The following is a 71,419-nucleotide window of genomic DNA, read 5'->3' as shown; positions in this document are numbered from 1 at the left end:
CAGTGTACATTGCGAATTCCCTCTACATCTGGCAGCATCCCCCTGAGGGCCTCAGGCTATGTAGCAGTCTCTCCCAGGGCAAAGATTGCCAAATGCCAAAGACTCTGCAGCCGGAGTGGCTGGTATAACCTCAGAGTTAATATATTGTAGATCCAGAGATCAGAGGTAGATAACTCGCCTGGATTTTTTTCTTTTTATTGGGCTATGGGTATAGGGATAAGGATGGGGACACAATTAAATCCACATCTAAATGACCAACTCAACCTGCGGGGTGTGTGTGTGTGTGTGTGTGTGTGTGTGTGTGTGTGTTGCACTTGCAAGCATGGAGTGCTTTATCCAAAAAAATGTTTAAACGTACATCCTCTAATTTAGTTCTTGCTGCTATTATTAGCCCACCTTAGAGATGAGAACAATGAGTCACCAAAGGACCAAGTGATTTGCCAAGGTCAAGAAGAACATTAGGGAAGGACAATGTGGTGCATACAGAAGGCACCGATAGATGCCATCACTTGCCCGTGAGACGGCCTCGTTATTATTGAGCGGATTTCAGGAGGAATGCTTCCCAACCTGCAGTCCTCTCCTACCACAGAGGAGGTTTCTGGCTTCCTCGGATCCTGGCAGCCTGGATGGGCCTCTGGCTTTATGTTTAAGGTAAGGGGTGAGGTGGGGGATGGGCACAAGGAATGCAGCAGCAGAAGAGGGGCTGCCTGCCTGCATTGAGCTGGGGCGCTTTCAAAATAGCTTCATTTGGCTCATTGGCTGGTTGAGGGGAGGCCTCGCTTCCTGATCGCCCCAGGGATCGGAAAGCAAAGGTGGGCTCGAGGGCCACCGTGAAAATGTACTAGGATCCAGGAGAAGACCCTGTTGCCGTGTCCCGTTGCTATGTCAGCAGGGTGTTCAGTGGAGAGAGAAAATCCTGGGATCGGGCGTGGAGCACACTGGGTCCTGGGTTCAAGCGCTGTAGGACCCTGCATAGCGTTGAGCAGTGGTTGGGAATGGAGGCTCTGGAGCCAGGCTGCCTGGGTTCTCATCCCAGGGTCCCCACTTAATAGATCTCTGGCCTCGACTTCACCTCTCTGAGCCTGTTTTCTTATCAGTAAAATGGGGAATAATAGTTCCTACCCAAAGATTGTTGGAAGCATTAAATGTATGAATCACGTGGAGTACTTAGGAAATTGCCTGGCATATAGTAAGTGCTCAATAAACATAATCTATTACTAGGAAAGACCCATCTGAGTTACAAGATCATCACCTGTGCAGTGAAAGGGGTTGTGTTAGATGAGTGATTCCCAGTTATGGGGGCCACAGCTCTCCGGGGAAGGTTTTTTTCCAAGAAGGGACAAAACTATAGAAAATAAAACTTGGTACAACATTCTGTGGCGTGGCTTACAGAAGATTTGAATGTTTCCCTGAGGGCACAAGTTTACAGAGTTGAGTCACGGGACTAGAGCATCCTTAGATTCCTGGACCCATTATTCTGTGGCTCTGGGGTTATCTTCTCAGTCTGGAGGGTGTAAAGTCCAGGGTAGTCCCGTGCTGGATGCCTGGGGACCCTGATCCCAAGCCTGGCAGCTTAAGCCTTGGTGCCCAGAGGGTATCTTGGGGTGAGTCCCAGGGAGCTGAGGGTCCTGGATTGTCCTGCCTCCAGCCTGTCCTCGGGAGGGGGTGGATTTGGGGGATGAGGAAAGAGAGGCCTTCATAGAAGAAGGCAGGCAGGAAAAGCTCCTTGCCCGTCATGTTTACTGAACTGCACTGAATTATGACTAAATGCCAAGATCTGGCTTCAGGCAATTGCCCAAATCATTTAGGGGTTGACAGAGGAGGGAGGGAGGGGACACGGGGAGCTTGGGGGAGAATGTTCCTGTAATTCTTCAGTCTGAGGTACATTAAGCGGCCATAAGCCATGTCGAGAGCTTGAATTACATTAGAGAGATTATCCTGTTACAGTTCATAATCCCGGATAATATACCGTCTTGGAGCACACCTGCCCATGATAAATCTCACCCCCTAATGGCCTGACCCTGGGGACCCAGGGAGGCTGGGGCAGCAGGTGAAGGCTAGCGTCATGGACACAGCCTTGGCAGGGGTACCTGTGAGACCTCCTGACTCATCCTTGTGCCCCCTACCCCTGCCTCAGCCCAGAGGGAGTGGATGTAGCTGGGAGCTTCAAACTTCTCCATCTCCACTCAAGGCGTTTGGCTCCCTAGCGCCCCTCTAGCCTTAACCCCTACTCCATGAGCCCTCCTTCTGATCCGGCGGGGGACGACAGGCCCTCGGCATCCCTGTCTCCAGGCTCTCCTCTCCCTGAATGTCTTCCCCTTAATCTCTCCAAACCCGACTGGCATTTCATGGTCTGTGAAGACCCCACAGAGAACACACACTGACATCCCCCTTCGTTCCAGCTCATGGCACTGACCCACCGTGGTGAATGGGTGTGACCCCTGCCACCTACCTGTTTCTGAGCATCTGTCTCCCCAGCGAGAGCGCAAGTACCACGGAACCAGGAACCATGACTACGGCCACAGCACTTAGCACAGAGAGGCTTGTCCAAGTTCATGCAACTAGTTAGTGGCAGAATCAGGGTTTGAACCCCGCTTGCCTGGCTCCAGAGTCTCTGCTTTTGGCCATCAGGGAACACTGTCTCTCTAACCTGAAAGCTCTGTCCTGTGTCACGCGGGGGCCTGGCCCCTCTTTCCATGAGCTGCCACATCCTTACTAGGGTCTATTTGCCTTACACCGGGGACCCTCACGAGCCAGAGGGATGACTCTTGTGGTCGATCTTAGGGCGGGATGGCACCTGAGCCTCCTAGCTTCACCCCCAAGTGGCCCCACCCCACCATGTGACCTCACTAACATCCCCATTAACTTGGCAGCCCGGTCCCAGTCCTAACACCCTCTCTTCTGCTGGTCATTGCTGGGCCCCCAGCTCCTGGCAGGCCTGGAAGTGTCTGGGGGCCTGCTACCTGTCCCTGCTCTCTCTCTGCATGACACCCCAAGCCCCTTCAGCCTCAGATTCTGCTTTACTCCTCCCACCTCCCTTCCCCAGACACACATTCCATGTGTACCTCTACCTGAGGGAATGGGAAGGGCCCCTTTCTGGGTCTCCTGGGGTTAGCTATGCTACAGGGGCTTCAGCTAATGCCAGTCACTCCGGGTCTCCTGAAAAGAAGCCACAGCTGCTGTAGAGCAAGTGCTAAGTGCCAAGCATCGGATTAGGCTTTTCACCTGCATCATCTCATCTGCCCCAGGCCAGCTCTATGAGACAGGCACTATATAATTTCTATTTTATGTAATTTCTCCAGATGACAAAGTTGAGGCTTAGAGCAGTTAAAAATAGTGTCATAGGTCAACACCCAGTAAAGGGCAGAGCTGGAATTCAAACCTACGCCTGCTGGTTCCAGAGTACGTGCGCTTAACCCTTGATGCTACACTGCCTCTTTATGGTGAGCGCCAGACACCCTGGGCTGCCTCCCCAGCCCTATCCACACCCCCAGTCTCACCTTTCTCCATCCCTTCTCACCCCTGCAGGCATCTCTAGCACCTTCCTCCCTACCTTTCTCTTGCCAAGCTCCAGAACTCCCCTGCATTCCAAGTCACTCAGTGTGTCAACGATTCATCCCCTCTCTGGGTACCTCCACATCATTCATCCAGCGATGGAACATGACGGTTTGACCATCCACCCATCCATTCATTCCCGTCATTCATTCATGGAATCCTGGAATGTCGGGGCTAGAAGGGGCTTTGGAGATTATCTGGTCCAGCGGCTTTTAAACCAGAATGCATTTTTCACAGAAAGCCTTCTGTGGAAGTTCTATAGAGATCAATGAGGGTTGTGGTGTGTGTGTGTGTGTGTGTGTGTGTGTGTGTGTGTGTGTTGGGAGGTTGGAGGTGGTGTCCAGAGCCCTGCCTTCTCACCCCCACCCCCCTGCTCTATACTCCCAGAGTGCAATTAGCCCAGGGCTGTGTCCAGACACCCCCAGTCCATAAGAACCTGTTGCTTTCAGTCACTAACCAAGGGACGGCTGGGCTCCTTACTCTCCGTGGACCCCCAGGACCTCTCCTCTCCACATGAGCTCTCCAGCTGGACAACCAGACTTCTTACACAGCAGCTCAGAGCTCCCTGAAGCACACAAGTGGAAGATTCCAGGCCTTCTTAAGACTAAGGCTCAGAAGTGGAATGACCTCACTTCTGCCACACCCTCTTGGCTAAATTCAGGGGGAAAAGAAAGAAACCCCACCTCTTAGTGGAGGAATGACAAAGAATTTGCAGTCCGCTTTAACCCACCGCCATCTGTGTGACCTGAGCAAGAAAATTACTGAACCTTCCCAATTTTCCATCTGTGTTCTCATCTGTGAAGAATAAATACATGGAATCCGTGGAAAGTACTTAGAACAGTGCCCGGCACAGAGTAAGGACGCACTACGTGTTAGCTGGAGCTGTTTTTACTTCTCACCCGCGTGCCTAGCACCATGCTAGGTAACTGGTGAGGCTGGGGGAGATCTACAAGAGTAAATGGCAACAGCAGTTTATACTCCTGATAATCAGTAATCTAGTTCATGAGATAAAAGTAACACGCGCCAAGATCAAAGTACTAATTCAAGGCACTGTGTAATTCAGGAGCCCATGAGAGGCACAGATAACATACTTGAGGAAGTTGGAGGACAAAGAGACTGGACATGGGGGCTGGGTGGCCAGTCAGGGCTTCAAGGAGGGAGGGGCCCCCCTGGAGGGGAGGGCAGTCCAATGGTTCGGCACAGACTCAGTCCAGCTCCCTGCATTCAAATCTTAGCTCTGCCACTTTCTGGATGTGTCTCTGTGGTCTTGCAAGATGCTTAGCCTCTCTCTGTGGCAGTTTCCTTTCTGTACCATGAATCTATCTTCTAGGGCTCCAGTGAGGAGTAACTGATTTATTTCCTATAAAGGGCAGCAGTGTCTGACATGGGATAGGTGCTCAGCAAGTTGAGTTAATCTCATCATCCCTCACGAGAGGAGACTTTGGCTTGGTGGCGAGAAGGGACAGAGGTCTCCAGGTGGATGGAAACAGTGACTGCATGTGTAAAGCGGGACTATGCCTGTGTCGTGCTCAGGGATGGAGAGAGAGCGCCTCTGCACGGGTGGAGACGTTTTGCGGCTGGGGAGGGGACTGGGGGGCGTGGGCAGCTGGGGCCGAGGCCGAGAAAAGGGCAGACTGTGGGAGCCTTCAAGCCCAGCTAGGGTAGTCTGGACTTGGTCCTTACAGCCTTCTAACAACGGAGGGCTGCCATCTGGGCTGTGTGCGAAAGGGACCCCCAGCAGTGGTGTGCAGGTGGATTAAAGACAGAGAGACGGCTTAGGAGACCATGGCCACAATTCAGGCATGAAATGGGCACGTCCTGGACTTGGGTGGAGGTGGAGGGAAAAGGAGGGACTGGCCGCCTGGAGAGGGAGTCACTGCAGTTCTGGGGAGCCCCTGCCTCCAGCCCATTCACCCACCACACCCGGCTGCTGGCTTCTGCCCTGGCTTCCTCCCTTCCGGGCCGGGCTTGAAGGCTGCATTCAGGAAGGGGGAAGCACAGGGCCAGCTCGACGCCCCAGAGAAACGACTGGACCCCATCTGGCCTCACAGTGCGGACTTGGACCAAAAGGAGCAATTCAGGGAGGGGGAACCCAGCACTGGCTCTGTGTGTGTGTGTGTGTGTGTGTGTGTGTGTGTGTGTGTGTGTGTGTGAGAGAGAGAGAGAGAGAGAGAGAGAGAGAGAGATTGTGTGTGTGTAAGAGAGTGTGTATTTGTTGTCTCTCTGTGTGAGAGTGTGTGTATTTGTTGTGTATGCCTGTGTGTGAGAGAGACTGTGAGTGTGTGACAAAGAGAGAAGAGGGAGGACCATATGTCTATTTTCTCTGGGAAACAGATGTCTCCTCAAGTGGGTGAGAGAGTCAGTAAGGCAAGAAGAGAAGTGGGGTTACAGGATCAGCTCCACATGAGCAAATAAATTGTCCCACGCACAGGGCCCCTGTGTGTGTCAATTTTTCAGATATTTTCCCTTTCTCTCTCCCTCTAAATCTTTCCTTTTCCAGTGTTTCTTCTTTCTCTCTCCCCAGGCTCGCACACCCATGCACGGCCGTAGGCGGTATTCCCTCCGTCTGGTGGCTCGCATGGCGAGGAGCTGGGGATGCCCCCTTCCTTTACTCAGGCTTCTCCTGGGCGGGGGCGGCGGTCAGAGCCTGACCAGCAGCGGGCTAGGGTAAGAGACCAGGTCATTCTCCCCATCTTGTCTCTGCCCAGCTTGCCTTGTGGCCCCACCCTTCCCTCCGCCTCTTCCCCAACAAACACTTAAGCACCAATGATGCGCAAGGCCCTGGTCCAGGCCCGGGGGCCCAGGGGCCAGCCGATTCTGAAGTCCTGCTTGCCCAGCACCCTTGCTTTGGGAGAGGGGGATGGGAAGGGAACATCTCTTGCTTACTATCCAGGCATGACGTGCCAGAACGGAAATCCCCCTCTTCGCGCCTTTCTCTGGTTTGTCCCGGTGCTTCCCGGTTTGGTTCTCTGCTCTTCTACCGGCCTTCCTGGTGAAAAACGCAGAGACCTGGGTTTACATCCCAGCTCTGCCTCTTTCAAGCTGTGGGATCTGCAGCAAGAAGAGGCTTCACCTCTCTGGCCTCTGGATTTCCTCGTCCAGATTGTAACGTTTATTGCTGAGTTGTTGGGAGAATGAAATTAGAAAATGAGCCAGAGTGCCTAGCAAAGCCATTTTCTCCCTTTTTGGTCTTGTTTCTTTTCTCTTGTCCCTTTTCTTTTATTTATTTAGGAAAAATGCACTGAGCCTTCAATATTGCTGGAACTGTGGGACGGGGAGAGGGCGGGAGTCCTGGTATCCGCTCTCCAGGAAACAAGATTCCAGCCAGAGCCTGGCAGCCCATCCCCTGGCCTCTGCTTCCTCACAGCCCATCTTCATCCCTTGGGAAGTGGGGGGCACCGAGGGCTTCTGAGCAGGGCAGTGACACCTGTGCTTTAGGACAGGAACCCGGGGTTAGTGCCGAGAGATGCGGAGGAAGGCGGGCAGCCGACGGGGCACTGCCAAAGCCCTCCCGCCCCTGTCACTCCTCTTTCTCTCCATCTTCCCTTCTCCCTCCCTGTGACACTCTTCTCTCTCTCCCTCCCTCTCTCTTCTCCTCTCCCTCCATTCCTCTCTCCCCTTCGGCTCCCCCTGCGGCTTGCCAGCTGCCAGCAGATGACATCTCCTTTCATGTTTGGGGCTGAGCACGGCTTTGAATGTTCGTTTGATTCCGTTAAGATAATAGCTGGTTCACTGTCAGATGCAGACTGATCAGTTAAAACCTTAATCACTGCCTGTCTCCTCACATGGCTCTTACTTTTTAAGAGATTAATCCCCTCAGCCCTGCTCCAGCTCACATACGCCTTGAGGGAAAAAAAGGCAAGGTTTGTGCTATCCTTGTTATTATTATTGTTATTGTTGTCACTCATTACTCTGCGCGGTAACTCCCTCCCTCTCTTCTTTCAACTGTTCCTTTCTTTCTCTTTTAACCCCCTTTGGGACCCCAATCTTCCCCCAGCTCACTTGTGTTCTCTCTCTCTCTCTCTCTCTCTCTCTCACACACACACACACACACTCAGCTGTGGCTTTCCAGACAGAGTGTGAGCACGGGGACAGGACACGGTCCAGGCACATGCAGACCGGCGTGGCTGGAGGATGCAGCTCTGTGCCACGGGCAGAGCCCAAGCTTTGGAGTCAGACAGACCTGCCCCACCCCTCCCTCAAGTATTCATGTGCTATGTGACCTTGGAGAGGAGCCTCAGTTTCCTCATCTGTAAAATGGGCATGAGAACACTCCCTTTGGGGACGCTGTGAGCACTGAATACAAGAAAACATGTAGGGTACCCACAGCAGGGCCTGGCACAGGGCAGGGGTGCAGTGTCTTTCTCATTCTTCGTTCCTGCCTCCCCGATTCTATGGAAAGATCCTTCCCAGAGGTTGCTCTGTCCCTCCCAGAAGATGACGTCTCTTCTCTAGGCTCTTTCGCAGACGCTCCTCATGGGATCACCTGTCTCAGTCGACAGGTCTTACCCGGGATCCGGGAAGGAGATTCTGCTCGATGCCTACCCATAGAGGGAATGTTAGGGACCCGAGAGGTCTGGCATGCCCATCGTTGGTGTCATTCTGTCCTTCCTTCACAGGAAGGCGTTAGGAGTTTGGGGTCTGGAGGCAGAATGCCTGGGTTTGAATTGCTTGCTGGTTGGATACCTTGGATGAGTCCGGGACTCAGTTTCCTTTTCTAAAACAGGAGTAACGATAGCACTTAGCTCTTAGTGCCTGGCACAGTAAGTGCTATATAAGTGTTAGTCATGCCTGTTCAGTAAAGATGCCTGGGAGCGCTAAGGATGCAGAGTTGAACAGGACATGGTCCTGTTGCCGGGATGAGCCTGGCCCCGTGCAGAGGCTGACAAGTCAGCCGCAATTATGGTCCCATGTGGAGGACAAGTGGCCCAACCTCAGGGGTGAGGGGCAGCCTCCTGGCAGAAGTAGATGGTGAGCTCCATGGCGGTAGGACTTTGTTTTTCCCACTGCTGTGCCCCCAGTGCCTAGAATGGGGCCTGGCGCAGAGTAAGAGCTGTCAGTCTTTGCTGGATGGACAAGCGAAGAGCCAGCTGAGCTACATCCTAGGAAGAGTAGGTGACAACCCTCCCCTCCCTGGGTCTCAGTCTTCTCATATGTGAAAAAAGGGCTTGGACTGGAGTCCAGAGGTCTTGCTGGCTCTCCTAGAAATCCATGCCCACTGACAGGGTTGGGCTGCGGATGAGGGTGATGAAGGTGGGGGTAGAGGTGGGGGATGGGAAGAATGAGGAGGATGGGGTAGTGGTGGAGGTGGGGATGGGGGATGGGCAAGTACAAGGGAGGCTGGTGGGTTCTGCTCCTGCTTAGAGACGGGGCTGGAAAGAGTTAGGGGGCCTGAAACATCCTCCTCCACTTGCCAACACCAGCAGTAGGCGGCCTGGGGTTAATGGCATGACACTCCTGCGGCAGTCGGTCCGATGGGCTTGTGACGCCTTTTCTAATTTGGTGAGCGCTGAAGATTAGAAGGCAGGGAGAAGAGTTTTCCTCTCGCAGGTTATTATCCTGCCAACTCCCTGGGCGCCCAAGGGAGGGAGTCAGCGTGTTCCAGGAGAAAAGGAAGCAGGTCCTGGCATTCTGGATCGAGTGCCCCTGGGGAGCGGGGAGGGAGCCAAGGCTGGTGCAAATAAAATTGATGCTATTAATGGATCTGGTGCTGGTTGAAATGGGAGCAGCAGCTGTCTCAGCAGCAGCAGAACCGGTGGGAGGAGGGAAGGGGGCTTCTTGGAAGTAGAACTTACAGATGCTAAGCATCTTTGGCTTGAAGGGACCCCAGATTTGCCTTTTCCTGAAAAAGAGGGGCATCCTCACTGTGCGGGTCACATGGTCCTTCTCCCCCGACTCCGCCCCTCCTCAGTCTAGGCCAAGGGTCCAGAGGTCTGTGTTGAGGCCAATCCCAGTTCCTTGGGGAAAGACCAGTGCCTCCGGGTTGCAGGTCACATGGACGTGGATCTAGAGGATTCCATCACACACCTGGCTCTGCTCTCAGCTCACACTAGGGGAGGGAAAGGCAGGCTGGGGGTGAGGGGCTGGCTAGTCTGGACTCAGTAGAGGGCCCAGGATGGCCCTCCTGGCCAGAAAGAGCAGCCACTGAGGCCTGTGTCTGATGACTGAAGTCCCCCTTAGCCCATCCCAGCTGGGCCAAGGCTGAGTGGTGTCATGGAAGGGCGCCAGCCTGGAGGCCAGGAACGCTGAGTCCTAGCTCTCCCCTGACCCACTGACATGCTGGGTGACCTCAGCCTGGAGACCACCTGTCTTCGGGCTTCGCTTTCCCCAACGTGCTGAGGATCTGCACACGCTGTTGTTTTGGGTCCTGGCGGAGGCTGTGGCCTGTGTTAAAGTGTGTCTGCCCTTCAGGTCTCACATCAGTTCCTCTGGGAGCTTCTCTACTCAGTCACAGCTGAGACTTCTGGGCTTAGGGGACAGGGCAGTGGGGAAGTAAGCAGGGGTGGGGTGGGGCTGCCGTGGGAGGGACACAGCACAGGAGGAGCCTTGGGAAGGCAGGTGGGAGAGAAGCACAGTCCACGCTGCCCACTGGGCTGTCTGCCAGCCCCCTGGGTGAGGAGGGGTCCTCATCTGCCTGGTGGGCAGCCATGAAGGTCTGGCCAGTGGTGGCCTCATGAGGTGCCCTTTCCAGACCAGTGGAATACCTAATTATTAGACACCCCAAGTGAACCTTTCAAATATCCCCACATGTGACAAAATTATTGTCATAATAAATAATAACAATGGTTGGAAAATACCAGACAGTGAAAATGTTCTTTCATTAAACCATATATAAGCCTACCAAACAATAAGTAATAAATAACATGAATATTACACTACAGAAAAGATGAAAGTGATTAATACATTAAAATTATATTAACGGCTTTTTTGGGGGGAGGAGAAGGAAACACTTGAAGAAAAGCTCCCCAAAGGGTGACGCTTCAAAGTTGCAGAGAATGATTTGCATAGAGAATGACAGGACCAAGTCTGTGACTTTGTAATCACTGCACATCATGGTGTATTTTTGAATCTACTGTTTAAACGCAGGGGTGTGTAGAACTCTGGGAACTGAGACGACGGTGACTGAAGCCAGGCTAATGACCCTGAATTGTTACAAACTTACTCTGGAAGTGAAGAGTGTAGTGAGTTCTGTGTGCTCCAGGCTGACTGTATGCAGGAGAGCTCTTCAAAGGAACTGCCCTGTACAATATTTATGAAAGAATAAGTGACAGAGATGCACTCATTTGAAGTTCATATCTATATTATTGAAACTCAACAGTAACCGCAGTAATTGCTAAGAACATAGCACAACAGAAGAATTTCTTCTTCCAAGGGAGCAATATTTTATCACTGACACAGAATTGCTGGCGCTTGGTGATAAGAAAAAAGCAGACCGACTTTTAGTCGATTTTATTATTGTTTTAAAGTTCTCTACACACAATGAACCTCTTCTTTGCCTGCACCTGAGGCAGGCTGTTCCCTCTGCCCCCAAACTCGGTTCTCCACTGGGCTTTGCACATTCAAGCCCCTTATCCCAGAAATCTTGGCTCCAAACCCTTCCCAATCAGGGCAAGTTAAGAAAACAGAGGCAAATAGCAATACATGTTAATCACCATCATCGTTGTTATTTTTAAGAAGTAAAGAACCTAGCAAATTTCACAGGACCCATACCGTGGTCTAAGCGTTACGTTTAGTACATCACATCCATTAGCTCATCTGATCCTCACCATCATCTTGGGAGGTAGGTTTTATTAAGCCCATTTTATTGATGAGGAAACTGAGGCTTATGGGGATTGCATACGTCAGTTTACATAGATGGCAAGCGTCAGAGATGAATTCAAACTCCAAAGCCCACGCTCTTACCCTCTATGCAATGGACAATACAAGGCTTTATTTGATTACACATCCAATGAGTAGAGCCAGCAATGTTGCAGACACTCAGAGGACAGGGGGTCATTTTGAAAGGCTGAGGGGGTCAGAGAAGACTTCCTGGAGGAGGGTGCTCTTCATTTAGGCTTTTTTTTTTTTAATTTTTTTTTTTTGTTGTTGTTTGTTTGTTTTTGTGGTACGCGGGCCTCTCACTGTTGTGGCCTCTCCCGTTGCGGAGCACAGGCTCCGGACGCGCAGGCTCAGCGGCCATGGCTCACGGGCCCAGCCGCTCCGCGGCATGTGGGATCCTCCCAGACCAGGGCACGAACCCGTGTCCCCTGCATCGGCAGGCGGACTCCCAACCACTGCGCCACCAGGGAAGCCCTTTTTTTTCATTTTTAAAAAACTTTTTGGCTGTGCTGTGCAGCTTGCGGGATCTTAGTTCCCTGACCAGAGATCGAACTGGAGCCCTCAGCAGTGAAAGCTTGGAGTCCTAACCACTGGACCACCAGGGAATTCCTTCCACTTAGGCTTTAAAGCAGACTGCCCTCAGGAGCAACACCTTCCCTGCTCATCCGGGTAAAACATGCTTTGTCTTGGTGACTGGGCAGGACGGAGCTCCTAGTGCCATCCCAGGCCCAAATCTTTTCCTTCTCTCTGAAGACTCAGTCTCCCGCCCCAAGGCCACCTCTGTCTCCCAGTCAGTCTCGCTTCCTCCACCACTCCTGCCTCTGGTTAACCCTTACCTGATTCTGCCCTGCATTGCACTCACTTGTAGACACTAAACAATTCCTCCCGCTCCCCCACCCCACACAGACAGAAGGGCTTTATTTCTATTTTATTTTATTTATCAAACACTTATCGAGTGCTTACTGTGTTCCAGGCCTCTTCTAGATAATTTCAAACATCAGCTATTAAATCCTCATCATAAGACTATGAGGTAGTTACGATTACTGCCTCCATTTTACAGATGGGGAAACTGAGGCACAGATATTCACTTACTAAACAGCAGTTGAGATTTAAACCCAGGCAGTCTGACAGCAAACTGTGTATTTAACTACCAAGGTAAGCTTTGAGAGTAGGAAGTGTTCCTTAGTCTTTTCTGCAGACTGGACAAACCTGGGCCTCAGGTCTTCTTCCTACAGTGTCAGATGATATGGAAATTTTCCTTTGAATGAATTGAACCACGTGAGTCTGACACCTAGTTCCTGACACCATGGGGGTCCAACTGGAAGCGGTGGTTCTCAGCTGGGGATGGTTTGTCTCCCTCCTCCTTGGGGACATTTGACAATTTCTGGAGGCATCTGTGGTTATCACAGCTGGGAAGAGGAGTGTGTGTGGGATGCCAGCACCTAGTGCGTAGAGGCTAGGGGTGCTGCTAAACAGCCTGTAATGCACAGACCAGCCCCTGAGTCTCAGTTTTCTCATCTCTAAAGCAGGCTTTGGTCAGGGTCAACCAAGATAATGGCTAGGAAGGTAATTGTTATTGTGACCATTATGGGGCGGGACTTGGGGTGAATCCTGCAGGCTTAAGTCTGCCTGTTCCTGATCCCTGCAGGAGTTGCTGCTTGTGTTGGTGGTGGGTGGGGAGGGGGACAGACCTTGCTCCTCCCTCTCAGGAAAAGGGAAGGAGGGATGGGAGTCCCACAGGTGCCCCAGGCCTGCAGGTCTTTAGGAACAGTAGGCAGAGGAGCCAGGGGTCCGGGAGGCGCTCAGAGGCCAGCAGCAAACCGAGCTCTGTCCCACCGGGGCCTGGAAGCCACTTCCCCAGACAGGGGCAATTATCACAATCAAACAGTTGACACCAATTACGCACCAGGCCGAGAGGCGATGGCGGCTGTGCGGCAGCCTCGACTTTGCATTTCTTAATGCGGACTGACAGACGCTGACCCTAGGGGGCACCGAGCTTGCCAGCTCTCAGCTGTTTCTGAGGCACCAATTTTGAGAGCCAAATTACTGCCAGGGCCCGCCCGTTCGCAGCACAGACCTGCCTCTGGGAGGCAGAAGCATTCGCGCCTCCGGGGTCCCCATAATCGGCAGCGCAGGGCTCACGGGGCTTGGCTGGAACTGCCCTTCCCGGGAGGGAGGGCTGAGGGCGCGCAGTGGGCCTGGTGTGCTGGGTCCTGAGGGAAGCGTCCACCAGGTCCCTGCCGCCCCACTTAGGGAACCCACCGAGCACCGTGGAGGGGGCGCTCAGCTTCACTCTGTGTGTCCTACACTGTGAGGTCTCACTCTTCGTCCCGCATCCCCTAGGGAGGAGAGAGCAGGAGGGTCTTTTAGGAAGTGGAGCTCTCCCCATCGGAAGCTGGTCCTGGACAGTTTCTTTTCTTTTGGGTGGCAGGGAGGGCGGGTATTAAGCAGTGCTTACCATGCTGTTGTGCTGGGCACACAGGAGTGTCAGCCATGCACCGAGGGGCTCGGCTACAGGCAGCAGAGGCCACAAACCCAGCCTGCAGGGTGAGGGTGTGAGGATGGACAGGCCTGCGTTCATGCCATGCTGTAGGTCAGTCAGGGACCTGTGGAGCCGTAGTTTCCTGACCTGTAAGGGCCTTCCAGTTTTAGGATCCCCCAAAGCAGGAGTTACCTCCTGATAAGGCCACGGGGAAGTCTGGGTCAGGATTCCTCGAACTTCAAGCATTGAGATGATCAGGGCAACATGCTTTCCCTCCGTTTACTTCCAACTTCATCCACCTCCCCCTTATGGGGTGCAAATTCCTGTTCGTCCCCCCACCTCTGCTCAGTCCCCCCACCTCTGCTCAGTCCCAGGCACTCCGGAAGACTACTGGGTGGTGAAGGAGAAATGAATCCAGTTCGGGGCTGGTCTTTTAAGTCCCCAGCTTTGACAAAGTAAGCCCTCTGCCCATCAGTGCCTCTCAGCCTCCCCAAGGCTGGTTGCCCTCTGTGCACCTGAGACACACAGTGCTAGGAGGCACTAGGCTCTGTGAGAGGGGGTGCCTGGCCGTCTAACATGTCTCCTCTCTGCCCCCAGACCCTCCCTGGGCCCCATGCCAGCCAACCATCAGGCCTGCCTGAAAGTCAAGGACTGCGATGGGAGGGGTGCCTTCAGGGGCAGGAAGACTCACCATCCGTGCCCAGCGGCCTCTTTGCCACTGGGGTAGGAGGCGGATCACCTTACAAGAGGACCTTCCCAGGCGAAGCGTGCGCGTGCCCCCCAACCCCCAGAGTCCCCAACACGCCCCTTGAGCTTCCCACTACGCTCTCTGGACTGCCAGCCCAGTCTCTTAGATGAACATCGATCCTATTTTCCGATCTTGTGAAAAAGAACCCTTTTTGGAAAACTGAGCATTCCTCCCTCCCCCAACGGTGTTTGGACTTCCCCACTGTTCAAACGGAAAAACAGAGGATTCAGCAGGGGCAGGGCGCCACTGATGGGAGAACTCCAACTCGGCACATCAAGGGCACCTCCTGCGTGCTCGAGTAGGGTTCCGTCCTTGGGCTGGCCATCCTCTGCCCAGTCATGAGGATGGAGTAGCGCCAGGGTAACTGCCCTACTTCCGAGACGTGGCCTGGGGACCCCATTGAAGTCCCAGCGGCTCTCCTGGCCTGGGCGTCTGGGCTGAAACCATAGTTTCCGCGCGGGTATCCGGGGCCACTCTCCTGAGTCCGGCTCAGACCCGGCGGCCCAGGGATCCCGATTCTAGGCCTTCAACTTGGAGCCGCCAGAGTCGAGTCGTTGGCGCTAGAGCATTCAGGGCTTTGCCCCGAGATCGGGGCAGCCGGGGCGTGGCGGCGTCCCCTCGGGCCCTCGCCGCCACATGCGCGTTCCGTCGGGCAGCCGCATTAGTCACCGTCCCCGCCTCGTGTGGCGCCCGGCCCAGGAGGCCGGGCTTGGGTGCCAAGCGGAAGCGGGTGAGATCCCGCCGTGCGCCGCCGGGAGGAAAGGAGCCCGAGCCCCTGTGCCGGGTGGGACACCCCGGCCACAGCGCGCCCGCCCCCAAAGCTGGGCGACATTAAACCCAGCGCGTGGGGCGATTCCCTGGGCCTCCGCGACGACGGGCGACGCCCCTGACAAGGACCGGGAGTGTTTATCTGTATATCGAGTCAGCAAGTGCATCGGCTTTAAAAGGCCAAGCGGGGTTCCTGGGGATTAAGAATCAGACACAGAGAGCCCTGTTCTCTCTGTCTCCGCCCCCTTTCCCACCCCAGGAACAAGAAAAAGAAAAATCTGTTGGAAGTGCACTTTTCCCCCCCGCCACTCCACCCACCCCTTTCCTCTGCTTTCACCGACTTAAAAGAAAAATAAAATACATTCCAGGAACTGGGACGGCTGCGGAGCAAACTCAAACCAGAAAATGCTTAAAGATGTTTTAATGACTTAAACACAGGGCCGGTTTGTGTCTAAAAGTTTCCACATTAAAAAAAAAAAAAATAGAAAAGAAAAAGAAAGAAAAGAAAATTCAATATTAAATATCCTTCCACCACCTCCTGGGCCCCTCCACCAGGCCCTCCTGGTTCCCCTCGCCTTCTGGGGGCTCCACGTCCCCACTTTCCTCTGCATCTTTGCCTTCAGCTGTGGGCTATTAGCACCCGGTGTGAACAGAGACCAGGCCCCTCTATAAACTTTATATTCACATTCCAAAAACGAAAAAACAAGGAAAAGGGAGAAAAACAACACCCTTAGGTACAGGCCCAAATGCTCCTGCGAGCTGAGGCCTTCCCCTCCCCCCAGGCTCAGGGTCAGAACTGTTAACTAGCAGCTGACAGATTTTTACAACACGAATTAGACCCTCGTTTGACTCAGGATTTGCTCTATCTTCCATCTCATTACTGCTCTGCCTTGTTGCAGCCCCCTTTCTTGGAGGTGGGGAGTTGCAGATAGGTCTTTGGGGTCCCGGTCAGAATTCTCGCTCTCTGAGCCGGGGTGGGATGGGATGAGGAGACAGGGAGACACAGGTAACTGGTGAGACTTGGCATCCTGGATGGGGCTGGGGGTGGCTAGCTGGAGGGCCTGAATGAGTTTCTTGAGGCATTTGTCAGGTGGAGTGAACCAGACACTTGCCTCGTGATACAGGTAAGTTATGTGGTGGTTAAGGCAGGTGCTGGCTTAGAGATTGATCTTCTCATTATTCCAAGGGATCACAAGCCTTGGGAACAACAATAGTGATTGCAATATTTACTGAGCACTTGCTATATGCCGTTTTGTATTTAATCCTCAAATTAAATCCATGATGTGGGCACTAGCGTTATTATGCCCATTTTACAGATGAGGATGCTGAGGCTTAGAGAGGGTAGGAAGTTTACCCGAGGACCCTGCCAGTAAGTAGGAGAGTCAGGATTCAAATCTGGCACTGGACGAGTCTAGAGCCTGAGCCTTCAGGTCAAACTGCCTCTAATGCCAAGATCACAGTGGGTGCCTGCTACGTAAACATCTATCTCTAATCTCTTTGTTTTCATTTCACTCACTAACTGAATTTTAGGAACTTTAAGCCTGAATTCCTGTTGCTAGAGTTCTGACCATCTCCTGTTATCTAGTGTGAGATGAAGACCAGCAATCATCCTCTCATCCTGGATCTACCTCTGGGATTCAAGAGCTGTGAGGATAGGATCCTGGTGGGGTGACTGGCTTCTCTCTTATTCTTCCTGGACCCCAAGAAGCACTTTACAGGGTGTAATTTCTAATGAAGGCAGTTAGGCATTTGCCAAGAGGCCTGGGGAGAGAGAGGGGCTTTCATGTCACCAGGATGGAGAAGGGCTGGAGGAGCTGGAGCCCTGGGCAGCTGCCCAGATGTTTGGCCTCTGGGAGCTTGACTGCAGAGGTAGCTCCAGCTGGTTCTGCCGTCTTCTCCTCGTGAAGGTCAGCACAGGGTGGGGAGAGGGGAGGGTGGTGGAGCTACTGGTGTCTGGACACCAAGGACACAGTGACACTTTAGTATTCTCAGCTCAAGGGCTCGTCATGGGAAAAGCTGCTTTATGGACACAACGTACTACTCAAGGGTCAGCCCAGAGCAGAAAAATGTCTGGGAATTCTGGAGCCATTCAGAGTCTTTTTTTTTTTTTTTTTTTTTTTAGTGGAAATTTGAGGAAATTTTGAAGCATATGTAATACTTTGACTTTAAGTGCCTTAACAAAGTTAAATCACTTTGTCAGTTTAGGAATGTAAAAATGCTTTATGTATAACTTGGTTTGCTCATAAAACCTTCATTTGGGTGTATTTAGAAACATGAGGCCAGAGAAAGGAAAGTTGAAATTTGAGGAAAAACCTCCAACCCTCTGACATGGAGTGAGAAAACAAATAGAAGTTTCTTTATAAATTTTGTTTGTCTCCTCGTGTGGTTAGGCACATGTGTGGTGCTGGAGGTTGGGGGTCAGAGACTGCCCCCCATATCTCAGGAGGGAGTCATCTAAGGAAGAGGGCAGGGAGAAGGAGAAACATACAGAGAACTGACAAGGGCAGCAGAGCCAGGGAGGCTGGAGCTGAGTTTTCCTAGGGGTTTTGGAGGAGGAGGAGCATGGCTCTGTGCAAAGGGTAGGTCATTGCCCTCATGGCAAAGTCACCCCATTCCCAGCTGAGACTGAAGTTTCAATGTCTTCCTATTATATTAGTCCACCCCCGACAACGTTTTCTTCTTCTCCTAGTCTTCCTTTTTTCTAGTCTTCTTGCTACCCTCTGACTTCTAACCTTTTCCCCCTGGAGCAGAGTGTCTCCCTGAAGTTCTCCAAAAGCTCCCAAACTTGGTTCATTCCAAGCAACATTTATTAGGATCCTTCAGGGATAGGGACGTGAATTAGACCCTGTCTTTGTCCTTGGGTGCCAGGTGCAGGCCGAGTCAGAAGAGGATAACTGCTATTTATTGAGTACTTTCTGTGTGCCAGGTATTGTATGAAGTGATATATGTATTACATTAACACAGTTAAACTCAAGAGTTGAGTCTCATTAAATCCATTTTACAGATAGTGAAACTGAGGCACAGATTGATTAAGTAACTTGCTCAAGGTCAACTGGGGTTTGAACTCAGGCAGTCTGGGCTCCACATCTGTGCCCTTAACCATGCCAGTATCCCAAGGCCAGGGGTGTTCCCAGGATGCTTGATGACCACTGGGGATAGCACTGTCCCTGTCCTTGGGCATCTCAAAAGGCCTCTTTGAGGAGATGACCCCTGGGTGGCTGCAGAGACAAAGGAAATGGGATAGAACATTCCAGGCTGAAAGGATGGCAGAGAGAGGCATCACAGTATAAAGTCCAGTATCGCATGTCAGGAGAGAAACCATTTTTGGAATTTCTAGAATGTAAATAAAGTGTGAGGTCAGAGCACACAGGGGAGGAGGCTGGGGAGACAGGTAGGAGAAGGACCAGACCATGGTGAGCGTGTCCCATGCTTGGAGTTGAAGGTATCTTCTGTAGGGGATGAACAGCCATCCAAGGGTTTATGCCAGGGAATGAGGCAAGAAATGTGCATTCTTGATAGAATTATCTGGGGGAGGGGAACATTGTGGAGGAAGGACTGGATAGAGGGGAGACCGGAGGCATGAACACCAACTGGGAGTTGAATGGGGAATCTGAATAGACAACTTGACATTGGGAATGGAGAAATGGCTTGAACTAGAGGCAAGAACATTTCTTTTCCTTTCATTTACTACTTATAGTCTGCCTTATTCCATTAAAGATTCTCAGCTAGACCTCTGACTTCCTAAATTCTTCCCAGAATGTTTCCTTATTTTTCCCCCCCACTAATTGCTCACCGCTGGGTAGGTTGGCCCAGATCACATCACTCAGTTTCTTCTCTGAAAACTGGCCTATTTATTAGAGCGAGGTGACCATGCAAGCTGGTGGCTGAGTTCAGTCCTGATTCCCACCTGTTACACAACTATTAATAGCACTCCCTTTTACTCTGCAGTGTTCTGCTTTGAACTATGTGGTCACCCTAGTTAAAGCACATACATGAAAAACAATTGCGACAAAGCCTTGAATCTAGATGGCATTAAGTTATGTGTAGGTACATTCAAATGATCTTACTTGCTCAGTGATAACTCTGAGAAGTAGGCAGGATAAAGGTTATTGCCACTCCTTTTTCTTTCTTCCTTCCTTCCTCCCTCCCTCCTTCTTTTTCTCTCTTTCCTTATTTCTTGTTATTGTTTAAGACACAAAGAAAAGGAAGTTCAAGTACATTAAATGACTTGCTGAAAGCACACATGTAGTAAGAAGTAGAGGTAGGGTTTGGATTTGAATCTTCTCATTCTGCTACACCACAGTTTCTCTTTTATGCTGTGGTAGATTAAAGATGGCCACATGCTCTTTGCAACCCTCCCATTCAAAGGCAGAGTCTAATCTCTTTCCTTGAATCTGGGTTGGTCTTAGTGATTTGCATAACCAATAGAACGTGGGAGAAGTGACAAGGGTTGAGTGAGTAACAGAATTAGGTCCTGAGCCCAGGTTTCCTGACTCCTAGTTCAAAGCTCCCTTCACTTCCCCCGTCTCATCCCCAGTCTTCCCCTTTTCCTAGGGAGCATCTTCTCAGCCCTTCCACTCATCACTGATGCCCCGCACCCCTATCCAGTAACAGAAAGGAGTGGGGAGAGGCATGTCTTTCATCCACATATACAGATCTGAAGATGGAAAAAGTTTAAGTTTCACAGCCCTGGAGAAAAAGAGAATCAGAGAGTGAATGCTGGGAAAACATAGGGGGAAGCAGCGTGGTGTGAGAGGGAGACCCTGGAGGATGTTTCAGTAGGTTAATAACCTAAGCTGTTGCCAAGTTGAAATTAGAAAGAGGAAGGCTCTGCCTTCCGAATGTGGAGGAGGGGGGCTAATCCTGTCCTTTGATAAATGGATCACATTCTAGCAAAATGAGATGCTCCGCCCCAGTGGCTGCAGTGGGACATTGGGCTGGGGAGGCGGGGGGTCGGTAGGGGGCCTCCGGAGCCCCAGCAATGAGGTTAAGACGCAGAACTGTGAGGCATGGGTACATTAGCGATGAAACTGCAGTCACTTTGGTGACTCTTTATTAAATAACCTGCAATAGAGACGATGGGCAGAGGTTCCAGGCTCAGTTTGGACTATTCACCTCCCCACCAGTCCTTCTGGAGACCTGTCCCCTCCCCCTGCCTTCCTGGGCCCTCTCTGATCAATTCCCCAGCTCTGCCCTTTCCCCTTGTCACTCATTTCTTTGGTTCAGACCTGGACTGGTACGGCCTTAAGCAGCTGCAGCTTTCAGTGCCTCTGCATGTGTGATGCTTTTGAGGCTCCCAGGGAGAGTTCAGGGACTCTTCTCCCTACCTCTCCCTTCCCAGTGTCCTCCATCTCTGGGTAGCAGCCTGGGGTGAAGAAGTCACTTGCCTTTTGTACATTTCAGGAAGGGCCAGTGCTGGCTGGGTCTCCCCAAAGAGGGGTGGCCTCCTGGGAGCCCCTGGGTGTGCTAAATGTTCAACCACTCCCAGCTCTCCAGGGATGTATTTTTAAAAATCTCTTTAATTCATAGACTTTTACACCTCCAGGGGTCTCAGAGACAGGAACTGGCCCGTGCAAGCTTAAAACGAGCTCCCTTCCTCCCAATTACTCCCCCACCCTCACCTTCAAGTCTACCAAATGCTGAGTGAAAGGCCAGACATAATTTGGTGGAATGATTTTCTGAAAGGGAAGACACCTCGAGGAGGTTAGGCAAAGCTCTTGAAACCTAACTCAAATGATGCAATGACAGTTTATCCCAATTCTCTCCATCTTTCATTGGGGAAAAAATTACTGAGCTTTTTGTACATGCTGGGCAAAATCCTAGGCATTGGGGATTTACAGAGAAAGGGGATATAGCCCTGTTCCTCAAATCGCTCAGTTTGGTGGAGGAAACTAATGATAATAATTACGTGCTTATTAGAGCTGTGACAGAGCACTTCATACATATCACAACATATGAATATGTGTAACATATGCATCATTTAATTCTCACAACAACCCTATGAAACCACTACTATTACTGTCTACCACTGAATAGTGAGAAAATGAGGCACAGAGAGGTTTTGGAACTTATTCAAGGTCACACAGCTAGTAAGTGGTAGAGCTGGGATTTGAACCCAGGCTGTTTGTCTCTAGCTCCAGAATTTGTGCTCTTAAAAACTAAATTACAGGGGCTTCCCTGGTGGCGCAGTGGTTGGGAGTCCGCCTGCCAATGCAGGGGACACGGGTTCGTGCCCCGGTCCGGGAAGATCCCACATGCCGTGGAGCGGCTGGGCCCGTGAGCCATGGCCGCTGAGCTTGTGCCTCCGGAACCTGTGCTCCACAACGGGAGAGGCCACGACAGTGAGAGGCCCGCGTACCGCAAAACAAAAAACAAAAAAAAACTAAATTACAATTCAGTATAATTTTCATGGCGAGGGAGGGGAGGTGGCTAGTATTAGACCAGAAGGAGATGTTAAAGATAATCCAGACAAACCCAATACCAGCTGAGAAACTGAGGCTCTGAGAAGCTGAGTGACTTTCCCAATGTTAGCATTACTAAGTGGGTGTTGAACTCACACCACCCATTCTAATGGGCCTCTTTCCCTTCCTCTATTGCTGCCAGGAATCTGAGAGAGCTGCACCCAGCAGGGGAAGGACATTCGAGTAAAGGAGCCTGGCAGGGACCAAGATGGAGACCCAAGATCCTGGCAGGTTCTGGAAACGGCAAGTAGAGTGGGTGTGGCGGGAGCACCTGAACGTGGGGGCAGGGAAGGATGAGGGTGGAAAGGGGGGGTGGGGACAGATTGGAAAGGGCCAGGATATTTTGCTAAGGCAAAGGGGCGTTATGAAGGATGCCATGATCAAATGCACTTCACTTATGTTCTCTCTGGCCATTGTGTGGAGGGAAACAAGGAGACATCCAGAGGACTGGCTTGGGGGCATCGCTGGGGATGCTCTGATGTGAACAGGACATTCACAAAGGTGGTAAGAAGAGTAGGTAACAAGAACAAAAAGGGGGACATAGAAACTCCTCGTAGGTTACAGCCCTAAGTTAAAATTTTCAAAAAGAAAGTTAAAGAGAAGAAAGTGTCAGGACGAGTTGAAAAGCCTTGGACTAATGGGGGTTTGCTAATAGATAAGAGCAAGAGTGAGAGCTTTCAACCTGTATCTTGCACTCATCTTCACAAGGAGAAGAATCTTTGGATCGAGTAGTGGAAGGTAAACAGTAGTAAGAGAGAGCGGAAGCTTGAGAAGGGCTAAGAGGCTGTGAGGCAGCACTTGGGCTCTCTAAGCAAATTCAAGTCTCCTGCGAGAGACCCAGGGAAAGAGCTCAACCAAGGCACGTCAGTATCCTTGGAGTGATCAGGGAGGATGGGGATTCCGCAAACCGCTGACCAGTTGTCTGACACTGACCTCAGTTATGATTCCAGATAGGGTTCCTGAGGGCATGCTTGTGACAGTCTCCCTGGCTTCTGTCATAACTGTTCAAGCAACTTTAAAAAATAAGTTATATATAGTTTAACAAAAACAATACATGTGGATAGTTTAAAAAGTCAAGCAATGCTCAGAAGCTCACCACACAACCCAGCGGTCTCCTGTGTTTCACTCCCCGTGCTGGTTACTTGCCAGGCTCACTAGAGGCACCATCCTCAAACCTTTTCGTTTTTTCTTTTAGCTTTTCAACATGTTCTGGTATTTACTTCTATATTTTAAAGTAACGTGCCTATGATGCTGTCTCTTGATTCATTCCTTTTAGATTGTTTTGTAAACTTCACCTGGTGAACGGTTCAGAGCTCATGGAAGAGTGCACTTCTGACGCGCCTTCCGGTGAGAGAGGGACACGTGGTTGTTTCTGGCCAGTGAGAGTGTAAGAGGAAGGGATAAGTATCACTTTTGAGACGGGAAAAGCTCAAATGCGCTTCTTTAGTCTCTGCCCTGCCGTGGGACTGAGGATGCCGTGTATGCCAGATGGGGTAGCTACAGATTGGTAGAGCCACTCACTGAGTCTCTGAATGACCATATGGAGCAGAACCCCTGACAGCCCACGTGAGAATAATGTGAGAAAGACATAAACTTCTATTATGTTATGTCATTTAGATTTTGGAGTTGTTACTATAGAATAACTTCATCCAACCTGACTAATAGATACCTTATGAGTTTAGCTCACTTCTACCCCTTCTCCAAAGCCTACTAATTACATTTCAATTTTCAACAACTTTGCATAGGATATACCCTATTACATTTTTCTACTCTGTCACACTGTAATCGATCAGTTCCGTTCTTCTTTTTTCTTGGAGAGAGATCTCCTGGAGCGCTTCAAACTTCTGCTGTAACATGGACTGAAGGCTCTCGAGATCTATGCAATTGTTCTTCCCTGTATTCTGCATTCCATGTTGTCTTCTTTTTTGGTTTAATTTCTCTTTTGGGTGGAGCACATTTTCCAGTAGCTTTCTGACAAAGGGTCATTGGAAGATGTCCTTTTTAGATTTTGTGTGTTTGGAAATGTCTTTTTGCCATCCACATACATGATCTGGGTATAAATTGGCTGGGTATAGAAGCCTAGGGTGAAAATAACCACGGCACAGAGGACTAGCTATCCACCAAAATCTTGGGCACGCAGTTTGAGTGCATTTTCCAGCTTCCTTTGCAATAAGGTTTGGTCGTGAGATGAAGTTCCCTTTAATGGAAATTAAAATTCCAGACCTGGCTCATTCAAACTCTCCTGTGTATGCTCTTCCATGCTTTTCTCCTTCCTGGCAAGATGGATGGAGGTGACGAAAATGAAATTCTATGGGTTTGCAAAGCCATGAGTTGAAAAGAATGTCAGTTCCTGAATAACCACCTAGAGAACTGTCCTGCCCTGAGCAATGCACCCAGGTATGTTATGTGAGCTAAAAATAAATATCTATTGTGTTAAAAATAAACACCTATTAAGCCAGTGAAATTTTAAGGTCTATTTGTTCTAACCGGCTAAGGTTAGTCCTTAGCAGTCTAACCTACTCTAATTAGTACAGAAATTGATTCTAGGAGTGGGGTGATGCCATCCGAAAAACGAAAATAGTGGCTTTGTCTAGGGGTAGGTGGTGAGGAAACATATAACAGGATGGAGAGAAGGAGATACCGCTTATGCTGGGACAAAAGCATTTGGTAAAACTGATACCAGAGATAATTTAATATCCTACTGAGACTGTACTTACAGTGGAAGAGGTTAGAAAAGACAGACGGGCTTTGTTGTCAGTTACTTACTTCACTTAGGTTGTCACCAGGCAAAGATGAGCTCAGGAAAGCAAGTAGAGACTAAAGTTTGAAGAAACAGTTTCTGGACCTAACAAAGGAGTTGATAAGACTAAATAAGTCTTTAAGTCACAAAGACCATGAAGTCATCTCAGTTAAACAAAGGAACTCGGGCTTCCCTGGTGGCGCAGTGGTTAAGAATCTGCCTGCCAATGCAGGGGACACGGGTTTTAGCCCTGGTCCGGGAAGATCCCACATGCCACGGAGCAACTAAGCCTGTGTGCCACAACTACTGAGCCTGCACTCTAGAGCCCGCGAGCCACAACTACTGAGCCCGTGTGCTGCAACTACTGAAGCCTGCATGCCTAGAGCCTGTGCTCCGCAACAAGAGAAGCCACCACAATGAAAAGCCCGCACCCGCAACAAAGAGTAGCCCCTGCTCGCCGCAACTAGAGAAAGCCTGCGTGCAGCAGCAAAGACCCAATGCAGCCAAAAATAAAATAAAATAAGTAAACTTATAAAAAACAAACAAACAAACGGGAACTCATCCCTGCAGCAGGATAAAGTTAAGGACATTGTCTCTCTAATAAGCCTCTTGCTACAGATGGCTTTACAGTAGCTGGTATTAATTTCACAGCTAAATTGGCATAAGGACAAAGCAGCAAAAAACAAACAAATAGATTTAAGAACCATGTCTAGGAAACTTTGGATGTGGTTACAGCATATGTAACCAATGGGAAGCAAATAGATCAGAAATCTATTTGAAGGAAGAAATTACATTCCGAAGGAAACCATAAACATAGCCTAAAAAACTTTACAACAACATTGGACTCCCAAGTTTCCATGAGGAACAAGTGGGCTGTGAAAGCAGTGGGACCCCAGAAAGGGGAATCCTCCCAATACCCACTTCAGGTGTGGACAGAGGAGATAACAGAGAATTTCCCAGAGGGACGATCAGGGGCTATGGAAGACAACGGACAGTGCCTCCAAGAGAGAAGGTACAGGCTCCCACGAAGTAATCACCTCCGTTGGCAAGGCTGGGGATCCCAGCAGGGTGCCACCATTGTTATGGGCCAGGGACGGTCTGTGTTTCCCAATCTTAACTGCAATCATCCTATATATTGGGTGTGTGCAGGGCTGGAGTGTGGAGCACAGTTCCTAACTCTTTGGACCATGAGAAATTCCATCAGACTTGTTAGAAAAGACTGCACGTCACCTCGAGGACCTGGACATGAAGCAGAATGCAGAGGCTGCATGGGGCTCTGCTTTGACTCCCTTGGAAGGGGACTGAGTGTGTCCTATGAGAGGCAAGAAGGCCACACATGCCACTGACTATGGAAGACTGCTAGCTGGGCACCCAAATCTGTTCTCTTCTCTCTGGGTACACAGATGGGCTTATATTTCCCAGTATCCCTTGTTGGGAGGTGTAGCCATGTAGCTAAATTCTCTCCAGTGGAATATGAATGGAAATGACGTGTGCCAGTTTCAGGCTTGGCCTGTGCAGACTTAACCTGTGCAACGTCGCATGCTCCTCCCTTTCTAACGGCTGGCTGCAGACAAGAGGGCCCCAGAGCAAGTGTCCTAACCTGGGGTTCATGGACCCAAAGGTCAAGGGGTTCTATGAACTTGGATGGGAAAAGTAGATCTTCATTTTCCCTATCTTTGAACTGAAATTTAGCATTTCTTCCTATGACGAATGCAGATGACAAACTACAGTAGTATTATCAGTACCTGCGATTTTCTCACCAGTAGAAATCACAGATAATTTCATATCATGTTACAGTTGTTGCAGATATCTCAAAATATCATTACAGTCATCACTACTAGGAAATTACGGTGCTTATTAGACCTGCCACTAGATTGCACATAATTGCAGCCTTCCTGTTGACAGACAGTCATGTAACACAAATGGCCGGTACTGAGCAGAGGAGGCATTCAGCCACCGAATGGGGAAGTCACAAATTCTCACTGGTAAAGCAGAGATCTGTGCAGTCTTCCGGTAGTCCCTGCCTGCCATCGTTGGTCAGTTAATATGTGAAGGTAGGTAAGTGGTTTTCACTGTTTTTTTTAAAGGTTTGCAAAACCGGATGATTCAAATAAGAATTCTTCACTTTCCTTAATATTGAGAGGTATGCAGACCACAAATGTCATCAGCCTGCCCATTGATAACGTTTTTTTAAAAATAAATACAACTTTAAATCACCTATGCTTTAATTGTACTGTCTTGTTAGCTATTGAATTAATATGGAAGCACATGTATTAATTATTATATTACAGATTGTCTTTTTATATTTTGATAGCTATATGTCCATATAATTGGTTTGCTTTTTACTACTATGAGTTTTGTGTTACAGATTTAAAAATATTCTGAGAATGGGGCCACAGGCTTCACCAGACAGCCAAAAGGGACCAGGGCACAAAAAAGTTTGGGAGGGAGCCTGTGGTATGGCTGAGCCACAATGTGGAAGGAGCTTGGGCCCCATGAAAGAAAGCCTGCCTATTACCTGAACATCCATCCAGAACTATTATGTGAGTAAAAAATAAACTTCTGCTGTGTTAATTTGGGATTTGTTATTATCAGAGCACATCCCACCTCAAGCAAAGACATCGGTCCATTGTAGCTTTTGTTGTTATTTTTGAGCAGTTCAGTGCCATATGGATATCTGTTCTTCTGTGTCATTTCTCTGCTTGGTGTAACCCTCACTCCTACTGTTAAAAAAATATTTTTTACTTAAGCTTTTTGTTCTGAAATTTCACTTGTGCCCTAGAGTGGCTCCATTAATTTTGCCAGGCCCTCAGTGGGCTTTTTTATTTTTTTAATTATTTTATTATTTAAAAAAATTTTTTGGCTGTACTGCATAGCATGTGGGATCTTAGTTCCCCGACCGGGGATCAAACCTGCGCCCCCTGCAGTGGAAGCATGGAGTCTTAACCACTGGACCACCAGGGAAGTCCCCTCAGCAGGCCTTTTTAAATGTGGCAACTTGTATCTTTCAATCTGGGAAATTTCGTTATCTCTTAGTCAGTGTTCTGGTTAGCTATAGCCTTGTAACAAATCACTCCCAAAACTTAGTGACCTAAAGCCACAGCAATCATTTTATAACCTCTGATAGATCTGGGAAAAGCTCAGCTAGGTAGTCCTCTCTCATGAGATTATAGTCCTATGGTAGCTGGAGCTGGAACAGTGGGGACTGAAGCATCTGCAGCCTTACTGGGCGCCCCTCTCTCTTCTCAGGGTAGCCTGTGTGATCTCTCCACATGGCCTTGCTTGGGCTTGCTGGCAGCATTGTGCCTTGGGGCAATAGGACGGCTTACCTGGTGGCTCAGGGCTCCAGGACAATTCTTCCAGCAGCAAAGCAGGAGGAGAATTGCCTTTGATGACCTAGCTTTAGATTTCACATAGGCTACCCTCCACTACATTATACTGGTAAATACAGTCACAAAAACCTTTCAAGATTCAAGGGTAAGAGAGTTAGACACCACCTCTTGACGGGGGCAAAGTTCTAGAAAAGTGTGTAAGATAGGAAATATTGCAGCCGTCTTTAGAAAATACAACCTGCTACAATTTCCTCTTCCTTTTATTTCTTTCATTAGATTTCTCCGAATAGTAAGTTTTGATCCTCTGGACTAATCCTTTAATTTTCTTATCTATTCTCTGTTATTATCCTTTACTTTATCTTTTTGTTCTACTTTCGAGGAGATTTCATTGACTTTATCATCAACCCTACTACCGACTTTTACATTTTGACTGCCGTTTTTAATTTGTTCTTTTTTTTTTTTTTAATACTGCATCCTGTTTTTGTCTCATGGATGTATCAATAATATCTTCTGTTATCTTTCTGAGGCTATAAATTATAATTTCTTTGAATTGTTCTGCTTTCTACCATTCCCTCTTTTCTTTATGAATTCCTTTCTCCCTCCCTCTTTTTTTCTTTAATGGTTTCTCAAATACTCGATTAATCTTGGATGTTTCTGTTGGAAGCACAGTGGGCTTGTGGACTGGCATGTCTTGATCAGGTGGACAGGTGGCTGCTTTTATTGTGAGTTCCAAATCTAGTATCTGTTGGTCTTTTCTGTGGGGTCATTTGGTTTCACTGGAGAAGACTTCTTCCATCTCCTGTGTGGGAGCCCAGCCACTGGCATCCGGAGCTCAGTGGGGAAGTGTCTAGGGAGCTCTTTACCAGGCGGACTCTGGTTTGATTTTCTTGGGCCTTCTGACGTTCCCATTTTTGGAGTCTCCCTGCTTTACTTATTTCATAACTCCCTGACTCTGGAACAAACGTCAGGTCTCCTGCAGGGTTTGGGAGTTCCCTGGAGTGGTCTCACTGCTCCTTTACACAGGGTTTCAAATAATCCCCACGTCTAGCCCTCCGCCTCACTTTGGTTTTCTGCTGTATCTGGTGTCTCCCATTTCTGAATGTTTCCTAGGTTTTCTGTAACCCATAGGTTTTCCTCTTCGTGATGCCTCCCGCAGATACTCAGTTAGATGCTCCTCCTCTTCGCTCGGTCCTGTGCCATTCTGCCATTTGCTTTGTTTCTTATGTGCTTCAGGGATTTAGATGTCTTCTAAGTCTATTGATGATGGAGTTGTGTTTCTGTTTCTTGCTTTCTTTTATATTTTGGGTGACATTCAAGAGGAGAAGAGGGGAAACCTGGAATCCCTCCCTGCCTCCAAGGTCACAGCAGGCTTCATGGATGAGTTCCCACAGGCCCCATGCTTAGAAGGGCCCTGTACTTGGTTTCATGCTCTTCTGTCACCATCTTGAAATTTGAACTTATTTTCATTTTGCACTGGGCCCTGCAAACTAGGTAGCCAGTCCAGCCCATTGTTGATCTCCTAATCCACCTTCCATGCTGCCCGAGTGACTATTTTGAAACAGATACTGAGTCATGTCATATTCCTGCTCAAAAGACTTCGGTGGCCCCCAAACCTTCAGGATGAAGTCCAAATCCCCCAGTGTGGTACCTAAGCCACCGTGAGCACGAGTAGACCACCGTAGGGCTTAATAACTGGTCTCAGTTTCTATTTTTACCTCCCTACAGTGCAAAGAGGCCTCTGTAAGAGATAGGCTGGGGACTTCCCTGGCGGTCCAGTGGTTAAGACTTCATCTTCCAATGCAGGGGGTGCGGGTTCAATCCCTGGTCGGGGAGCTAAGATCCCACATGCCTCGGGGCCAAAAAACCAAAACATAAAACAGAAGAAATATTGCAACAAATTCAATAGAGACTTTAAAAGCGGTCCACGTCAAAAAAAAAAAAAGGTAGGCTGGAGCAGGCCCCTCCCTTGTTCAAATCTGTTCACACTTAAAATACAGTGTGAGTCCTCCTTTGGGCTCTCAAAGCCTTCTCACCCTCTGATCTTGTCACACCCATCACCCCCTCCAATCCCCCACTGGCCTCCTTGCTATTCGTTCTGTCTGGAAAATCGTTCTCCCAGGAAACTGTACCCTCTCCCCTCATGCAGGTCCCCACTCAAATGTCACCTTCTCTGAGGGCTTCACAGATGACTCCAGCTAAAATGTGCTTATCAGGAATTCTCTGGCAGTCCAGTGGTTAGGACTGTGCACTCTCACTGCTGAGAGTACGAGTTCAATCCCTGGCCAAAGATCCCACAAGCCGCGTGGCCAAAAAAAAGAAAAAAAAGTACCTTGCGTCATCCTCTCTCCCCTTACCTGGCTTCAATTTTGTTCATCATTGGCCATGCTAAAGTCACATTTGCTTATCTGTTAATTACCTGTCTTTCCCAATAGAACATAAGTCCCCAAAAGGTAGGACTTTTGCTTGTTCACTGTTTTATCCCCAGGACTTCACTCACTAAGTATTTGTTGAATAAAAAAAAATTTTTTTTTGGAATGGATACATTTCAAGAAACATGCAGTAATCCTCACCGCTGGGTAAAATGCACAGAGGTAGCAGGATCTCAGCAGAGGTGTGTTTGGGTTGAAAGAAGCTCTGGGTGACTATGGCGTGGCAGGAGGGAAGCAGGGGGAACCTGACGGCACAGTACTCCGTGGGGTTGGAGCCATCTTCTCTGATATCCCAAGGGGCTAATTTAGGCATCCCCTTCCTTGGGGCTCAAGAAGATATGTCCCCTGTGCATAGGTCGTATGTTTACCTGTCCATTTCCTACTTGATTAGGAACACGCAGAGTAGAGACTATTTCTTATTTACTTTTATTTTTCTAGATCCTAGGAAGACATCTGACACATAAGAGGTTCTCAATAAGTGTCAACCGATAGTGAATAGATAAAGCAATTCCAAGATCACAAACGGTATCAGGAGCAGAAGAAACCCCTGAGAGAAGTTATTTGACTGTTGAGAATTCTCCTAAGGCTGGGGCCGAATGACATGACTCTTTGCGTGTCCCTTAAGTGTGACAGCAGAAGCAGTCACATCCTTGCGAGAGTAAATTCAGATTGTCAGTTGGTGGGAGACATTGCAATGAGGAGAGTGATGGAAGATGAGGTCAGAAGTTGATGACAGTTGATGGTGGCTTGCACTAGGATGGTCCATGGTGGAGGCCACGAGATGTGACTGGATTTTGGATGTAGTTTGAAATTAGAGCCAATGTAATTTGCTGGTGAACTGCATTTGATGGGTAGAGCAAGAGGGGAGTGAGGGATACCTCCAGAGTTTTTGGCCTGGACAACTGGTTGTTAAATGTCCACTTACAGAGAAAGGGGAGGACCAGGGTTGCAGAGCACAGTTCATTCAGAACATGGTACGTCCGAAGGGATGGCTGGGCATGTGAGCAGAGGTGTGAAGAGGGCAGCAGATATGAGGCAGGAAAAGCAGGAACCAACTGTGGGCTGGAGATATGTATTTGGGAGTCAATAATGTATAGATGGTATTCACAACCATGAGACCACGTGAGATCACTGTACTGAACTGAATAGCATCTCTCACCCCATTTATGTCCACCATGAAATGTGGGTGTGAGCTTATTTGGAAATAGGGTTTCGAAGATTTAATCAATTTAAGATGAGGTAATTCTGGATTAGGATGGTGTCCTTTTAAGAAGGGGAAAATCTGGACACAGACACACATAGAGGGAAGACTCCATGTGAAGATGGAAGCAGAGATTGGAATTCTGCTGTGAAAGCCAAGGATTGCATGCAACCACCAGAAAGTAGGAGAGGCTAGGGAAGAGTCTTCCCTAGAGCCCTTGGAGGGAGCATGGTGCCTGGATTTCAGACGTTTAGCCTCCAGAATTGTGAGAAAATACATCTCTGTTGTTTAAAGCCGCCCGGTTTAAGGTCCTTTGTTACTGCAGCCCCAGGAAACTACTACAATCACCAAGGATATGTGTGTAGGTTGCGGGCAAGGGACTCCCAAGGATGAAGCCCTGCGAAACGGACTCAAACGAGGTCAGGAAGAGGAAGGTGAACCTGCAAGAGACTGAAGAGGCATGGCCAGGGAGGCAGGAGGTCGAGCAGGAGAGCATGACGTTCTAGAGCAAATGTGGAGAAAGTATTTCAAGAAGATAGAAAACCCAAGATGCTCCAGATACACTGATAACAATGAGGACTGAGAACTGGTCATTGAACTTGGCCATGAGGAGGTCACTGGTGACCTTGACTTGCCCAGTTTTGGTGGAATGATTGATGTGAACTGGAGGATGGGAGAGGAGGAATCGCAGGTAGCAAGTAGATAATAACTACCATTGCCCTTGATTTTATAGCCAGCAAAGAGAATTTTCTCATCTCATCCTTATAGCAAAGCTATGAGATGTGCATCATTATTTATAGAAAGGGAAACAAAGGCTCGGTATCAGAGAATTTGTCCAAGGTCCCTGCCAGACAGGAAGTGTAGAAACCCAGACCTTCAGAAACAAAAATCCAAGCTATTCCCATACTTCCAAGTGGTAGTCGATCTGATAAATAAACTTGGAGAGGGTTGGGAAAAAAAAACCCCTAGCTTTTGCCTGTACCCAAAAGGCTCCAGGGTCTTCCTGGGTGACACTTCCATTTAAAGAGACCTTTTCCCCAGCCCCTCACCTGGGCTGTACTCTCACCTGGCCTCTCCCCTCCTCCGGGTATCTTTGCCTGGTGGGGGAGGAGTTGCACAGGGATGGGAACCTTGCCCTAAATGGCTGGTCCGTTTCCTATTCTCCACTCTTGGTCCTCAGGTAGAGGCTGGGCACTCAAATGCCTCCTGGTGCTGGGCAGGTAATGGACAGCAGTAAGGTGGGCCCTGGACAGAACAATGGGGGAGTGGTTGAGGCTGAGGGTGAATCTGAGCATGAAGGCCCTACCTGAAGGTGTTCAAATTCAAGTTTCAAAACCTTGGAGTCCGCCAACGAACGTAACCAGGCCTAAGTTTGATCCTGGGCCAGTGTGTGGACTCAGACGCCTTAAGTGCTCCCATCATACTTCTTTTCCAGGATCTGGGGTCCATCCTTCTACCCCAAGCCTCCCTGCCCTGATACAGATAGGTACCCAGAGCTCACCCACGCGACTGAGGTCTAAAGAACGCCAGACACGGGGTCTGGGGAGACACCCTCACTCCACAGTCTCTGTACAGATCTTCATCTTACAGGCCCTTCCAGGGCCTTCATCTGTATCCTCTCAGTCTTGCTGACTGTCAACCCCTTGCTGGCTAACTTCCGTCCGCCTCTCCAGAACCCCTTCTTGGCCACCTTGGGAGGGTGAGCTGTATGGGCTGCCTCAATGGCCCCCTTGCCTCTGGTTTCCTGTTGGGTGGGAAGCATGACTGAAGGTGTGAGGGAGGGAGCAGAGGGCAGAGCACATGTTGCCCTGCCGCTTTCCACCAAAGGTCACAGCTCTCCTCCAAGTGGCCTTCTTTGTCTGACTTTCCTTCCTCTCGCCTTTAAGAGGTGCTCACTGCTCTCTCCTTTTATAGCCCTGGATGCTGCACTATCCCTTGGGGTTTCCCTCCGCCTATCTATACCTTTGTAAATAATAGTCCCTTTGTGCTGAGTTGAATTGTGTCTCCCCCCTCCCAAATTCATGTCTACCTAGAATCTCAGAATGTGACCTTATCTGGAAAGAGGGTCTTTGCAGATGTAATTAGTTAAGATCATACTGATTTGGGGTGGGCCCTAACTCCAATGAGTGGTATCCTTCCTTATAAAAGGCCATGTGAAGACAACTAGGGAAGAAGCCCATGTGACGACGGAGGCAGAGCTTGGAGTGATGCAAGCCACGGAACGCTAAGGATTGCCCGCAGTCACCAGAAGCTGGGAGAGGCACGTGACAGTGTTCTCTGAGTCTCTAGAAAGAACTAACCTCGCCGACACCTTGGTTTCAGATGTCTGGCTTCCAAAACTGGGAGAGAAGGAAATTTCTGTTGTATTAGCATCCAGTTTGTGGTAATTCATTACAGAAGCCCTAGTAAACAAGTACACACTTTCTCAAACTTTCTTTCAATTCTCCAAACTTGAGTGTACCATCTGTTTCCTGTGAGGACCCTGCCTCTAGCTCACCTCATTTCCCTGGGGCTTTCCATTACCCTCAGTAAGCCCCAAGTCCTCACCTTGGCACCCAAGGTCCTCCCCAGTAGGGTTCCACGCTGTTTTTCCCCCCCTCTTATTGCCTGGTTCCCACGAATGTGAATCCCTGCCCCAGCTGAGCTGGTCTTTCGGCTCCTGACCCTGCTTTGCAGTTGTCCCGGTTACCTTTTCTGGGTTCCTCCACTCAAATCTCATCCATCCTTAAGCCCAGCTCCACACTTTCTCCTCCAGCAGGAAGATTTCTGGACTCCCTGACCCGCAGAAATGGACCTTATTAGCTCTTGGTGCCAACGCTCTTGGTCCAGCGTACACACCAGTGGGACCCACAGAGTGTCCTTTGTGAGCTTCTCTCCAGCTAGACTGCAAGTCCCAGGAGATCAGGGAGACTGGCACGTTCTTAGGGTCAGGTCCCATGGTGCGGGCACACGGTAATGCATCTGAGTGTTTCTGGAAAGGATGCTCCTAGTGTACCAGCAGGGGAAGAGGCAGAACCTTCCAGGCTCCAGGGAGAACCTGGGGTCCACAGCTCTTACCAGCTGGAACCCTTCTGTGACATCACAGTAGGGACAGGTGCCCCACTATGATGCATACCAAGTAGACTTCTGTGGAGTCAAAAAGACTTCAGTAGGTGGGAAAAGAGAGTTCCCCCTCTGTCCCCAGTTACATCTTTCCTCTCTTCCCCTCTCACTTTTCAGTTCCAGACTATATAACAGTGAGTCTGACTGATTCCCCTACTGGAGGTGTGTGTTGGGACAGAGGGTTTGGGGGTGTTCTAATCCTCCACCCTGAAGGTACCACGCTTCTCCTTGCCCTTTGCCCCCCTATCCCTCCTCTGAAAGCTCCTCTGGCTCACTGCTATTCTGAGCCCTCAGTTCGCTCCCCGCCAGCTCTCAATTCCACTCTCTTTTCAGAGAGAATGAAGAGAAACTCTGTTGTAGACTCTGTCAAGTCCTCAATCCAGGAGGAAGAGAGTTTTCTTCAGAAAGAGGCAGAGTGAGTACTGTATTGAGGTAGGGAAGCACTGTGCCTGCATTTAAAAATTCTTCCAAGTCTCTTTTCAACTGATCTGCAATTTCCCCCTTTTAGGAAAGCCTGGCACCCCAAGGAGTCGAGATGGGAGGCAGAGGGCAGCCCGGGGGCTCTGCCCTGTCACTCATCAGGGAATAGGCTCTGCTTCTCTGTGCCCCACGCCTCTGACTCCTGCCTCTGTGGGTGCAGCCTGAGGACCAAGGCCGTGTTACACCCCCGGCCCCCTCCAGTCTCCCTAGCCTCTCAGGCGCTCCCCAACTTGTCATCAGGAAGGAAGCAGCTGCCTTCTCCGGGGATTGTCTCATTCAAATCTCAACTCTCCCAGAGTTCTCCAAAGCCCAAGGCCAAGGCTAAGTCCCAGCTGCTCTCTCGGGACAGGTCAAGAGCTTCCTGCAGTGCCACGCCACTACGCAGGCCGGTACCCATGGGCGTGTGGCCTCAGGGATTTCTTAGCCCGTTCTCCAAGTGCTGGCCAGAGGAGCCCCTGCACACCTATATCCCACTGGGAGGGAGCCACTTCCCGAGCCAGGAAGCCATAGCCCCAGTGATGTCACTTGTGGAGGGTGGCAAACCCCAGTTCTCTCTACCATTCTGGTTTAAATAAAAATCCATTTAGTCACTTATGGTCTTTCTCTTGTGTCTGCTGAAAGCATGGTAAGGGTCTGTTTTAACTGAAAATATATTTTATCTTCTCATTCTACTCCCGATTGGGTTTTCCAGGGTCCTGATCTTATGATTGAGGGTCTTGATGGTCTTTCAGTTATGGCTGCCTGTAACCCTGTGTATGCAGGACACTGTGACCCTTGGATTTTATTCTATAGTGTCCAGTTCCAGTGGGCCATGGAGTCAGGTCCACCTGAGTTCAATTTCCATAAACCTGATGATGGAATTTTGATTGGAACTGTATTGAATCTATAGATCTGTTGGTGAGAACTGATATCATTAAATTATGAATCTTCACATTCATGAACAGGGTATATCTCTCCATTTATTTAGGTCTTTAAATTCTCTCAATAATGTCTTATAGTTTCAGGGTAGAGGTCTTATACATTTTTCATTAGATTTATTCCTAGGCATTGGATGGTTTTTGTTGCTGTTGAAAATTTTATTCTTTATACGGAATCTTTCTAAATATCGGTGATGGGTAGTATAGGAAGGGGAGCCTCTGTAATACCTACTCTTAATTTTTTTTTTAAGAATAGCTTTACTGAGGTACAGTTCATATACTGCATTCACCCATTTAAAGCGTACAATTGAATGGTTTTTAGTATATTCATAAATATGTGTAACCATCACAATCAACTTTAAAACATTTTATCACTTCAAAAAGAAACCTCAGGACTTCCCTGGTGGTCCAGGGGTTAAGACTCTGCGTTCCCAATGCAGGCGGCCTGGGTTCAATCCCTGGTCGGGGAATTAGATCCCACGTGCCGCAATGAAGATCCCACAGGCTGCAACTAAGACCCGGCTCAGCCAAACAAATAAATAAAAATAAATATTAAAAAAAACCCTCATGGGCTTCCCTGGTGGCGCAGTGGTTGAGAGTCCGCCTGCCGATGCAGGGGACGCGGGTTCGTGCCCCGGTGCGGGAGGATCCCACATGCCGCGGAGCGGCTGGGCCCGTGAGCCATGGCCGCTGAGCCTGCGCGTCCGAAGCCTGTGCTCCGCAACGGCAGAGGCCACAACAGTGAGAGGCCCGCGTACCGCAAAACAAAACAAACAAACAAACAAAAAAACCCCCTCATACTCTTTAGCTATTTACCTGCCAATTGTATTCCTTTTATAATATTATTTTCTATTTTTTGTTGCTGGTATAGATTTATCTAAGTGTATCACTTGTATTCAGTGATGGCTAAGTACAAATATTAATTCTTGTAGTTTGTAGAGTGTTTTGGATTTTCTATGTATGACATGTCATCTATGAATAATAATATTTCAACTTTCCCTTTTCAGTTCTAAGTCTTTTATTTCCTTTTCTTGTCTCGTCTTGGCTAGGACATCTAATACAATGTTGACTAGAACATTGTTGTGAATGGACATCTGTATCTTATACTGATCCAAAGGAAGAAACTTTCACTATTTTGTCTTTAAACACGATGATTGCTGTAAGGTTTTGTTTGTAGACAGTCTTTATCGGATTAAGGAAGTTCCCTATACATTTACTAAGTGTTTTTTTTTTTTTTATCATGGATTGGTCACCTAGTTTCAAATCCTGAATCTTCCACTTATTAGTCATTCTACTCTGAAGAAATCACTGACTTTCTCTGAGACACAGTTTCTCCATCTTAAATTGGGGGAAGGAATTCCTATCTTGAAGCTTCTTGTGGGGCTTCTTGCAGTCCAGTGGTTAAGACTCCATGCTTCCACTGCAGGGGGCATGGGTTTGATCCCTGGTTGGGGAACTAAGATCTCACATGCCTGTGGGTGTGGCAAAAAAAAAAAAAAAAAAAAAACTTCTTGTGAAATTGAGAATATTTATGAAGAACACCCAACCCATAGTAGGTGCTCAATTAAATACCTAACATTACATTATATATTGTTTTATTTATCATCCTCCTGCCCACCCCAGCCCCATCCATACATATGCCCCATGAAGTTTTGCTTTGCCTCTCTTATTCAGTGCTGTATCCCTGGTGTTGAGAACAATGACTGGCATATAGAAATTGCTTCAGGAAAGAAAATTTTTGATTAATCAATGTCTATTTCCTCTTTTCTGGAACCCTATGGCTATAAAGCATGGTTTTAGAGCCCAGAATTATATTTGTCCTTAGAGAATCACATAATTCTCTTGGGCATTTCCAAAGTTCAGTCCCAACTCTCCTTCTGGCTTTTAAAAAGTTCATATTTTCTGCTTCTAGATTATTTAATCAATTTCTGCAATCCCTTCTCCCTTAACTTGTTGTACATCAAGAATAGAGCTTGGGCTTCCCTGGTGGCGCAGTGGTTGGGAGTCCGCCTGCCGATGCAGGGGACACGGGGACACGGGTTCGTGCCCCGGTCCGGGAGGATCCCACATGCCGCGGGGCGGCTGGGCCCGTAGGCCACAGCCGCTGAGCCTGCGCGTCCGGAGCCTGTGCTCCGCAACGGGAGAGGCCACAACAGTGAGAGGCCCGCGAACCGCAAAAAAAAAAAAAAAAAAAAAGAATAGAGCTTGAGGATCAAGTCCCAGCATCCCCAGCTGCACTACATGATGGTGGACAAGTCCCTCCCCCTCTGACCCCTGAGACCTTAGGGGTTTCCTCCAATAGTGGTTCCAATGAGACTTGTGGCCTCACAAATTTCCTGAGAATCTGCTCTGCTTTATCCAAGTCTCTCCTAAGAGCAGCAAAGAAACCGGATCCAGGATGAGCCTTCTAGACCCTCAGCAAGTTCTGAAATCAGGGAGGTGGACAAGAACTCGCAGCCTGAGGGATGAAGATTGGAACAAGGGTACCTCTGGACATTCCCCAATGCTGCTTGGCCGCAGTTTGTATCAGGACTTCCTTTTCCCTGCTGGAATGCTTCCCCATTGCCACCAAATCCTATCCTCCAGATCAAGGTTTCTCAACAACGGTGCCATTGACATTTTGGACCAGATCATTCTTTGTTGTGAGGGCTGCCCTGTGTATGGGAGGATGTTTAGCAGCATCTCCGACCTCTACCTTCTAGATGCTAGGAGCACTGCCCATGCCACCTCACTGTGAGTTGTGACAACTAAAAATGTCTCCAGACAATGCCAGTGGCCCTTGCTGAGAACCCCTGCCCCAGATGATCTTTGCAAAGCCCCCCTTTCATCAGCCTCTCCCAGTTCAAACTGTCTCTTACTCAGTAAGCCTTTCCTGCCTCCCCCAACTTAAACTCATCCCCCTCTTCTCAGAACTCTGAGCAGCCCAAGCCAGAGCTGCCACCACCCCAGGTGACAACAGTGTCTAACATCTATGGAGCACTTAGCCCATGCTGTTGCCCAGACTATCTGAAGGAATCCTCACAACAGACCCATGAGTAAATACATGTATGGTTCGCTCCATATTTCAGATACTGGAGCCCAGAGAGGTGAAGTCACTTGTCCAAGGTCACACAGCTGGTGAGTGGTGGATCTGGGATCCAAATTCGGACTCACAACGATCATAAACCACTCACTTTATGCCACTGGATATTCCTCATCTGTTTCTTATGTGTTCAACTGCCTCCAAATCCAACAGCAAACGCTTTGAGGGTAGGGACTAAAATACATTGGTGGATTTTCTGCTGTGCTCAGCACAGGGCAGGAGGGCCAAATACAACTTTAGTGATTGATTTCCTGCCAGTACGGAGTTTGACGCATTAGAAGGCACGAGTATGTGGTAGAGACACAGATGTAGAGAACAAACGTATAGACACCAAGGGGGGAAAGGGGGGTGGGATGAACTGGGAGATTGGGATTGACATATATACACTACTATGTATAAAATAGATAACTAATGAGAACCTACTATATAACACAGGGAAATCTACTCAATGCTCTGTGGTGACCTGAATGGGGAGGATATCCAAAAAAGAGGTGATATATGTATACGAATAGCTGATTCACTTGGTTGTACAGCAGAAACTAACACAACATTGAAAAGCAATGGTACTCCGATAAAAAAATAAAGGCATGAGTATGTGGATGAGACTGAGGATTGGGAAGAAGAAACTTTCAATTTTAGGCTTAGATAAATATATTCACGAAATGCATTGAACAGAGATGCACATCTCAATGAATTTTCACAAACTAAACACATTGTGTAACCATATCAAGAATCAGAGCACCATCAGCTCAGACTCCTCCCTCATACCCCCTCCCATTCATCCTCTCCTGAAGTATCTACCAGCTTGCCTTCTAATAACAAAGGTTCATTTCGCCTCTTTTTGTACTTTGAATGAGTGGAACCACGTATTCGTTTGTGTCTGGTTTGTTTTGCCCAGCACTGTGAGAATCATCCATGGTGTTGTATGTAGCAATAGTTCATTCTTTCTCTTTTCTCTAGAGTGTTCCATGTGTGACTATACCACAGTTTACTGTTAATGGACATTTGGAAGTTTCCAGCTTGGAGCTATTGTGAAGAGCGCTATGTGACATTAGTGTACGTGTCCTTTGGTGAACACAGTATGCATTTCTGTTGGGGCAAAGCTTACCTAGGGAAGCGCTGGGCCATAGGTATGCATCATGCTTCAGCTGTAGTAGATACTGAAAGGTTCTCAAAGTTTTTTATATTTGGAGGTTTTTAAAGCATAATTGATGCGCCCTTCCCCCACCCCGGGTGTTTTTCTGAAGAGATGGGAGGAGAGGAGGAGTACGACGACCTCCCTGGAATCTTCCAGATGACTACGCCTGTACTAAGAACTTCCTTTATAGGAAGATTATGTCAGAGATGAAAGGGACCATATAGATCTCAAGTCCAAGGCTTTCATTATGCACAGGGAAAAACTGAGGCTCAGAGACAAGGGTTGACTGGTCCAAGGTGGTGTGGTTCTAGCCTGGTCTAGAAGCCAAGTTTCTGGATTCTAGATCCTCATTTTGCTACCTGAGTACTTGAAGAGACTGCTCATCTGGAAGGTGATGGGGTGGAACTAGATGCTGGATTGGACCCCACCAGGATTATATGTGATGCGTGAGAGGTGGGGGTGGGGAGGTGGGACTGGGGACTTGTCTTGCCCCCTACATTTTCCTTGAGTCTGGGCTGAAGCCAAGGAAAACACAAGCCTGGCGGCTCCTCCCACCAGGGGAAGTCAAAGTGAGGGGCTTTACAATTAGAGCCTGTGAGCCTTCCACCTCACAGCCTCCTCCCCTCTCCCCTCTCCCCTCCACAGTCCCGGGAGAGGATGGGGTGGGGGAGGGCTCTGCTGGCAGTAGGGACAGGGGTTCCAAGGTCTGGAAACAAGATGGGCTTCCCCCTCAAGGGGCTCACAGTCTTCGGAAAAGCCAGACAGACTTTGGGCATAGAGCAAAACCCCACTTATTACGTACTGAAGTTCCATCCACTAGGAACCTGGCCAGAGCCTTGAGCCAACTTCCAGCGGAAACGGCTAAGCCCACGAGACCAACAGCTGCAGCCTCAGTCCTTACCTGGCGCCCCAAACCCACCCCTATTCCTGCAGCCCTCAGACTTCCGCATCCAAGTCCCCGCCCCACGGTCCACATCCGCCCCGCCTGAAATTCACTTTCCATTTTCATTAAAGTGGTTTAAGCCAACCATCCGGAGGGAATAGAAGACGTCCCCCTACCTTGCCCCAACTTCTCTTATCTCATACCTCCTTCCCAGATCCAGAGGTCCCCACCAGGTAGATGAGACCTAAGGGAAGGATAAAAGAGAGGGGTTGTTTCTCTGTGCAAACTCTTTTGGCATCCCCTCTTCCCTCCCCATCTGCCTTCCCGCCCTGGCTCCCGCGCCGGGCTGGGGCGCCAACTAAATCTGATCAAAATGCAATTGCCAAGTCGTTAAGGTATTTGAATTAAAAAAAAAAAACTCTCGAGAAAGAAAGTATTTGATGGCTAATAATCTCATTTCAATATAATGGGACCTTCTTCTGCAGAGAGCAAGACAGGTTAAGAGATATAATTATGACTTTGCAAACTCTCTCCCAAGCGCGGGAGACGCACTGACAGGTCTGCGCGCGGCTGCGCCCGACTCCGCTCGCTCCGAGGGGAGACGCTTTGTCTGCAGGGCCCGTTAAAGAGACACGGTCCCTTTTCCCCCCTCGGCCTACATTACAATTTAACTGTCAGCCGCGTCTTCACCCCAGGATCGGCTCTGAGTCCCACGCGAGGATCGGGGGTGGGATGGAAGAGGAAGACCGGACTAGGGGGAGGGGGAAGGAGAACGAGGGCTGACCTGTCAAACGCTGACCCCTGGAACTGCGAGCTGGGCTGTCAAACCCGCTCCCTTAGTGGTCTCTTTAAGGTCACATTTACACTGTAGGGTTCCGGTGCAGCAATGATTGGGCGGGGCGCTGGTCGTGGTGGGAATTCAGGAAGCTCAGATTTATCTATCGCCCGTCTCCAAAGTAGCCCTTTCTGAAGGACCCCAAAGGAACAGATTCCTTCCTGGCAGAATTGCTCGGTTTCAGCTGGCGGAAAGGAACCGAATTAGGAAACTGGGGAGAGATGGCAGTGGTGCTGTTCATGCCTACCTTTCCCTTTTTCCTACACTCTAAACAAACTTTTTTCCTCCCCTTTACTATAACGGGAGAAAAATACTCATTTGAAGCCCAGATAGGAAATCCTTGAAGAAAGAGAGATTTTCTCGGTTTCACATCTCGCCCCTTCAAGAAAGTGCGAGAAAGAAATCTCTAATTCGGTGTATACGTGTGTGCCGGGTGGGTGGGGAGGAGGCAAACGACCGGCCCAGCACAGTTAGAGAGTATTGATTGCAGTTCGGGTCAAGAGACCGGGGGAGAGTCAATGCCAGAAGCGCGAGAGGTGTTTGAGCCGCGGCAGCCAACGAGCTCAGCGGCACAGCGGCGCCGAGCGACCCGGGGCCCCGACTTGGACGTGTGGGCGAGCGTCTGTGCGAGCAAGTGCGCACGTGGGTGAGCACTGCTTCCAGGAGAGCTCTCCGCTCCCAACCCAGCCAATAGTTGGAGCCGGAAATCGAACGCAGGGACGCAGTAAAGACAGACCGACGGACTGACACGCCTGTCCAGAGAAAAGGAGCCAGGGCTAAAGGGAACCGGAAGCCCGTGGGGTCCCTGTCTTCGCTTGTCCGCGACTCTCTCAAAGCAGAAGGGAGATTTACCCTGGGTGTTTCCCGCCGATCTCGGCGCCGCCCAGTTTTGCGCTGAAAGAATTCGGAGGAAGCGGGTGCGCCACCACCTCTCCCCAACACTCCAGGCCCCTCGAAGAGTGGCCGGGGGGACGCCGGCCATGTGGCCGCGAGGCGTGAGGCTCCGGCGAATCCTTAGGCCACTATGATGGCGGGGCCGGTAGGCCCAGAGGCGCCGCGACCCCTTCTCGAGTTGATGAGGCCGTGGGGCCGGGGTCCCAGGATTCCCTCCGATCCTCGCGCCCGGCCCCGAGGACTGTTCGCGACGCCTTGTCGCACATCAGCCACAGCGACTCCCTAGAGTCATTCGCGCGGCAGTAAAAATGAGGTTGGCACTGTCGTGTCCTGCGTGGACAGCACACCTGGCTGCGTATCCTTAAAGTGCGGTTTGTACGCAAGCGGGGTCACCCTCACTCGCCAGACAGCTCCCCCTGGCGGCCCGGGACGCAGATTTCCGTGGCCGCAGAGGACTTGGGGAGAACCAGGCCCCCGAGAAAGAGAAGCGATGCTCACCTGGTTGGTTCGGGCTGAGCACCCGCCCCAGCTTATGCTGCCCCTTCGGCTTTGTCGGGCCCGGGGGGGCCTTACCCTGCTGTGGCGACCCTAGCTTCTCCCGCCGCGCACCGTAGGATGGAGAGGGGACGTATCTGGAAGCAGCCCCCCAACCCTGCTCAACTCACTAGTGAATACTTTGCTAGGCGGGTTTCTGACACCCCTGCCCCCTTTTTTTTTTCTCTTGGTGTTCAGTGATCCTATACGACAGAGGCCTGGCGCGCGGCCGCCGCAGGGGAGCGTGGCTGACGGGAGCCATGTGGCTGCGAGGGCGGGGGACTCGGCTGGGATTCCCCGGGTGGCGGGTCGGCACTGGGGATCGAGCCGAGGGCTCTGGGGGCGGGGGCTAGTTCGGGGCGCCGAGGACTGCGGGCCCGGGTCCTGGCCCGGTGGGGGGCGCCGGGGAAGGCGGGCGCGGGCCGGGCGCGCCGCCGGCGGGGTCAGGGGCGAAGGGGCAGGCGGAGGGCAGCGCGCGGGGAGCCGGCGCTGCGTCTCGGGTTACGCGGCCCGGCCCTCCCACCCGCAGCTCGGGCGCGGGGGCCCGGGCGGACTCGGGCCGTCCCCCGCTGTTTGCATTTCTCTGGCAGGCGGCGGAGCTTGGGTTGAAAGGAATCGCCTCCATTTGGAACGTTGTTTATTTTTCTTAACTAGCCAGCGCCGACAGACGACCCCGAAAGCACGGCGGCCGGACCCGGCCGAGCCCTCGCTGGGAAGGGGGTCAGGACCGCAGGCGGCCCGACGAGGGGGGCTCTGCGAGCCCCCGCCCGGGGAGTGCGCCCGGGTGCCCTCGCGGCCGGATTGGGGGAAGGGTCGCGGTAGAGCAGAGAACGACTTTCTTCCATGTAGGAAAACCTACTTTATCCTGTCGCAGTTACCTTAGCTTTGACCTTGCTCGAGGCGGGGCGGCGAAGTGGTTAAGCTTTCCGGCTTGGGCGTCCCGCCGCCTTGGATTTCAATTCCGCTGCCTCCTTTTTTTTTTTAACCTCCGTGACCTTGAGCAAGCCGTCTTTGTGCCTCAGTTTCCTCAGTTTTTAAATGGGTATAACGTAGTGCTTAGCTCTTCGCGTTGTTGTAAGGACTAAATGAGCTCCTTCACATAAACCCTTAGCGCTGGGCCTGGAACTTGCCAGGAGCTCAGGAGACGTTAGCCCCTCTCGTCGGGGCTGCGGATGGTTGTTGGTTCTCTGGCCACGCGAGGGTGAGTGGGGTGGGGGCCGCCAGCAAATGTGCGGCCCACCGGGAAGAGGCTCGAGCTGGAGGCCCACGGCTCTCAAGCCCCGGGAGAGGTGCGGGCTAGGGAGAGTTCTGAGCGTTTTGACATGAAATGAATAAAATGCAAATGATATTCCAAGACAGATGCTAATGAGGATCTATGCTTTGAACGTCCACAGCCCCGGCAGTGCCCAGAACAGTGGCGGAGCTGGTGTGAACTCAGAGATGGACAGGGTCCAGAAGCCCGGGGCCCGTGTGTGTGTGTGTGTGTGTGTGTGTGTGTGTGTGTGTGTGTGTGTGTGTGTGTGTGTGTGTGTGTGTGTGTGTGTGTGTGTGTGTGTGTGTGTGTGTGTGTGTGTGTGTGTGTGTGTTGTCGGCGCGCGCCTGCTCCGGAATGTGCGTAGCCGGCTCCGGGTGTGCTCGCGCCGTCATGAAAATGAGGTCAGGGAAGGTCGTTCCACTCTGCAGCATAAATCAAGGAGGAAAGGAGAATGGATGTGAGAGACAGTCCCTGGAGACCGCCCCGAGAGAGGCTGAGCGAGGGAAGCGGGAGGGGGAAAAGTTCTGCGGAGAATGGGCAAGAAGCGGGCCCAGGCGCTCGCCCTCCCCGCGCTTCCCGCCCGGCGGGTCCCTTCGCCGAGCAGCGGCGCCCCAGACTCAGGCGAGAAAGTGCCTTTAACCCCCGCATCCTCCTCCGCAGGCTCCCAACACCTTTCTCTCCTTTCCCCCAACCCCCTAATTTAAATGGTCCTCATCTAAGCGCCCTTTGTGTGGACGGTGAAGCGCCTTACGCCCAGCCTCCTCAGGAGCAGATTAGTGCTCCCGCGCACACGCCAATTGCACTCGCAATCGCACACTTGTTACTCCCGCGCACAACCTCCGGGGCTCCCGGGGACGCCCTGCGGGGATCGGAATCCAACGTCCCGGAGCGGGCTGCTCTCCGCTGTCCTCGTGCCGCGCGACTCCGGCCCCGCGTCCTTTCTCCACGCAGCCCGCCTCCCCGGTCTCGCTGACACTCACTACCACCGTCCTCCAGCCCCTCTGGCTCTCCGTTTTCCACCAGCCCCTGGGGGAGCGCGATGCTCCAGGCCGGTGTTTCCCTGCGCGCTGTCCTGTGACCCCAACCGGGAATCTCCGGAGCCTCGGTCTGTCCCGGGCCGGAACCGAGGCGCAAGTCCCGGGCAACCTGGCTCTCAGGGAAAGGGGGACCAGTGTGGGGCAGTTCGGTATGGGGGAGGGGGGGAGGGGGTTAGCTCTCCCTTCTTTCTTCAAGCTCCAGGCCCAGAGGGCTGAAAGTGGGGCAGGGCACAGTGCAGAAGGACCGCAGCCCGAAGCGCCCCTGTGGACCCCGGAGCGCTTTGCTCTCCGCTGGCACAATGGGTACCCGCCGCTCCAAGAACGCGAAGAGAGCAAGAAGGAGGATGGACTGGACGGCACGCACAGTCGGAGCTTTGGGCCTGCATCAGATTTATTTCCCACTGCATTCTTTTTATGAAAATAACAACAATGATGTCTAAAGCCTGTACGGTAGGCACAAAATCGGCACACAATAATATATATTGAATTAAATTTACATTGAGCTGTCAACCATCATGATTCTTCCTGAGCCTCCACATTTTGTAGATTAATTCATTAAGTCATGCATTCATTCAACAAATATTTAGTGAGCTCCTACTAAGTGACAGAGAAACAGAATGCCAAGAGCCTGGCCCTCCCGGCACTTACATTCTCCTGGGACAGAAAGACAGTAAAAAACTCAGACACATAATACGACTGGGTGTTAGGCTGGGTAGCCCTGTGTGCTGTGAAGGAAGGATTAAGGTGGGTTAGAGAGGGCCTCTCTGGGGAGAAGACAGAGACCTGAATGAAGTCAGGAAATGAGCCATGCAAACTTCTGGAGGGAGAGGGTCCAGGCAGAGGTACCTGCCAGTGCCGAGATGGAGAGTTGGAAAGTGCCTGGGGTGCAGCCTGACAGGGAGGGGAGAGGAAGGAAGTGAGATGGAAGGTCAGGCCTGGCTTTGTAGGTCTTGGAGGGGAGTTTGGGATTATATATACTTGGTGTGATTGGGAAGCCACTTGAGAAGTTTTTTAAAAAAGGACTGACACAACTTGTGTTTTATAAAGTTATAAGCAAAGACAGAATTTAACTACCTTGTCCATGGTTTCCAGGTTTGTGAGTTTCTTGACCCAGACCTCCAGCTTTGTCTCAGTCCGACATGTCAGAGATGCATGCCTAGGCGAGACTGCCCCAGAAGGAGCCCAGGAGACATCTTGAACGGTACTCCGTTCCTCCCACCCATACTTTTAGGAAGGTATCCAGAGTGGGGCAGTGGGTAGGGTCTCTAAATCTGCCAGCCCGGGAATCTGGGCTGTGGGCGAGGACTCCCGGGCCTCCGGCTTGAGGATTCCCGGCTCCCCACCCCACCTGTTGCCTCTGCTCTGCCTACCCTGGGCGTTTTCCGGGCTGTGGAGACTGCGAGGGCCACTCTGACGCGAGAAGGTAAGATCCGGTCTCTCCGCGACGCTCCAATTCCTCTGCTCCGGCTGCAGAAATCTTTCTCCCAGAGCGAGCGAGTCCGCCTTTGCGCACAGCCAGCACCGTGGTCCCACACCGCCTCCGGGTGGCCAACATGGGTACTGCAGCCGGCGTCGGTATAGGGTGCAGAACAGTAACCAGAGACCGCAGGGGGCGCCGGAACAGGCTTACTGATGGCCTACCAGGTGCCAGGTGTTGTGCAAGGCACTTCGCTTACTCTATTTAACCATCAGAGTAACCCCGGGAGAGAGACCTAGCATTTTCCTCACTCTACAGTTAAGGAAATTGAGGCCAAGAGAGGCAGTGTGCTTTGTCTGAGAACATACAGCTAGTAAATGGCAGAGTGATTTACTCACTTTTGCACTGTCTCTTGGTGCACATAGGGTGTGTGAGAAGAGGCAAATATTGGCCTCCATCCTAGGAAGCTCTCCCTCCCTTTGGCCTTGTAGAATCAGCTAGAAAATGTCTTTAGCAGGTGCACTGAGCTTCCAGATCCGTCCCTGGGAATGTCCCAAGGTATTTTCACCTTCTCCCTCCGAGCCCATTTCAGATGGGTCCATAGTCTGCAGGTTGAGATCAGTTCAGGCACAGCTGCACAACTCCGTCTTGCTTGCTGCATGACTGAGTGGTGGTCAGGGTCTCTGTCCCCTCTCTGAGATTCAGGCTGGTCGAACACCCTTGTCCCTCACGGGGAAGAGCAAGGTGCACTGAGTGGGGAGTTCTTGAACCTTAGATAGCACGATGGAAGGGAAGGCAGAGGTTGACCACACTGAGCCCACTCAGTGCTCCTTTTCTATCTTGAGTCCCGAGGTCGGGAGATCTCTGATTGGCATTGGGGGTCCCTCTTATCAGGCCCTGGGACTGCTCAGGCTGGTTTTGCACCTGCAACCTGTGGGGAGAGGACGCCTGGGCAGAGAGAGGCTGCCGCTCCAGCGCGGACGTGGGCGCCGTTCTCCGTCCTCTGCTGCCCCCTGGTGGTCTAGGATATGGCTGCCGCCTCCAGCCTCCTGCCCACCCAGCGGAACAACCTTCTCGTCTTCTCACCTTCCTTGCCTGGACAAACAAAGGCTCCTTCCCAGAAGCCAAAGGTATGCTGGGAGAGAGATGTGAAATTTCTGGGAAGGTTAGTCTGCACAACATCCTCGAGCTGTGTCCACATAACACCAGGATTATTACCCCCAACAAATGTTTAAGAAGAGGCTACGGTGCACTACCCTCACAGGGCTCACAGTTTAACAGAGAAGACAGACCCCAAATGACTCCTACAATCTTTATTATTATTAATTTTTTTAGCTTTTAACTTTATTTATTTATTAAAACAATTCTTTTTGGGGGGGGGCACGCTGTGTGGCATGTGGGATCTTAGATCCCTGACCAGGGATTGAACCTGTGCTCCCTGCAGTGGAAGCGGGGAGTCTTAACCACTGGACCGCTAGCTAAGTCCCAGCTTTTAACTTTTTTTTTTAACATCTTTATTGGGGTACAATTGCTTTACAATGTTGTGTTAGTTTCCGCTGTATAACAAAGTGAATCAGCTATATGCGCATATATATCCCCATATCCCCTCCCTCTTGCATCTCCCTCCCACCCTCCGTATCCTACCCCTCTAGGTGGTCACAAAGCACTGAGCTGATACCACACGGAAGATGAGCCTCCAGAGAGGACACTGAGACTTCCTGCCACCAGGAGACTAAGCCAGGACCAGACACACACAGCCTTCCACTGCTGTCTTGGGGCAGGGGGAGGGGTGGAGGGAGCAAGGCTGCTGGGACCTCTGACGTCCTCACAATCCACTCACTTCAACAGTCATGAAAATATTGCCATCTTATTTTACCCAAGTGCATTTTATTGTAAAAATATTCCAACAATGCAGAACACGGAGTAAAATGTGAAAGTTCCCCTTCACACACACCCCCACCCCTACCCAGACTTAACTCCTGTTAGCATCGTGAGGCAATCCTTACACACTCTCCCGTTTTTACGGACACACACACAGTATCTATGGATATAGATTTACCTTCATTTTAACTCATATTAATGAGGTACTATGACTATATGTGTCACTCAGCAGCTTGACTTTTTTTTGCACCTAAATGTTTTGGTGAGCTGATCTATGTACATCAGTACACACAGATCTGCCTCATTCTTTCCAACCTGTTGCACAGTGCCCTGTACTAGTGAGGAAACATCACTTACTTAGCTCCTTTCCTTGTCATGGTCAGTTCATTTATTTCTCAGTTTCATTATTATGTAAAATGTTGTGACACATAGCCTTTTATTTCCCTCGCTGTGCACATGTGACTATGTTCTCTCATGTAGACCCCACGAATGATTGAATTGTTTGCAGGAAGGGGATGCCCGTTTAATAGTTGATAAATCTGGACAAATTGATCTCCTAAAAGGATGCGCTAATTTATATGTCCGCCAACAGCTTTTGAGACTGCCCATTTTCTCACAACCTTATCACCACTGGAAATGACCAATCTTTCAAATTCTTATTAATTTAATGGGTGCAAAAATGATCCCCTCTCTCAATTGTTTTAATTTGCATTTTCCTATTTACTAATAAAATTGACCCTGTCTTCTGTATAACTTTTCCATGGGTGTTTTTTGGATTGCAATTTCTGTCCTTTTTTTTTAAAAAATTTCTGTCCTTTTCTGTTTCTTCTGTAGAGTTGTTGCCCTACTTATAAAGTAATTCAGACCAGTAAATTTGCAGATCTAATTGGCTTTATTCAGGGGTTCATGAATTGTCAGCATTCCATCCAGAAGGGCACTCCAAGGAGTTGCACAGAATGGAAGGTCGTTATACGAAGAAGGGTGGGGGGCAAGGGAGCTGTTAGCAAAAGAAAATAAAGTATTATCTTAAGTCCTGGACATCTTTTTTGGGGGGAGGGGAGAAAGGGTTTTATCATGCAGACGGCCTCTTCTTCCTCTGAGGGATTAGCTCATTAGTGCTGACCAGAACATTCCAGACTGGCTGACTGTTCCTGGGGGAGGTTGAGACTGCAATTAGGTACTACGTCTAGGTTAGTTGTCATGGCCTTTAGCACAAGTGGTGCCGATTTGGGCCTGTGGTTTTTCTCTTTAACACCCTTTACTTACTGATTTTATGAGCTCCTTATACATTCTGTATATTTTTTGTTTTTGTTTTTTTTAAGATTTATTTATTTATTTATTTAGGCTGCACCAGGTCTTCGATGTGGCATGCGGGATCTTTTAGTTGCGGCATGCAGACTCTTAATTGCAGCAGGCATGTGGGATCTAGTTCCCCGACCAGGGATCGAACCCGGGCCTCCTGCATTGCGAGTGCAGAGTCTTACCCACTGGACCACCAGGGAAGTCCCCGGATATTTATTTTTTGTATAACATATATTAATTTTCTATCCTGTCACTTTTTAAAGACAGTGTTTATAGCATCTTTTGTCATACGTAAGAATTGGTTTTCTAAGTAGAAAATCTGTAAAGCTTTTCCTCCCTGGCTTCTGTGTGGGGAGCTGTTTGCATGGAGGGGCCAGTCCTCTGTGGAAAGGGTGAGGGGCATTCCTCCTGGAAGCCTGATGCAAGCGGAGACCCATTTCCTCAGGGAAGGACTTCACTAGGGACACCGTGGGCGATTGTGAAATTTTAGCAGCTGCAGGGAGCCCTGTGTTTCCCACCAGTGCGCCTGAGCTCGCCTCTCGGAGCCAGTTAGGGTGACAGTGAAGCCAGACCTGGGCTGAGTGTGGGGAGGACATAGTCTTGCTGTATACCTGGGCCCAGGGACTGGCAGGTCACAGTGATTTGCTGAGACTCCCTCCTTTACCCCGTGAACAAAGAACAAAGAACTTTGCTCGCCATCCAGTTCTGCAAGGGTTAAGTCATAACCCACTGCAGTGGCCCATGACTGTACCCTGAGAGGAATTCGGGGTGAAAAGCAGCATAAGGCACAATGAACTGTGGACAAACGGGCCCCTAGAGAGTTAGACGCGTATCCCAGGAAGAACTCCAACCACCCCAGATTCTTGCATCTTCCCGTTCACAGGAAAGCACTAAAATCGTTAACTCAAAATATCCGTTCTTTGTGATAAGCAGTGATCTTTTACCAAGATGTAAGCTTGACTGCACATACACCCTGGCCCCAAAAGTCACATATAAACTGGCTTCTCCTCTTCCTTCTTCGGAGCAGTCTCCTCAGGGCTGCTGAGCAGCTGTCTCTCGGGCTATAGTCCTCAGTAAGTGTCCCTGAATAAAACTTAAACTCACGACTCTTATGTTGTGTGTTTTTCTTTAAGTTCAACAGCCCTTCTTCTGGGGGTAGGCATGGCCCTGCCCAGAGAAACCTGTCCCATTCCCTCGGGCTTGGGTGTCTCTCCCCAGGAGCTACATGGCCTCAGGTCCAGAGGGCCCTCAGACTGGGGGAGGGGAGTGGCGTCCCATGTGCCACACTGAAACACACCTCCTGGCTGGCCCGCCGGCCGCAGGGCCGCATCTCTCTGGCCCACCCCTTCCATCTCCTACCATCTCTCCCACCCTCCCCCTCAACCCCTCATCTGAAGTCAAGGGCACGTGCAGGCCAGGTGGAGGTGGTGGTAGCAGAAGGGGTCCTCCCAGCCAATCCGCCCCTGCCTTGAGCCCTTGGGTGGGGTTGGAGGGTCTGAGGAATGATGTGGTCCCTGGGGAAGGGGCCTGATTCACCAGGGCTCCCCCAGCACCTTTGAGAAGAAAGAATTGAGAAGGATAAAGGCCTCCTTAAGAAAGTGGGAGGCCTGGGGTGATGGGCTCTAAGGGCCCAGGAGAGAAAGGAAACAGAGCCAGGAGAAGCCCCTGTCCCCCAGGTGCACAGAACATCTCTGGGCCCTTAGAGACCTCAGCTCTGCCCGCCCTACCCCACCCCATGGCAGCCACAGGAAACTGTTGTGCTCTTGGCTCTCCTTGCCCAGCTACCCCTCCCCCCATTCAGGTGGGGCAGGGGTGGGGTGGGCAGGCAGGGGAGGAGTTGAGAAGTCCCCGGAGGACACTGTGGTCATCTCAACACTTTCTACATGGTGTCTCTCATTTCCTGGGTTCTGGTTTTATCCCCCCCACCCCCCAAAAGTTGGGCTAAAGACAGTTGACAAGGTCAGAGCATCATTTGGATCCTGACCACTGTCCTAAGCCCCTTGGACCTCAGAGGCCTCACGCTCAGGTCTAACTGGTGGGTCAGTGATGTGTTTCCACCCTGGGATGTTTTGTGGGTACTGGAGGGGAGAAAAGAAAAGAGCTGGGAGCAAAGGAGGGGGGGCGTGCCGAGCAGGGGTCCCCAGGGGGGCTGGGGCTGGCTCAGGAGGAAGTCTGGGAGGAGGGGAGAGGCAGCCTGGGTGCTGGGGGTACCACTGAACCTCAGCTACCCCGCCAGAGGACATGAGGTTGGTGAAACGCTGCTTGAAAAAATAAGTAGACGAAAGAATCTAACCTACTTTCCTTTAACGAATCTGAGGATTTTTAGAATCAGGAAAACATTGGTGTTTATATGTAATTTACAAAGAAAAGAGCAGAAAACCAGAAAACCTAGTGAGGTGGGTGCAATTCGAGGTGTGGCCATTGCGGACAGCAGCCGACCAGTGCCGGGCTCGGGGCCTCACTGAAACGGGGCACGTTGCTAGGACTGTGGCTGTGATGGCGGCAGCATTTACTGTCATCATCTGTTGATACCAGGTGGGACTCCCCAGCTGTGCCAGTCATTGGGCCTGTCCAGGGGGCACAGATGAGGCTGGAATCCCACGAGGTGCTGCCTGAGTAACCCCCTAAGAAGGGGATGCAGTTTTCTAATCAGCAGGCCCAGAGAGGTGCCTTTTTGTAACCTCCCCACAGGAAGGGGGGACCATTTGTCTTATTTCCAGAGAGGAGCACGATGTGCCTGCCGTTGGCACTGTCATCGGAGCTCAGGGCCCAGATATGCCACTCTGTTTCTTTATTTTTAACTCACTGTATTTTTTATGAGGAAGTATTTAAAAATAAATTGCAGATATCCTGACATTTCACCTTTAAATAATTCAGTAGGCATCTCTAAAAAAAGAGCTTCTTGCTACATAGGAAATTAATATTATCACAGCCAATGCAATTAAAAATCATTTCTTAATAGCCTGCGTTCACTAGTCCATATTCAGATTTCCCCAGTAAATTCAGCACTTTAACTTTGAGCAGGAACCCATCTGCCTGAGACCTCTGGCTTCTCCAGAATCCCCTGCCTGGGACCTGGAGCAGAACCTGGTCCCCAGAGGAGCCCAGAAAGAAGGCAGAGAACTGGAAAGAGGAAGTGAAAGACTGCGGTTTCTGAGGAAAAGACCCCAACCCTGGGAGCCCAAGGACACTAGCATATTGCCAGACTCTTAGAGGTGAGTGTCAATGGAATGGCGGCTTTGGCACCTTCCTGGGTGCCAACAGGAAACTGTTAAAAGAAAAAGACATATTACAATGTTTAAGAGTTTATTTGAACAAAAACAAATTTGAATTGGGCAGCATCCAATCTAGCAGATGAAGAAGAGCTCTGAGCTTTTCGTAAAATGAAAGACTTTTATAGGGGAATGGAAACAAAGAAGTTATACTGGCAAAAAAGCAGGTTGGTTATTGCAAAGTTGCTTTCCTTTAGGGGATGGCAGGGGTCTATCAGGCAGATAGCTTAACTAGGGGTGATCAGGTGATTCCTGATGGACTGGCTTAAGATTTCATTTCTGGGAGAGCTGAAACCGTAGATTAAGTTTTGGTTTGGTGACGTGGGGCTTAGCATAAGTGACTCCATTTTGGGTCTGTTGTCTTGTTTTAACAGAGCTCATGTGAAGTCATGGCTATTCTGACTCATCCTCATCCCCTCCATTTTCTAGAGAAAGAAACAGAGGTTCAGAGAGGGGCAGTGACCTACCCAAGCCCACACAGGGCGAAACGAACCCGGGTCTTGGTTCTAAGCCTTGTTTACCCTGGACCCCTCCACTCACTGGGCTTATGTGCAGAGCCCTTCCCCGCTTCCAACAGCACCCAAGGGGCTCCCAGGCTTCCGGCTGGCCCACAAGAGAACTGAAGATCTGAAAGGGTGATGATGGAAAAACAGAGGGCAAAGTGGAGAAGGTGGCCCCCTAGAGATCAAAGGTGGGCATACGGGGCAGAGTTTTAGAGCTTGAAGGAAATGTAGGAAAAAATATATATTCACATAATTTTATAATCTACAAGGCTTGTTCATTTGCACTGTTTATCTTAATCCGCACAACAGTGTGGAGGTAATATGTATCTCCCTACGGGTGAGGAAACAGGTCCAGAGAAGGTCAGTGACCTGCTGAAAGTGGCAGGTGGCTTTATTGGCGTCCGAGACTCCTGAGTTCCATCAGGATTTTCCATTGCGGCTCCCCCTGCAGTCAGAACAGTAAGCCAGGAGGGGGTCACGGGCTGCTGCAGAATGGCACACAGACGCAGAGGCAACCCCGTCCCCATCCAATCGTATATCAGGTTGGTGGCCCCAGCCTCCTGGTGAGGAGGAAGGCTGCCCCTGGCTGCTGCTGACCAGAAAGGGGTATCAGTGAGGATGCGTGTGCTCTGGGCCCAGGTTGGTCAGTTTCTCACCCTGATTCTTTCCTATGTCCCCTCTGCTATCCACAGAGAAGAGCAGCTGACTTCCTGTAGGTCTGCAAGTTCACCGTCTGCCCACACATTACCTGTCCCTCCAGCTGAGATCAGCTCTTTTGTCTCTGCTGTGTCACAGGCCAGTCCTCTCTCTGCTATACCTCACTCTCTCTAAAGCTCCGCATTTGTTCTGATGCTTCATGAATAGATGATCCTACTTAGTAATCCAAGTAGCTTGGCAATGTGGCTATTTTCAGTTCTGTTTCTAAGCAATGAGGAGATTGGAGGTAGAGACCATAAGAACGTAGACCAGGTTCACTTAGCCAGTAGGTGAGGAGGAAAGGGGTCCCTGTCACGTGGTGGCAAAAAGTTTGGAAGCACCGCCACCTGCAGTAATGTGGAAAGTGGAAAATGCACCTGATGAACTGGGTGGTATAGCTGCGATCTCCAGGCAAAGTGATGAGGGCACTGCCTCGTTTTTCTTGTGGCTTATTATGAAATGTGAGAGGAGAGAGAGAAACTACAGGCAGGGCTATTAAATGTGAAGGGAGCTGGGACTTGATGGCTTCGAAAATTCTCAGCCTCTCCAGACAGTAGATGTTGCGAAAATCAAATCCAGAGCACTCTTGGGAAAATATGGTCTAAAGATGAAACCAAGGGTATGATTGTAAAATCCTTTGTGAAGACCTCAGAAAGATCAAAGGTAGTGCCTCAGACCGAAGGCCCTTAATGAGTTTAAGGGCATGTGCCTCACAGATTCTTTCAATCAAACATGAGATCTTCTAAGAAGCTTAAAGACAGTATGGAGGTTTCTAAAAAACTAAAAATAAAACTGCCCTATGACCCAGCAATTCCACTCCTGGGTATATATCTCAAAAAAACAAAAACACTAATTCGAAAAGATACGTGCGCCCCAATGTTCATAGCAGCAGTATTTAGAATTGCCAAGATATGGAAGCAACCTAAGTGTCCATCAACAAATGGACAGATATATACATATATATACACATACATACAATGGGATACTACTCAGCCATAAAAAAGAATGAATTTTACCATTTGCAACATGGATGGACTTGGAGGGCATTAGGCTAAGTGAAATAAGTCAGACAGAGAAAGACAAATACTGTATAACATCACTTATATGTGGAATCTGAAAAACACAACAAACTAGTGAATATGACAAAAAAGCAAAGTCACAGATATAGAGAACAAACTAGTGGTTACCAGAGGGGAGAGGGAAGGGAGGAGGGGCAACATAGGGGTAGGGGAGTAAGAGGTACAAATTATTCTGTACAAAATAAGCTACAAGGATATTGCCCAACATAGGGAATATAGCCAATATTTTACAATAACTATAAATGGAGTATAACCTTTAAATATTGTGAATCACTATATTGTACACCTGTAACTTATATAATATTGTTCATCAACTATACTTCAATTAAAAAAAGAAAGAAAAGCACTATTCCTCAGCAGCAGAAGCCCAAGGTACAGAAGACGTCTTATCTTGAAGAGATTTGTGGGGGTGGCTTTTGTCTAATTGAGTGAATCCCAGTAAGATACACAGGCGACCCACACTTTTTTTTTTTTTTTTTTAGGAGAATAACATTCACAGAACACTGCCAGCTTGGACTGAAAGGCACGAGGGAGCATAACATTTAAAAAGGCCTTTGTGAAGATATACAGATTGCCAACAAACACATGAAAGAATGCTCAACGTCACTAATCATTAGAGAAATGCAAATCAAAACTCACACCAGTCAGAATGGCCATCATCAAAAAATCTACAAACAATAAATGCTGGAGAGGGTGTGGAGAAAAGGGAACCCTCTTGCACTGTTGGTGCGAATGTAAATTGATACAGCCACTGTGGAGAACAGTAGGGAGGTTCCTTAAAAAACTACAAATAGAACTACCATATGATCCAACAATCCCACTACTGGGCATATACCCTGAGAAAACCATAATTCAAAAAGAGTCATGTACCACAATGTTCATTGCAGCTCTATTTACAATAACCAGGACATGGAAGCAACTAAGTGTCCATCAGCAGATGAGTGGATAAAGAAGATGTGGCACATATATACAATGGAATATTACTCAGCCATAAAAAGAAACGGAATTGAGTTATTTGTAGTGAGGTGGAAGGACCTAGAGTCTGTCATACAGAGTGAAGTAAGTCAGAAAGAGAAAAACAAATACCATATGCTAACACATATATACGGCATCTAAAAAAAAATAATGGTTATGGGGCTCCCCTGGTGGCGCAGTGGTTGAGAGTCCGCCTGCTGATGCAGGGGACATGGGTTCGTGCCCCGGTCCGGGGAGATCCCACGTGCCGCGGAGCAGCTGGGCCCGTAAGCCATGGCCGCTGAGCCTGCGCGTCTGGAGCCTGTGCTCCGCAATGGGAGAGGCCCCAACAGTGAGAGGCCCGAGTACCACAAAAAAAAAAAAAAAAAAGATTCTCACACCCAGTGTCGGCGAGGGTGTGGGGAAGAACCTATTATCTATGTTTATAGTGGCATATAAGTTGTTCAGCATTTTTGAAGGTGAATAGGAAGGATCTATGAAGTTTAATGTGCATATTCTTTGGCTTGCCGTTTCTACTTCTGGGTCTTCATCCCTGAGAAATACACACACACACACACACACACACACACACACACACAGAAGGACCTGGACAAAGATGTTCATCACACATTGTTTCTAGTAATTGTGAGCCCCTGTCAAGGGTTTATCTAAACTCCCTGGTGGTCTTGCTGCCTGGACACCCATGTTGTTTGGCCAGGAGGCCTGTAGGGGCCTTAAACTGACGCCAGCCCCTCCTAGAAAGCAGTCCACAGAGTCACAAACAAACCTAAGTTCCCCATCTGACTTCCCTAATAGCCCTGTGGTCAAGAGCCTCCCTGCAGCCCTGGGCCTTCCCTGTACCAAAACCCCACTCATTTTGGTTCGGGCTCAGCCTAGGTGCCCCGAAGCACTCCATCCACAGACCCTAATAAAGGCTTGGGCCCCAAGGTCTGTGCTCTGCCTTGACCTCCCTGTGTGGCCCCTCGAGGCACCTGTGAGTGATAACTTCTCTATTTCAATTTCCCTTGTGGCCTTTTGTTGAACACTAACTCACTATCCAGCATCCTTAACAATTGTTAATTTAACAAAGTCACAGCAGCCCCATGAGGCAGTAATAAGATAACCTGTGGTGCACCTCTTCCATTTGGTACCACGGAGCAGTTCAGAAAGAATGGGGTTCACCTTAGATGTGAACATAGCTCCATCTCTAAACCTCGTGTTGGATTTAATGGTTGTTGCAGAATGGCATGGATAGTATAATCCCGTATCTGTAAAGTAGAATCAACTCAGACTGTATATTTATTTGCTCATGCAAGCCTGTAGCTGTAGAAACTCAGAAATTGTCTGGAAAGCTACACATTCATCAAACAATGGGGGTACCTTTTGAGGGAAGGAGCTTGGTTAGTGTTGGGGGAAGGAGTGGAGAAGGGAACTTTATCTGTTTACTACTGTGGTGCTTGTTTTTAAGAAAGAATCTTTATGTACATGGGGACTTCCCTGGTGGTGCAGTGGTTGAGGATCCACCTGCCAATGCAGGGGACATAGGTTCGATCCCTGGTCCAGGAAGATCCCACATGCCACAGAGCAAGTAAGCCCAGCCACCACAACTACTGAGCCTGCGCTCTAGAGTCTGTGCTCTAGAGCCTGTGAGCCACAACTACAGAGCCAGCGTGCTGCAACGACTGAAGCCCGCGCACCTAGAGCCCATGCTCTGCAACAAGAGAAGCCACTGCAATGAGAAGCCCGTGCACTGCAACGAAGAGTAGCCCCCGCTGGCTGCAACTAGAGAAAGCCCACGCGCGGCAAAGAAGACCCAACGCAGCCAAAAAAAAAAAAAAAAAAGGGACCTTTATGTACATAATTTCATATGTCGCTGTGTAATGAAGATAATGTTTTACATGTTATATTGTGTTATATTTTAAATGGTAAAGGAGGTGGGATGGGGAAAATGGGCATTTGCAGAGGACCCAGGAGCCTGTGCTCCCGGAGGCCAGTGCAGGAGGGGTGGGTGGTGACAGCCCCAGGGCAGGACACCCCGCCGAGGTGAGAGGCTTGTCTGAAAGTCCAAGAAGAAGGTATAAATTGAACAAAAGCACAGGAGAACCAGTGAGAACACAGTGCTCAGGAGATAGCCAGCAGAGAGGGGCTTTAGACAAACTTGAGACCAGGAAGTGTCATGGAGACTGGAGCCCTTGATGACCAGAAGAGGGGCTGGTGAAGGGCATGGTCAGTAGTGATGGGGTTCAGGGCAGGCCACCCCAAAATATGCCACTTTGGTATGATCATTTGAATGAAAGTTACTTGGGAAACAGCTGGTACAAGAAGAACACTCTGACTGGCCTTTGTCTCCCTGAAAGTAGGAAATTAATCTCCCATGTGAAGGTACCCTCCCTGTAGCAGGAGGATAGGAAGCATGCTATTGCTAGAGACAGGGAGTTCAAGGCTGAGAAAGCTGTAGAAACAAACTTTGTTACTTCTTCATTATTTGCAACCTCAAGCCCAAACCCCTTTGTTTTGTCAGACCTTCACAACTAATTGTTTCTTTGTCTAAAAGGTATAAAAGCTGCCTGCTTTGGTCGCTTCTTTGAACCTCATGTCTTTGGAGTTCCCATACGTATGAAATCAAATTTGATTGTTTTCTCTTGTTGATCTGGCTTCTGTCAATTTAATTATTAGATCAGCCAAAAAGAACCTATAGGCCCTGCCCCAGGCCCTGGGGAATCTTTCCAAGTAACTTGAAGAGCCTCTGACTTGAGCCTGGCCTTGTCCCGAGTCCTCAGGTGCGTCCTGTGCTGTCCAGGTATCCTGAGTGAGAGGAGATGACAGCGGGGGCATGGGGGGCACAAGGTCCACAATCTGGGACCAGAGGGGACAGTGCCCCTCAGCAGATGGCAGCCTGAGAGAGAGAGAGAGGGAAGAGTGAGGAGTGAAAGCCTGAGCTGGCGTTAAGCTAACCATGCCAGAGTGACAGTCCCTTATTCTGCCTGTGCCAGGCTTGTCTTGGTGGTTTCACAGACAAGGAACTCACGTGCTTGTTGGAGTCAAAGTCACGGGCAATTTTGGTTTTCTAAATGACTGCTCAGGGTTCCCCATGCAAATGGTTTAAACCCTTGCAATGGTCAAGATGGAAAAATTTTAAAAAAACCAAATAAAATTATCTAATTAAAGAAAAAACCCCTTCAAGTACTTGTATGTTCCTCTGTCGTAGAATATTGGAAAACTTTGATAAATATGCAATTTGAATCAATTGTGTTAGAGCTTCAGGTCTGTCCCAATTTGTGTCAAACTTCAAAACTGCTTTCAAATACTCAGTTTCCTTAAGGAAATCTTTTTCAGTTTCTAGAATCCTTTTTCCGGTCTTCCCAGTTTCTGGAATCCTTGCTGCGTTGCCCAGGTCTTATCTCCTTCCACCTGGTTGACAGCAAGAGTCACCCAACTGGACTCCATCCCTGCAGTGTGGGCTGTACCTCCTGTACCTGGTCTCCGGAGGTCACAGAATTAATGGTGAGCTTTAGAAGGAGCATGGAGGAGTGGAAAGAGCCCTGACTCAGTCTGATCGTGTGTGTGTGTGTGTGTGTGTGTGTGTGTGTGTGTGTGTGTGTGTAGAGGTATTGAGAAGATCTGGTCCTGAGCCCACTCCTCTGTGGGGGACCAGAGCAGAGGGCCCCAGGCAGGAAGACTCCAGGAAAAAAACATCTAAGGGAAGGCCACTGGAAGTCTAGCCAGAGCTATGGACCTCACGGACTTGATGGGAGAGAAAGTGTAATATTCCTATTTTACAGACAGGGAAATTGAGTCCCCTCTGTCCCTGCAGCCTTACTAAGAGGGAGGAGCGGCAGGTGGAGCTGCCTTTCCTCAGCCCTCCTGGGACTGCTGTGGTCTCAGCTTCTCCCAGATTCCTCTTGTGTCCTGAATCTTGGGGTTGGAGGAAGAAGTTACAGGTACTCCCTAGGTCAACAGAGTGGGTATGGCGGCCATCCTGGGCTGTTTCCTCTAACAGGGCCACAGACTATGCCACTCCTGGCAGTGACCCTGAGTGCCCCATTTCCCAGGCACCTCCCAGAACCCAGTTCCCACAGAGCCACCTGCCCCCAGCTCCTCCTGTGAAGAGGAGACGGACCTCAGGATTGGGGACAGAGACTGATCTGGGGCATTCTCTCTCTGCAGCCTCCATTCACAGAGATCACACTGAGCTTCCAACAAAGGCCCAGATATTCAGCAGAGTCTGCACCCATGGGGGCTCTGAGACCTCGGCTCTGCATGAAGGATGCTCACCCCATTGACACCGGTGGGGAGACCACAGCTCAGAGAAATGGTGACTCCACCTTCCAAGCGCTCACTGTCTGTGGTGGAGGGAGGACCCCTTGTCACACAGCAAAGAGCAAGTCGGAAGGACAGAGGGCCACAGGGAGTAGGGTGTGGGGAGAAGTTGATCTTGGGACCCTGCTGGGAGGAGGGAAACGAGGGATCGGTGGGAAGCTGCGGCGCTGTTCACACACACACACACACACACACGCACACGCACGCGCACGCGCACGCACACACACACACACACACACACACACACACGATGGCTGTCGTAGCGCGCTTTGGCCAGCAGGGGGCGGGGCAGCCCGTCCATCACGCCAAGTGCACCCCAGGCTCCCTGGCGCTCCCCTGCTCTGCTGCAGACCAGCCCTGGCTGAGCTCACTGTCCGGCCCGGGGAGGTACCGGCATCAGAAGGAGCTCTGAGCTCGGAAGCCTGGGCCCTGGTGATGCCACTAATTCACTGGGAAACCTTAAGAGAATCAACGAGACTCCTCGTGCCTCAGTTTCCTCACCGTGAAAGGGGATAGTGACAACCGCTTCACAAGGATTTTGTGGAAATCAGATTAGATCAGTGGTAAAATAGATAGCTAGTGGGAAGCAGCCGAATAGCACAGGGAGATCAGCTCGGTGCTTTGTGACCACCTAGAGGGGTGGGATAGGCAGGGTGGGAGGGAGGGAGATGCAAGAGGGAAGAAATATGGGGACATGTATATGTATAACTGATTCACTTTGTTATAAAGCAGAAACTACTAACACACCATTGTAAAGCAATTATACTCCAATAAAGATGTTTAAAAAAACAAAAAACAAAACAGAACAAAAAGAAAAACAAAAAACACTGATGCCTGGTTCCCACCCCACTGGGATCATTTCATTGGTCTGGGTCTGGTGTGGGCATTGGCATCTTCTCATACCGCCTAGGTGATTCTAAGGTGAAGATAAGTTTGGGAATTCCAGAGTTAGATACTCAGGTGACCAGGCTTTGGAAACTCTAAGTTGAAAGTTTGTTTTTAACTCTTTCTCCTAAGGTCCCTTTTTTTACTACCTTATTTTCATAAAATTCAAATTCCATCTTCTCTCTCTTTTTATCTTCATAGCTCCTGCATAACCTCTCGAAATGGAAAATGTAGATTTTCCTAACAATCTGAACTCAAATTACTCAACTATGCACTCCTACCACCTATGATGTAAATAAACCTGTGATGTAAAGACACATGAAATCATTAGTTAGCCTGAGCCGAGGGCTTGTTTCCTAGGCTCCTGGGTGGTGTGGGCAGTGCAGGGCCAGATAGTTGTGAAATACCAGTTCTCTTCCCAGGAAGGTGAGTATAAGAACAAAAACCGGGGTAAAGAAGTGGTTCCAGGTCATTGTTCCAGGTTAGTCACCAGCTGCAGGCCCCAGGAAATGGCTCAGAACTCTCCATATTTTATCTCGGACAACCCTGCTGCTGAGGAAGATGACAGACTCCAGTGGGAAGGAGAGACTTCAAGGAATGAAAAGGGACCTGGGCCAGGAAGAGGGTCTGATGGAGGAGAAGGCATGGAACAGGGAGTGAATGAACTTCACATCCTGAATTCCCCCCTCCTTCCCCTGCTCAAAAATAAACAAATGAGGGGCTTCCCTGGTGGCGCAGTGGTTGGGAGTCCGCCTGCCGAGGCAGGGGACACGGGTTCGTGCCCCGGTCCAGGAAGATCCCACATGCTGCGGAGTGGCTGGGCCCGTGAGCCATGGCCGCTGAGCCAGCGCGTCCAGAACCTGTGCTCCACAACGGGAGAGGCCACAACAGTGAGAGGCCCGCGTACCGCAAAAAAACAAAAAATACCAAAAAACCCCCCAAAAAACCCCAAAACAAATGAGACCTAATGAAACTTAAAAGCTTTTGCAAAGCAAAGATAACTACAAACAAGACAAAAAGACAACCCTCAGAATGTGAGAAAATATTTGCAAATGAAACAACAGACAAAGGATTATTTCCAAAATATACAAACAGCCCATGGAGCTCAATATCAAAAAAACAAACAGTCCAGTTAAAAAATGGGCAGAAGACCTAAATAGACATTTCACCAAGGAAGACATACAGATGGCTAAAAGGCACATGAAAAGATGCTCAACATCACTAATTATTAGAGAAATGCAAATCAAAACTACAATGAGGTATCACCTCATGCTGGTCAGAATGGCCATTATCAAAATATCTAGAAAAAATGAAGGCTGGAAAGGGTGTGGCGAAGAAGGAACCCTCCTGCACTGTTGGTGGGAATGTAAATTGATACAGCCACTATGGAGAACAGTATGGAGGTTCCTTAAAAAACTAAAAATAGAACTACCATAGGACCCAGCAATCTCACTACTGGGCATATACCCTGAGAAAACCATAATTCAAAAAGAGACATGTACCACAATGTTCATTGCAGCACTATTTACCAGTCAGGACATGGAACCAACCTAAATGTCCATTGACAGATGAATGGATAAAGAAGATGTGGCACATATATACAATGGAATATTACTCAGCCATAAAAAGAAACGAAATTGGGTCATTTGTAGAGACGTGGATGAATCTAGAGACTGTCATACAGAGTGAAGTAAGTCAGAAAGAGAAAAACAAATATCGTATATTAACGCATATACGTGGAACCTAGAAAGATGGTACAGATGAACCAGTTTGCAGGGCAGAAACTGAGACACAGATGTAGAGAACAAACGTATGGACATCAAGGGGGGAAAGCAGCGGGGGGTAGGGGTGTGATGAATTGGGAGATTGGGATTGACATGTATACACTAATATGTATAAAATGGATAACTAATAAGAACCTGCTGTATAGAAAAATAAATAAAATAAAATTCATGAGCAGTCAAAAAAAAAAAAAAGGCACTAATCCCATTCCTGAGGGCAGAGCCCTCATGACCTAATCATCTCCCAAAGACCCTCCACCTCCTAATACCATCACCTTGGAGGTTAGGATTTCAACATATGGATTTTGGGGGGACACATTCAGGTTAATAATAGCAGCAATAGTTGTAGGTAGTGGTAGCCTGACCTTGGTAGTGGTAGGTAGTTGGACCCAGCATCACTGTCTAGCCCATTATTTGGTATTCCATGGAGGAAGGTATCCCAGGCCTGGGTGGATATACTGTAGTCTCTCAGTAAAGTTATAGAGCGCTGCTGTGTCCTGCTGAAAACACAGACCTGGATCTTCTTACTGCCATCCTACTTGGTCCTCCCATCAGCAAGGCTCCATTGGACCAGACCAGAAAGTCATTCCAATTCTAGGTTCAACATCCAAGAGCGTGATTAAAACTTTTGTCCCTGTAATCCAAGGGTTCTCAGCCTCGGCACTATTGACATTTTGGGTGGGATAAATTTTTGTCATGGCGGCCGTCCTGTGCATTGCAGGATGTTTACCAGCATCCCTGGCCTCTACCCATTCGATGCCATTAGCACCCCCCTGCTCCCAGTTATAACAACAGAAAATGTCTCCAAGCATTGCCCAATGTCCGCAGGGGGAAAATTGTCCCCAGTAGAGGACCACTGCTGTGACTCCTTGACATCCCATTATATTTAGAACTATTTTGGATGCAAGCAACATAAACCCAACTAAAGTAAAAATAGGAGGGGGGATTTCTTGGCTCAGGCAACTGGGAAGTATGAGGGGTGCTGGTTTGGAGCACAGCTGAGTTCCTGCCTCAGATAATGTTGCCAGGTCTCTCTCTGTCTTTCTCTCTCTCTTTTTCCCTTTCTTTCTTTGCCTCTGCTTGGCCTCATTCTCAGGCAGACTATTTCCTCACAGTGGAAATGTAGCAAATGAAGTTTCACATTCCACTGACCACTCAACACAGCCAGAAAGAGCTTTCTTCTCAATAGCTGCAGCAGTCTCAGGGAGGATTCTGATTGGCCCAGCCTCAGTCATGTGCTCATTTCTAGGCCAATCAGCATGGCCAGGATGATGAGCTTCTTTGATTGGCTAAACCTGTGTCTGTGTGTCCATCCTGGAGAATAGGGTCAGCCCCATCAGTAAAGCTACATAGGATGAGAAGGATGAGCACCCTGAGAAAGAGGTGCTCTGCTACCCAAGGAAGGGAGAGGGGAGAACCACACAGCCAGACATCAATGCCCACCATGTCCTTGAGATGGCTTCCTCACCATTTTTCCAATAGTCTCTTGAACTGATCTCTCTCCCCTGACTTAGATGAAGTTCCTCTAGCTGTTCAGTGGAATCACTCTCTGCTAGTAGCATGTCTTCACATCCACTCTGCACCCTGCACATCCTTCTCTATAATCTTTCCCTCCCATCATGCCCCTGTTACTCATGGTCTTAGCATGCAACCCAAGCTCTGTCTTTATTCAGGCAATTTCTTCCTCTCAAAAACAAACATTTATAAAAGTTGATTTGCACAAACCATATGCAGTCTAGCTCTTGTAGTAGAAAAAAAAAAACTCCATAAAACTACTCACAGTGATAAGATCTGGGGTCTAGTGCTAACTTGCAGGGAAAGTTGCATCTTCTCCGGACACCTTGAGGATCTTGTCTGAAAATTGGGTGAATGAACAAGTAAAAGAGGTGGCTCCTCTTTCTTTTTTCCAAAGAGAGAAAAGCTATTCCTCACAGAGCCTAACTCTAATTCTCTACTTACAGAAATCCAAACTGCATCGGAACTACCCGAGGAAAAGTGTACCCTAGCAGAGGAGCAGACCTTGAAAGTGGATGGTCCCATCACCCACGACACGGACTCCAACAGCCGGAAGGCTTGGCAGAGTCTGAAAGATAAAGGGGAGGTCCAGACGCTGGCAATCACAGAGAGAGTCTCGGGGGAGTTTAGTCAAGTCCAGGTGGGGAGGTACTTCCTAAAAGATGTCCCCAGTGAGAGCATGCTGCACGTCCGAATGACCAACCTTCGAGTGGAGGACACAGGACTGTACCGATGTGTGATCTACCAGCCTCCCAAGGACCCCATCATCCTGTTCTACCCTGTCCACCTGGTGGACCAAGAGTGAGTAACCTGGGGGTGGGGAGAGCCAGGACGGGTGGGGGTGGAGCAGTGGTGGTAGCACGAACGGGGCTGTGGCTCAGGATTCCTAGAAGCCTGTGCTCCCCCAGAAGCTCCTTGTCTCTCATTTGAGGTCCTTGAGAGACATTTGGTCCAACAGTAAGAAGGGGTTTCTTTGTATGGGATTCTTCTTGGGGAGTAGAGCCTAACGTGCTATGCTGTTGTAGGAAGTGGGTGAAAGGTGAGCGGTGGACTTCGGACAATTTAGTCTCATTCTTCAGGTCTTTATGTAGTAGTCAATTCCTTGGGAAGCCTCTGTGAGTCCCCTCCCCCTCCTAAGGATGCATCTGAGGGCCCTCCTGTGTGCTTCCAAAGCAGTTCTCCCCAGACCTTACTGTGGGCATGAATCACCTGGGGATCTTATTTCAAATGCAGACCCCAATGCAATAGGTCTTGGGTGGGACCTAGATTCTGCATTTCTGATCTCTTTGATAGACAGCACTATTTCACTGGATTAAGTAGTGGCCAGTTTCCTTATCTGTCTCCCCTATTCATATCTGAGATCCTTGAGGGCAAGACCTGAGCCTTGTTCGGCTCTATATCCCTAGCAGCTAATGAAGTGCCTGGCACACAGTAGGGCCTCCGTACATGTTGATCGGATGAATTAAGGAAAGCAGATTAGAGGGAGGCAGGTTCAAATTCCTAGCACCTGTGGAATTCTAAGCCGAAGGAAGACAAGATACATATGCAATATATTAATAAAGATAACTTGTAAAGCAATATGCCACAGGTACAGGTGAGTGCAAGGCAGAGAGAATGGTATAAAGTAATCAGGGAATTATTCTTGAAGAAGGTGGGGGCATATGGATTGGTGAAGAATAGTAGGAAAGTGCATTTCTAAGGACATGAATAGCTTGGAAATTCCTTCCTTGTTCCCTATCCCCCTCCCTCCGTCTTTCCCACTCTTCTTCCCTTCTTCCCTCTCTCCTTCTCTCTCTCTCTTCCTTCTTTCCTTTTCATTGTCTCTGACCCAGACAGATGCCACACTATTTCTTTAATTTTAGCAAAAGGAAACCTTGCTTCATGAATGGCCATGTTCATTTCCCTCCTGAGTTCCATTTACCCTACCACTCATCCATCCATTTGTCCAACCACCCAATGTGCCTTCTTACGGATCCTTCGGGTACCCCTGCCTCAGGTGAGAATCCTACCCAGAACTTTGCTCAGATTCCCACCCTTCCTCCTATCACCACCAAGTACTGAAGCAAACTCCATCCCAGCCCCAGGACTGTGACCAACCCCTCCCCATGTCAGCTACCAGCGTCTCCTCTCCTGGCCTCAAAGTCACCCCCCCACAAATGTGACAGATGTCACCAGGTATGGTTTCCAGGTCTCTGGGCCCCTGGTTTGGACACCAAGCCCTTTGATTCCCAGTCCATGTGCTGAGAGTGAGGGATGGGAAGGGTGCAGCAAGGCAGGGGTGGACTTGAGTCACCTCAGTTTGGTGGACCTTCCCAGGGGAGGAAGGAGGTCAGGCTGGAGTGAGGAGGCAATGGTGAGGCTGCCACTCTCCCCATGGTTCCCCTCTGTTTTGCTTCTTGCACACCAGAGGAGTAAGTGAGGAAAATGGCATCTTTGCTGAATTCCAGTGGCTCAGCCAACCCCTGATGGTGTAGTGGAAAAAGAGATCCTGGATTCTAATGTCAGTCAGACCGAGTGAAAGTGTAACTCTGGGCCAGTCAGGAGCCCTCTCTGGCTTCAGTTTCCTTGTCTCTGCAGTAGGGTGGGGTGGAGCTCGAAAAACCAGAGCTGGAAGTGACAATCTAGCCAAACAGCTCTGAGCAGCTGCTACATGTTAAGATTTCCTGGACTGTTAGCTTTGGCTTTTTTTTTTTTTTCAATACTGATGCATGTGACCTACTGCAGACCAACAGAATTAGAATTTCTGGAGGTGGGGCTGGTCTTAGTATTTTTTCTGAGATCTTCAGGAGACATTTTTAATGTGCAGGCAAAGCTAAGAATCACTACCTTTGCATGCACACCCCTCCATACAGCTTATTATTAAATGTTGATTTATGTTAGAACATATTTATCATTAAATATTGAATGAACAGAGAAAGAAATATTCTTCCATAGTCCCACTAATCTATCATATCTTTTTTTCTCCGTCTTCTAGTTTTTATTCATGCTTATACATATTTTAACATAGCAATAATTCTAATTATACACATTTTCATTATTTTTCTGTGCTAAAACTGTTCTCCAATGTTGCTACCTAGTCTTTGTAATTAGAATTTCAGCATACTTTTTTATCAATAGAAAGCCATATATAATCATTTGCCTTAGACATTAGATTATTTTAGACATTGAGATTATTTTCATTTTTTGTAGCACTGATAACTCTGAGATGAACATATATTTGCAGATGTCTTTTTCTTTTTTCTTTTTAAAAATATTTATTTATTTATTTTGGCTGCACCGTGTCTTCGTTGCGACATGTGGGATCTTTAGTTGCAGCACATGGGACCTTTAGTTGTGGTATGAGGACTTCTCAGCTGCAGTATGCAAACTCTTTGTTGCGGCAAGCATGCAGGATCTAGTTCCCTGACCAGGGATCGAATCCGGGTCCCCTGCATTGGGAGCTCGGAGTCTTACCCACTGGACCACCAGGGAAGTCCCCTCTTTTTCTTCTTTTAAATTGTTTATTCAAAAGAAATTCCCTTAAGAGAATTTGAACATTTATATTGTTCTGTATACATATTGCCAAATGGTTTTCCAAATATTGGAAACAATTTGCAGTGGGATCTCTAATGCATAAGGGAAGCAGCATCACTGCAGGCTTGTCTACAGGGATTTGGTATTTAAAAAATATACCTGTCAAAACAGATGTGAGCTGGGACCTGCTTTAATCTCTCTATTACTGTGGACTCTGAGCTCCATAGCGTAGAGGCAGCACCCTTTCCTCCTTATGTTGTGCCTAAGTGCCTGCTACCTAGAAGGTGCTCATTAAATCTTGAAAATAAATCATCTAGTGAGAGTCACTGTTTTTCTTTTTTCACTAATTTTCCAGCATGTAAATTGAGAGCGCAAACCTTCGCCCACATTCCTACTAAAGGCTGCATCTCCTTCATCTATTTATCTGTTAATTAACAGGAACCATTCTATGAGTCATATCCCAGTCAGGAAAGCAGAAGCCACTGAGCTGTTTGAAAAAGAGAGAATTTAGTGGAGGGAGCCGTTTGTCCAGGTGATGGAAGAGCTGAGACACCAATCAGGGGATGGAGGGTGTGGTGCCCCTGAGGAAGCCACTGTCTCCCTGTCTTAGGAGGGTTCTGCTGAGGCAGGCCATGGGGAAATTCTTGTGCAAATGGTTTAGGAAGTGATCTCAGGTAAAGCCATTCGGGAAGTGGGACCGGGGAGGGAAGGAAACCTAGCAAATGGTGTCAGAACCAAGGCGAGTCACACAGGAAGAACCTTTGTTCAGTCCTGCAGGGGGTTCTGGGGACCACGGGAGTTGTCTGTATGTGGGGGGCTGGGGAGCTGGAGTGTTTGTACTCCCAGAACTCAGTGAGGGGCCATCCCAGAGGCACAGGAATTCCCAGGCACTGTGGCTGGGGTAGAAGTGGGATGGGGTGGGATGGAGTGCGGGTGTCTGGCCACCTGCGTGCAACCTCAGAAAGGGATGCAGTTCTGGCCTTCGAGAGTGGACACGTTCTAGGAGCTCCGTGCAAGAAAATGTTCAAGGGCTGGGAGGGGATAAGGCAGGGCACCGGCAAGAGAGACTTGGAGAGGATGGAGTTAGCGGGGCTGGGACCTTCAGGCAGCAGGGCTGGAACCGGGCACAGGCTGGCAACGCAGAGGGCACAGCTGCAAGCTTGAGGGTCCAGAGAGGCGCTGCCTTCCAGGCCGTGCCCCAGTCCCCAGCCAGCGCTGCCAGCGGCTGAACTTGGCTGGGCTGCCTCAGACATCTAGTTCCCGGAGATGCAAGGCAATGCCGCAGGCTGGGGGTGGATTTTAGCGCAAAAGGACCTTTGCTGCTTTCTATCGCCATTCTGTCATTTCTCCCTTTGCTGGTTTGCACATTCAGTTTTAAGTTTTGCATAGGCAAATGTGTTGATTTTTGAATTATTTTGTGTTGATATTTTGAATTGCTTTTATTCCTTAATTGTGCTTGATTCTATTTCCTGGTTACTTCTCTATTTTTTCCACTTATTTTAATCTTAATCCATGGGGGGGGGTGTTACTTTACTTTATGGTATAAATTATAGAACAAATGCCTTTTTCTTCATCTTGTTATCCAGATACCACAAGACTATTTACTAGACAATTCTTGCTTACTTACTGGGCTACCAATTTCCTTAGATGCTAAATTCTTAGATACCCTTAGATCTATATCTGGACTTCTATTTGTTGCCCTGCTGCCGATTTCTCTTTTGGACCCTGTGTCTCTATAGATTAATTGTGCTCAAACCTATTTCCACATCTGCTGAGTCTAGATAGGCCAAGTTTCCTCACTCATTTGCATCTCTTTCTTATGGTACCTACTGACGTTTACCCAGGACTTTTAGAATCATGTTGCTAAAGTCTATAAAAATTCATGATGGGATTTTTCTCAGTTTATAGATGAGGAAACTGAGGCCAAAGAGGTGAGGTGACTCTCCCAGGAAGTAGGTCCTGATGCTGAGAATGGAAACCAGGTTTCCTTGCTCTGGGAGCCCTCGCTCTCTCTGCTGCATCACAGCAGGAAGGAGCCTCGTCAGCCTGCCCTTTCTCCCTGATGCCTCTCTGGACATGGACCCTATGCTCTCTACTAAGTATATTTCTCATCAGTAGTTTTAAGCAATGGAACAAGCTAAATGCACAGGACAATCCCAGTTAGTATGGGGAAAGGAAGGATGAGAGCAGATGAACTAAGGGGCGTGAAGGACTTTTGCACACGCTCAAGTGTGCAACAGCATGCGTGCCAACAGCAGCACTGAATCTCCTCTCTTCCCCAGGGCCCCTGGGACCAGCACTGTCATTCCCGTGGCACGTGGACTCCTGAGTAAGAGCCTGGTCTTCATTGCTCTGTTTGCTGTCACGCAGAGGTCATTTGCATCCTAGGCGCTGGAAGCCACGAGAATGAACTCTGACCTCCATCCACGTCCATCTGGCAGTTGTGTCCAAAGAGGAGTGTGAGGGGCAGCGGATGGGGTAGGGGGTCAATGACATGAATTGAAGCTGTAGCACAGGTACTTTCTAAGGCTCAGGATCCCACCTTCTTGGCCCCGCTAACTCCCTTCACTTCACTGATAACCTTGGGTGTGTGCTTTGCCCCCTCACAAA

The 71,419-nt window shown here is 49.3% G+C and overlaps 1 protein-coding gene across 1 annotated transcript; it reads left to right on the top strand.

Moving 5' to 3' along the window:
- Positions 1 to 45,187: 45,187 nt before the first annotated feature.
- TREM1 (triggering receptor expressed on myeloid cells 1) lies at positions 45,188 to 71,197 on the top strand (the record flags this gene model as incomplete). The annotated part of the gene is given in 9 exon segments (XM_082848407.1): positions 45,188 to 45,275; positions 45,678 to 45,784; positions 45,888 to 46,056; positions 47,165 to 47,266; positions 65,743 to 66,097; positions 66,322 to 66,335; positions 67,409 to 67,443; positions 67,446 to 67,471; positions 71,092 to 71,197. Coding segments are annotated over 9 exon segments (1,002 nt in total).
- Positions 71,198 to 71,419: the final 222 nt, after the last annotated feature.

Source organism: Leucopleurus acutus (assembly GCF_964270905.1).
Source record: "Leucopleurus acutus genome assembly, chromosome: 10".
Taxonomy (NCBI): Eukaryota; Metazoa; Chordata; class Mammalia; order Artiodactyla; family Delphinidae; genus Leucopleurus; species Leucopleurus acutus.
Note: the sequence above shows the minus strand (reverse complement) of the source record. Positions and strands in the feature narration are given on the sequence as shown.